The sequence below is a fragment of the Pinus tabuliformis genome, chromosome 9, assembly GCF_031772625.1.
Source record: "Pinus tabuliformis cultivar Carrire ecotype Pingquan chromosome 9, CPIR1, whole genome shotgun sequence".
Lineage (NCBI taxonomy): Eukaryota > Viridiplantae > Streptophyta > Pinopsida > Pinales > Pinaceae > Pinus > Pinus tabuliformis.
Window position 1 is genome coordinate 932,555,184 of NC_142307.1, and position 72,089 is coordinate 932,627,272.

At 36.0% G+C, this 72,089-nt stretch overlaps 2 protein-coding genes across 7 annotated transcripts; one reads left to right on the forward strand and one right to left on the reverse strand.

Moving 5' to 3' along the window:
- Window positions 1-15,191: 15,191 nt before the first annotated feature.
- On the reverse strand, window positions 15,192-48,905 carry LOC149151819 (retinoblastoma-related protein-like). 6 transcript variants are annotated; one of them, XM_089438134.1, is made up of 20 exons: window positions 48,675-48,905; window positions 47,456-47,759; window positions 47,049-47,165; window positions 46,610-46,755; window positions 46,401-46,497; window positions 46,273-46,319; window positions 45,872-46,073; window positions 45,671-45,737; window positions 45,389-45,568; window positions 45,026-45,219; window positions 43,683-44,556; window positions 42,587-42,620; window positions 42,425-42,502; window positions 42,232-42,304; window positions 41,871-42,047; window positions 41,620-41,739; window positions 41,339-41,483; window positions 41,108-41,220; window positions 15,584-15,759; window positions 15,192-15,466 (listed from the first exon to the last, which is right to left on the reverse strand). In XM_089438134.1, exons 2-20 carry the CDS (start codon window positions 47,537-47,539, stop codon window positions 15,292-15,294), a joined length of 3,099 nt encoding a protein of 1,032 aa, XP_089294260.1. In that variant the 5' UTR covers window positions 47,540-47,759; window positions 48,675-48,905; the 3' UTR covers window positions 15,192-15,291. The 6 variants fall into 6 exon arrangements, with proteins under 6 accessions (XP_089294260.1, XP_089294256.1, XP_089294257.1 ...); XM_089438130.1 differs by having other exon boundaries at window positions 42,425-42,620; window positions 48,695-48,904; XM_089438131.1 differs by having other exon boundaries at window positions 42,425-42,620; window positions 47,456-47,621; window positions 48,675-48,904.
- A 4,941-nt stretch (window positions 48,906-53,846) lies between these two features.
- On the forward strand, window positions 53,847-54,956 carry LOC149151820 (uncharacterized). The gene has a single exon (XM_089443284.1). It carries the CDS (start codon window positions 53,847-53,849, stop codon window positions 54,954-54,956), a length of 1,110 nt encoding a protein of 369 aa, XP_089299410.1.
- The last annotated feature ends 17,133 nt before the right edge of the window (window positions 54,957-72,089 follow it).

The window sequence follows — 72,089 nt, forward strand, 5'->3', positions numbered from 1 at the left end:
ATAACTCTAACATCATCACAATGAACAACAAGAATGGAACCATAATGATAGTCATCTATTATTGATAATCAACAAAGGAGAATACAACCAAAGTTCTGACGTCAAATCCTCCTTTGGCTGGATGATCAGCTACATATGTCTTGCAAAGCTTGCCGGGATTGGGAACAAGCCTCTCTCTCTTTGATTATGAATGCAAAGAAGACTCTTACAGCAATCTCTCAGACTTCTGACAGTATAATTCTTCCTATGCTCAAAAACTAGCTTGTCAAATGCACCAGAACAAGCTTTTATAGATGGAGGAGGAGGAAGAGATACAATGAATCCATACATCCATGGGATAAGCATTATCCTCGAAAAGCTATTATGGATAGAGATACGATGAATCTCGACATCCATGAGATTGGCATTATCCTTGAAAATCCTCTTGAGTCGAAAGGAAAAAACTTTCGAGCGTGCGTTTGTTAAAAAACTTTTCCAAACTTGGTTGGCGCGGGTAAGACTCTAAGACAGAGCGCCAATGGGCGCGCCCTCTTTGGAGAATTTCCCCCATTGGCGTGGGTGATACACTATGGATCCGCGCTAGTGGAAAAAAGGGACTTTTTAAAGATATTCTGCAGGAGATGTCTTCAAGGCATATGAAGTCCATACTTAGGGGAACATAATGCAAGTGTTTTCAAGTTATGTCACTTCTCACAGGTCCCAGAATGAGTCCTCCAAAGTGCGGGAAAGGGGTAACAGGGACGGTGACAAATGGTGACAAATTACTGTGTAACAAGTCCTAATCCTATGGACTATGAAAGCAACAGTGATGAAGAACATGATGAAGAATTTCAAATGAATAGAGTGTCACGGTGTCCACTAAGTCCTAATCCTATGGACTATGAGAGCAGCAGTGATGAAGAACATGATGAAGATTTTCAAATAAATAAAGAGTTGCAGTTTCCACTTAGTCCTAATCCTAAGGACTATGAGAGCAGTAGTGACGAAGGACAGGATGAAGCACTTAATCCTAATCCTAAGGACTATGAGAGTAGCAGTGACAAAGAACAGGATGTAGAATTTTTAGTAAGTAAACAGTCACATTTTCGACGTAGTCCTAATTCTATGGACTATGAGAGTAGCACTCACAATGCACATGAGGAAGAATATCCAATAAACATTGAGTCAAATTTTCCATTTAGTCCTAATTCTAAGGACTATGACAGTAGCACTAAAGAAGGGGAAGATGAAGAATATCCTCCAAGTCAGTATTGCAAAAGCACAACTGATCATAGTGAGGATAACATTCGTCAGAATGATGATGAAAATGTTTATACAAATGATGATCCAGTGATGGAGATGTTTCCAGGAAATATTGTATCAAGGAGTAGGAGCAAACCTTTTCGTATCAATCCAAGATGTTCTAGTTATACAAGGTGTGGAGCAGAATATCTAACGAGAAGAAGTTCTATCAGCACTCTCATTTCAAGTGAATGTTGTCAAAAATATTGCTTGAAACATATGGATTTCAAATTTGCATTAGAGAAAAGGAAGAGATATTTGTCAATGAATAAAAGCATGCAAAATTCATATTTAGTTGGGTGCATGCAATCTACATTGTCAGGTTATGATTATCATATTGGGTCTTTATTTATCTGTAGAAAGGCTTTCAAAATGTTTCATTCGATGGGTAATTTTCGTCTCTCAAGAATTCAAGAAAATTTGGAAAAGGATCCCACATTTTATTCAAAAGTACGTTATAAACGACAGTTTGGGTCATTATCAAATACTGCAATGTCATGGATAAAAGATTTCTTTTCAAAGCATGGAGAGTGTATGCCAAATAGAGAGACAATACATATTCCAGATAATTTTTCAAGACGAGGAATCTACAACTTGTACAAAGAATATGTAGAAGGTTCTGAGCGACATGGTCAGTTTATTACATATCAATATTTTGTGAATGTATGGAAGAAAGAATTCAACAATGTCTATATTCCTAAGAAGACAAAGATGGGGATTTGCAGTACATGTGCTTCTCTTAAATCAAAAAGGGCTAAATGTGAAGGGTCAGAAAGAGCTAAGCATTCAAACTTTAACTTTTAAAATTGTATAGTCATCAACTATGAAAAAGTATTTCTTAATTATTCTTTTATGTTGTGTAGATTCCATTGTCAAAGAACTTCAAGAGCATCGCGAACAACAAACAAGGAAAAGGAAAAAGTTGTACAAGCATCGAAAGAAGTGTTATGATAATCCGAATAAATATTTGGGTTTGATAATTGATGGTATGGAACCAGAAGAAATACTTTTACCACATTTTGTTCGCACACCCAAAAATTTACAGGAGGAAAATTTTATTCAATATCACTTGGTTGTTTGTATGGTCTTCAATGGGAAAATGTTGCCAAGGGTGTACTTCACAGCTCCAAATATTCATAATGATGCAAATCTGACAATAACCATAATTCATGATGTGCTTTCTCATTGGTCTGGTAATCTTCCTGAAGTTTTGTATCTACAATTGGACAACACTTGTCGTGAAAACAAAAATCGGGTTGTTTTTGGATATCTAAACATGCTTGTTGAATTGAGAATTTTTTAGAAGGTAAAGGTTGGTTTCCTTCTAGTTGGGTAAACTCATGACCATATTGATCAAATGTTCAGTCGTTTTTCAGTCACATTAAGGAGGAAGGAAGTTGGGAGCTTGCCATCATTAATTGAATGTATTAAGAAACCATACATGCCAGAGCCTACTTTTGATGTGTTGGAAGAAACTGTTGACATGCGAAGGTTTATTCTAGGATTGCATGGTGAGGATAAATGCATGGAACAACTTAATGAAATTAGCTTCCAACATCATTTTTGTATCAAAAAAATTGATGGGAAAACACTAACATGGGGCAAGAAGTATTCAACTACTGCAGAATGGGCACCGTCATCAGGTTTGGAATTTTTGAAGTTCAAGTCCAATATTTGCATCAAAAATATTGTTATTACAATCAGTTGGTGAAGTTCATAATGCACGCAGACAGAATAGAGATATAAATTATTCTGATTGCGTTGAAGAAATTAAAAAATGTACTAGATATACATATGAGTACTTTGACATTGCGAATACAATTTGGTGGGAGTCATTTTTCAATAATCAAAATGATATCATTTCAAGAACAAGAAATGAACATATACCTTTGAAAAATCCATTTATTTGGCCACAAAATGTGTCAAATGAACATGAGGAAAGAAACATTGTTGAACAACAACAATCTCAAGGTAATATTAATTTTTCATAGGCAGAGGAAAGAGAGATGTATATTGATTCTATAAGATCTCGTGCACAACGTGAAGCCATGGAAGACCTTTACAGGGGTTCAGTACAGGATATTAAGGAGGGTTGCATGATTTCAGTGCTAGCAGATGGAGATCCCAATGGCTATCCATTCTTGGTTGCTAAGGTTATAAAGGTCTTTACAGAAAATGAAAATGTTGCAAGTGTTAAAGTACATTGGTATGCCACAAATACACACCCATTCAATGGTGTGTATAAGCCAGATATGGTAGTTGACGAAAAAAATGGGATAAAGAGAAAAAGAAAAGGTACAAACATAAATCGTCGCCGCACAGACCTCTTAAAATTGGAGGATGTTGACATACTTGTTTAAGACTTCAATTTAACTAAGAGAGGAACTCTTCGCTTCAAGACAATAAATATTCTGAAAAGGTTGTTACCAGAAGGAATAGTGCTGAGATGGGAGTTCGTTGAAACCAATCGTAGATCTAGAAGAATTTTGAAACCTGAAATGGTGGGCATGCATGTGGACTCAGATGAGGCACTAGTTGATGAAAGATAAGAATATGGAACATCTTCATATGCATCCAATCATTCATCTGAAGATGTGAATTCTAATGGTGTGCAAGAAAATATGAGTAATTTTGAATAATTGTCTAAGACAGTGTATATAACTAATGTGTGCATCGTATCTTGAAATAAAAATTTTGATTTCCATATGGTGTTAAATCAGAAGTTATGACTCATTTTTATGTTGTTGGATTATATTTTTTAATTATGATGATTTTTATTCTTTAGAATATGTACAATGCAACAATAAATTAGAGATATAATGTATGTTTCATTCAATGTACAAATAATGACATTTTGATAATTTAGTCATGTAATTTGTTCATAATGTCATGGTTTTTTAATTTTATGGTTGAAAATTTTCCAAATTTTTTTGTATCTTTAATGTTATGGTTGAAAACAATTAGAATTTTAGCAATCTCTAGTGTGATGTTATTATATGTTTAACAACATGGATGAAAAGTAATAGAATTTTAATGTGTTTCAGATCCCGTTATTTTATCTTTATCAACATTACTAAAACATGTTGAATGTATACTTAGGAAAAGAAAATGTTATTCTACCAAAAACATTAGTGTGTTTTTTCATCAAAAACAACTGTTTTTTTGCACATAAAAAATTCGGTTTTACTGGCATTTTTAAAAAATGTTTAAAATTGACTCTAAAAAAAACCAACGTTCATGTATCAACGCTTTTCGTTTTCAGTGTGTTTTTTGCACAATTTTTGCACGAAAAATTCATTTTCACTGCCATTTTTAAAACATGTTCAAAATTGAGCCTAAAAAAAAAACCATTGTTCCAGCATACACACTTTTCATTTTTAACACTGTTTTTGATGTTTCTACGGGGTTTTTTGGCCAGAGTTCCCGTTTCAAAGTTTACATTGTTGCAGTCTGTGTTAGTGTTGCCTAATGCGTAACCATATAATGAGAACGTTCCCATTTACTTTTCATGCGTGGAGCGTCATCCAATACACCCGAAGGTACGTGGAGAATGGCCTGATACACTTACGTACGTGAAACGAGATATCACCCCCAGAATGTAACGCTCGCAAAAAAAATACAACTTCTATGTTTATAGACGTCGGAACACATCTCTAGCCTAGACCTGTAGATGCTTGTGTTAATGTGACAAATGTTCCTTAGATTGATTCTATAAATTTTAAAGTTTATCTTGAGTTAAGTTTCAGTTTTCAAGGCTCACTAGAGATTTCACTTGAATATCCTAAAATGCAAGCTAGCATGATAAAATGAAAGTTTTGTTTTCAATGAAAATCTATATATGGGAGGAAAGAGAGCAAAGAATATGTAGCATACATGATGCAACAAACAAAATTTTTGAGCAATTCCCCTAACGCAATTGTTTCTAATTACAATTCCCCTCACAAAACCCTAGATGCAATGCATGATGCATAAGATTTTTCTTTTCAATTCCACTTAATTTTCAGATGAAAACTAATATATTCGCCTAATCACTAATAAACGAAATTATTCAAAACGATAATTGAAACACCAATTCCTTCAAGTGACCCAATGATCAAGCAATTAGTTTTCTAATAACCTGATGATAAAAACAAAGCAAAATCTAAACAATTTTTTTATTGAAGGCACTAAAAACCAAAAACAAACAAAATGAAGGCTTCTGAGAGATCTAAACGCACTCAAGGACAGAAGGACAACCAACTAGAACTAATTTAATCGGAGAGAAAAGCATGAAAGGTATTTTTTTTGCATGAAATAGGGGTCAACGCAGGTGCAAAGAGGTTACCAGTGCTCTGCAATGCAGGTACAGAGAAGGCCAAGGTGCTTTGCAACACTCTGTCAGCAGACCAGTAGGTGCATTGATCAAGGAAAAGCCAGTTTCTGACACAAAAAATCAAATGCAGCTCAATGAAAGGTCTTCCTAGGGTCAATTCAAACTGAGTGAGGCATTGAAGGTTTGTTCAAGAGGTGTAACAAGGGATAAAATCAAGGAAACCACCAAACGAATGAATCGATCCCTAGCAGAGTCGGAAATTTATTATACAGAATCTACGACTGCGGACAGAAGTATCTTCCCTAGACCTAGTGGCCTAGTCTAGAACAACAGAAATCAAATAATATAAAGTTCTCCTTAGAGAAATTGGAGAATGGAAAGATGCTTACTTGTGATCTGTCACAAGCTCTTCTCTCCTCTTGGCTTGTAAGCTCCAACCGTAGCTTCAATCGCTATAATTAGAACCTACACAAACAAACAACACAAGCCAAAGATCTATGACATCTATGTACCATTATTCAATCACTCTATTCAATGGATCAGCATAACACTTAAATATATGTATGCAAACATAACATAACACATATAGGAAAATGGTATACCCTTTGTATTAATATGAAAAGGAGAGAGTTTACAACCAAAGATGGAAGTTGATCTTGAAGAGATATCCCTGAGTTGACTTGTCCTTCCTTGTCACAATGCACACCTCAAGGTCACCCTAATGCATGGGAATGATAACTCTCTTATGATCAAAGCAGCAACATCAAGGTATGATTAGTCTCCAAACACCACCCTAGTTTGTGGATGGTAATAAATATATAGGAGAGAATAGTAGTTTAGGAATTCTTATCCAAGCTCAAGGGATAAGAGGTAAAATATCCAAGGTAGGATGAGATGGGATTCGAAGTTCTTATACAAGGTAAATGGTTGTAACAACTTCTAGAAGCTTCTGGAAGAGGAAGATTCAGGATTCTTTTTATTTTTCCCAAATTTCTAGAATTAGCACACGCCCAAAAAGGGACAACCTGCTCTAATCAGAGCAAATGCAACACTGAGCAACCTATTGTTGAACGCAGATCCCTAACGGGACAGGGTGCATTGAGCCTTAAAAGCACTAAAATGAAGCGTTCAAGGTCAGAAACTCAGGGATTTGGGAGAGTCATGCTTAGGGCTTTATGTAGGGATGATGACAAAGTGTTCATGGATGTTGATTGATCCAACTTGTAGGCCTATTGACCCAATGTGACAAAATGGCCTGTAACATTGACGGTCGTGGGTGGTATTGGGTTTTTCTTGATGTGAATGGTCACCTCTTTATTGTTGTGCATCTATGGCCCAAGAGGGCAAGCAAGGGCTTCGCCCTATGGAAGATTTCCATGTTTGGGATTGCTTTGAGAAAGAAAACAAAGTTTCAAGATTAAATAGGTGAATCAAAGACTACATCGATGGTGCAGGCTTCACAAGTATGGAGATGTCATGGTAGGAATGCACTACAAGGTTGCTACCTAAATCCTTTTTTCCTTCAAATCCAATCTCTTATGCATGCACAGCCATGTTAGGAATGCAGTCTTTGATGGAGCAGAAGCCTATGCACATGGGTGATTCAATTTCTCAAGGAGATCATGTTCACTCTCTTAGATCTGAGTTGATCAAAAGAAGAGTTGGATCTAGAAAATTTCATATCGTCATTAAAAACATTAATGGGGTGTCCTCCCTATTTTGGATTGGGACTTCTGACAAAGTGAAAAATATGAAGTAGTGCATTGAGAATGGGTTGGGAATACGTACAAATACATAGTACATACCTTTTAAAGGGAAAATTCTTCAATATTCGTCTCAAATGAAACACTATTGCATCTCAAGGAACTCTACCATTTTCTTGAACCCAAGGCTGCAAGGAGCAACTCAGTGACCCAAAAAATCTAATGGATCTGCGTCTTACAAGGATGTGGCGCAAGGGAAGGCTTCCAGTTCAACAAATCAACATCAATACATCCCAGGACCCTATATTGTGGAAGAAATGAAACAAGTGCCTACCATAGAGGCTAATCTCCTAAAGGTAAACTATATTTTTATGTTGTCTAATCCAAGGTTTTGATTTGTAGGTTCAATAGCTTCTTGCCTAAATATGATGCTTTACATCATTGGATCTTGCCTTCCTAGACCCCCAACAATGACATATATTTTTGTTCCAAAGGTTTTTTTATAAACCAATTTGATGCTTTGGAAAACCTGGAGAAAGTATTAAATGATGGGCCTTGGTTTTGGGGAAGAGTTGGGATCTTCATCACCCCATAGTTTCTAGAATTTGATGCCACAACAATGGTGGTTTCAACAATGTCGGTTTGGGTGAGGCTTCCAAATCTCCCCCTCCCTTTTTTTCAATGCAAATTTCTAGAGGAAATTGGGAATAACCCCAGAAAATTCACAAAGATGGATCTTGAGAGAACAGAGAAAGGTCTATTTACTTTTGCGAGAATCTGTGGTGAAATAGACCTCAACAAAGGTCTACTTGATCACATTCAACTGAAATACAAAAACTTCCAATAGACCCAAGTATTAGATTATGAAAATATGGCTTTCAAATGTTGAACATGCTACCAAATAGGACATTTGCAAAACGTGTGTCCACAGGCAAAAACGAACCCAAGAAATAAAAAGGGGCAAGTACACAAATCAAAAGGATGGGAGGCCTTTCATCCCCATATCTCAAAGGAAGAAGAAGAAGAAACCATGGAGGACCCTCCAATCCAAGAAAAGGAGGATGCACAGGCCCAGAATGGAATCACATCCCGTGAGCAAAATGACACTAAAATACAAGAGAACTAGGCAACAAATCAACGAAAAAATGACTCTTCTAGAAAATGGGATGGGGGGTACAAAAAGAGCTCATGTACCTCAAAGCTCAAACTCAAACAAAGAATCCACTCCAAAGCCTTTAGGTAGCAAATTGGCCTTTGGTTCTAGTTGCTCCAAACATAGGAGGATGGTAGAAAGTGCAGAAAAAGAAAGGCAAGAGAGAGAAGTTAAGTGATTACTATCGCACTTAACTTCAAATGTACATATGTATTTTTTCTTTTCTTTTTACTCAATTTTTCTTTATTTAGCTTATAACCCGAGAGGATTATTTCTTTTGGCGACCATTTGGCTTTGGGCAGAACGTATTGAATGCAGATTTAGTTGTCTATATGCAAAATGTAATATTGTTTATCATATAAATAAAATTACAATGTTTTTCCATGGAAAAAAATTATTTGAATAATGTGAAATGCATTAGGTGTCACCAATTGAGACATTATCTAGCGTCCAACAAAAATAAGTTAGAAAGTGTGCAAGTACAATAGCAAGTGTGAACGAGTTATCATCCCAAATTAAAACCACCTTCTCCATGGTCTCCTGTTTGTTTTCAAACATTGAATCAAAAAGTGTTGGACTATATGTGGACAATGGGGCATCAAAACATGACTTATAACAAGAAACTCTTCAATAGGTTTCAAGAGCAAAAAGGAGGAACGAGTATGGAATAGGTGGAAATTCTATTTGGCCTCCATTTCCTTTTGGATGTCATGAGGTGATGTTCTTTAGTCGAGTGATGTTTTGTTTATTCTTGGTGCGATAAAAAATCTTCTAATGGTTTCATGTATGACTAGAATTGCATTTGAAGGACCTCAATGCACTATCAACTATTGTAATTTAGCTAGTATGAGCACTTTGACTAGAAATGTAGGATGTTGCTTGTTGATCTTGTGGTACTTGTATCTACCAATAAGGAGTTGGGTAAGCCTTCTAATTTTGTGGCATATGTAGAGCATGTATGGTAGAATGCCATGGAGAGATATTCAAAACCTGTTAAGGAATCAACGACTGATTCCAAGCTTGCTACTAATGGGATTGTTGAAGAGTACCAAGATGAGTTGTTGGATTCTCTCAAAAAGGAGTCAACCTTGATGAGGTTCTTGCTATAGATACTAAAGGATTCTCTTGAAAAGGGGGGAGTCGACTCTATTAGGGATTTTGCTTATATTGTCAAAGGTTTTAAGGTGCATGGATAAGATATCCATGTTTACAATATGTCAAATTCACATGGTGTGTTGTTTGCACTATGAGCTTGGCATGATATGATGGATGGGATTTGTGCAAATTTTCATCTTTGTGATTTTGACAGATCTAATTCACTAGTCTAGTCTTGAATGGAGATGTGATCATCTTTGCAGAAAGTCTTGAACAACTCATGATGTGGTCTAAAGATTATGGCATGTGAAGTTGATATGAAAGATTTTGGAGTCACAAGTTGCTAATGGTCCAAGGTACAATTTCTTACAGATTCATAGGTGACCAAACCCCTAGTAAAACATAGATTTGGAATGTTATGATGGTATCTTGTTTTGTTGAATATGATGAGACCTATAAAGCTTATAAGATCTACATTTCAGCACAACAAAACACTATGACGAGTTGAGATGTTAAATTAATGAGGATGCATGGTCCTTGAGATCACATGTATCTTCTTTAGTGAATAAAGGAAGTGAGGTTGTCATTCCAAATGATAATTCAAAGGATAAAGTAGGACCAAATCTAAGAATGGACAATGATAGGAAGAGGATACATATGTTATCACCTTTCACTGTGGCATATAGGTAGCTAATATGGCTTACTCGACATTGCAAAAAGCATAGGAGCATGTAGAAATGCCCAAATCGTCAATGAGGGCAAGAATATTTCTTAGGAGATATGCTAACCATATTGGTTCCTTCCATTTGTGAACGTTATTGTTGTTTTGAGGAGGTGAAATGTGATGCATAGATTAAGGTAAGTGACATCCGGGAATGGCAAGTTTCAATGAGTCACAAGGGCAAACAAAGTGAGATTGGTGAAGACACTTTCCTCATCAAGAGGGAATTTTTACTTTTTGGGTTACTCCAAAAGTGTCTACACAATGCTTTGGGCACTTCATGTGATGTGTTGATTACTCTTGGTTGTAACATGATGGACATACCCACTGGTGATAGTTCATTAATGGACAATTATGCATTGACTTGATGCTTATGTGCAACATTTCCTTCGAAGTTTGGTGACCTATGTAGTTTAGTGGCTTCTTCATGGAGTGCACACATGGAGAGTTTGGTTGCTTGGGAGACTAACCCACTTGGATGAGGAGCATTGAGCATCTTGGAAGAGGGTATTGATCCCTAAATAGCATATGGGGGCACTGGTTACTTGCATGGAGGATTGTAGTTGACTTAAAACAATTGAGTTGAGGAGTGATCATGTAGGTATGATGGCCCTAAAGTTACACATAGCTCGAGAGAGAGCACTAGACCTTTATTTATGAGCTCTCAACCTTGGACCCTTGCTTGTTGGATATGCATGCCTTGGAGTTTAGTTTGATTCTTTGTAGATTTGTAGTCAACTAGATCCACTTATTATTGTTGGCTACTCTCATCTTTCATATAAATATAGTGGGGTGCTAATCTTTTGATACTATTCATTGTAATACATTCTTGTAATTGTGTATTTGTGTTAGCGATGTGAGAGCTAGAACAAACTAGTTTTTTTGTATTTCTTATTCCTTGCATTTAATTTTGCCTTAAGTTAGGGTTCTTGAGGAGATTCAAGAGAAATGTAGGGCTTGCAATAAATCCTGAGCAAAGGGAGCACTTGAACTTGTAGTTCTTGTGAGAGAAAACTTGGGTCTTGTGGCATTTGAAAACCATGTTGCTACTTGGAGTACTTGATGTGGAGAAGATAAAGGTAGATTATCATGTGCATTTATGTGTCGCAAGTGAGAGTGCCAAGAATGACTTGTAATTGTGTGTTACCTTGTTGAGAATCTTGGTGGCGCAACCAATGTTGGTTAAGAGTGATTCGTAACTAGAGTTGGTGGCTAGGGTCTTTTATGATTTCTCTAGCTAGTTAGAGAGCTTAACTTTTACCACGATGTGGTATATACTTGTACTTCATCTTATATGTATGTGAATGAGAAAATAAGGGTAGATTATCATGTGCATTTATGTGTTGCAAGTGAGAGTGCCAAGAATGACTTGTAATTCTGCGTGTTACCTTGTTGAGAACCTTGGTGGCGCAACCAATGTTGGTTAAGAGTGATTTGTAGCTAGAGTTGGTGGCTAGGGTCTTTTATGATTCCTCTAGCTAGTTAGAGAGCTTAACTTTGACCAAGTTGTGGTCAGTACTTGTACTTCATCGTTTATATATATATATATATATATATATAAGTGTTCCAACTATCCAAACTTTTACTTTCATATTTGAATTTCAACTTTTTTTCCTTGAGATTAAGTAGATTCTAGCACTAGTTAAGCATGTTGATTTGACATACATTGAAATTTGTTAATTAATGTGAGATCTTGTAGCCCAAATGCAACATGAATTGACCCTTTTCAACCACTCAAAATAATGGAAATGAGATCAGTGTTTTTTGTCTCATTTTTAAAAAGAAACATTTTAGATTGATGGAATTATATACATCAAATATTAACATTGCACAGCCCAATTACAATAGGGTATTCACAAGCGTTGAATGCATTTCTTCATTAAAGCAGTGATTTTTATCATTCCAAACTATAGTTTTAGCTAAACTTGTCTTGTCAAATTTCAATGATGGCGAGCTAAAAATCGTCAAAAATTTAAAATGTTAAGCCACCTTCATTTAACACGGGTCTAGGAGATAAAGGAAGCATACTTATTGTTGTAATGATTTGTTATAATAGCCCATTTCCATATATGTAATTTGATTTTAAAGTGTGACATATGGGATAAATATTCAGTTACATTTAAGTACACTTGATATTTATTTTATTGGGGTGTCATCTGAATTGGATTAAAGTTGAGAAGTATTTGTTGCAATAAATTAACATTTCAAAGTCTACTCTAAGGCTAAAAGTTCACAAAAAATCCAAGGAATCTCATCCTTCACAATTCACTATATCATTAAATATGAGCAATTACAAAGATCTAAATTAGAATGAGCTAGTAAAGGATGACAATAGAGCAACAAGCTCCTATCCACCTTCCACCAATGCAAGTGAAAAGTCAAGCGCACTCTTCAAGCAATTGGATGCTCATATATATTTCTTTTACTTTGTTGGCAATGTTCAAAGGCAAATTAGGACATGCAAAGAAATTTGATGCTCCTTTAAGACAATGGCAAGTTTGCCAACATCTTACATAAAACTTCTATCAATTAAACCTCAACTTATTACATGATTAAGATCCAAGACATCGATTACACAGATCTAAATTCAACTAAGCCAGTAAAGAATGATGATCAGCTAATAAAGAATGATGGAGCAGCAAGCTAATATTCACCTTCCACCAATGCAAGTGAAAGTGATGCACACACTACACAGTTTTAAAGATCATCTAGATTCATTTTACATCTTTGGCAATGTCCAAAAGCAAAATAGGATGTACAAAGAAACTTGATGCTTCTTTAAAAGGATTGACAAGTTTGTTATCATCCTACACAAACCTTCTATCAATTAGACTTCAACTGATTAGATCACTGGCATCCACAATGGTCAACATTACTTGAAACTAAAATTTCTCAATTGAAACTTGAACAGGCATAAGCCATCACTATAAAATGTGATGTGCAAATACTATAACAAAAAGGTGACAAATTGTAATGTTGCAAAGCATTTTAGCAAGACAAAATCCTATTATTTATTTGTGAACCTATTCAAATTGATACGTAGAAACACATACTTTATCCCACAAACAAAAGAAATTCTACATCAATTTATTGTCTGGTTTGACAATAACCTTAAAATTAGATAATGATTATTATTATTAAGATTCTAATTCTCAAAAATCAGACTGTTATTTTATTATTTTAATAGACCCTTATGAACAGATTATACTCTCTTTTTTTAACAAATCTCTTAATAAAAGTATTATTATATTTCAATAAAATCTTACAAATAAATCCTTACACAAATTGTTTACCATCTCTTTTTGGCCAAGATATAATAAATCTACTCAAAAATCAGACTGTTATTTTATTATTTTAATAGACCCTTATGAACAGATTATACTCTCTTTTTTTAACAAATCTCTTAATAAAAGTATTATTATATTTCAATAAAATCTTACAAATAAATCCTTACACAAATTGTTTACCATCTCTTTTTGGCCAAGATATAATAAATATAAACAATAAAACTAATTTAAAATAGAAATCAATTTTAATGTATTACTCTCTTTTTGGCCAAGATATAATAAATCTAAACAATAAAACTAATTTAAAATAGAAATCAGTTTTAATGTAACACATCGACACAACATTTCATTATAATTTATTATTAAAATAATAACAATTTATTATTAATTTAATAACACATTATTATAATTTATTATTAATTTAATTATATAAAAATCATATTTATTCTTAATAATTAAGAGAATCAAAGTAACCATTCATTATAATCTATTATTATTTTACTAATAATTAAGAGAATCAAAGTAACCATTCATTATAATCTATTATTATTTTACTAATAATTAAGAGAATCAAAGTAACCATTCATTATAATTTATTATTATTTTATTTATATAAAAATACCAATAACTATTCATTATAATTCATTATTATTTTAATCTTCTATTATTTTAATAATTAAGAGAATCAAAGTAACCCTTCATTATAATCTATTATTATTTTATTTATATAAAAATAATGAGATGAAAAACAATAACTATACATTGTAATTCATTATTATTTTAATCTTCTATTATTTTAATTATAGGAAAATAATAAGATGAAATTAGTTTTGATGTATTTCTAGTAACTATTCATTTTAATTCATTATTATTTTGATCTTCTATTATTTTAATTATAGGAAAATAATAAGATGAAAATTAGTTTGGATGTATTTCTAAGACCATCAAAATAAAATTTCATTATAATTAATTATTATTTTATTTTATAAATATGTTAAACATATTTAATGTTGGAGTTGCCACAGTAGCTTGGATGCCTCGCCTAACCTGTTCATAGTTCGCTCTAAATAATAGCTGGATCATGTGAATTGTTAATCATTTACGATTTTCCCAAAAAACCAAAAAACAAAAATTACTTCGGTCGAAGGCACTTGTGGCTAGCTTAGTGCCAACGCTCTATCATCACTTTTACGTCGATTTTCATTCCTCAACCAGAGTCGATTTCTGGTAAATGTAATAAGAAAATTTTGAATTTATTAGGACTCTATGAACTCCAGTTTGAACACGCCAATAGATATTCATAAAAAAATCACAAAGGAAAAGACTACTCATGCGCTTATTTTTCATACGCTGGCTTAGTTGCGGCCGTGCTAAACAATTATAGGAGACCAAGTTCTTACTGAGATACATGCCTTGCGCAAGATAATTATTTTGCTTTTGATATGGACAGTTGTTTCCTTCAATAAAAAAATTGACAGGAACTACACATTAAATATCCAGATATACATGATCCTTTGTTCGTGTAAAAGGATACACACCGCTCATGAACAAAAGGGCAAAGACAAGCAGTGAGAAGAAGGGAACTCAGATACCTAGGAAACCATTTGCTAATAAGCTCTAACAATTCCCCACGAAAGAATTGTATGGGCATGGATTGGCAAGAACCACGATGCACATACATACATTACACTAAGTAAATAAGTATTCTAAAGCAGTTAGTAAACTATCTGAATGCCTGTTTAATTGTCAGTGCGTTGTCTTTTCAAAGGAGATACTGACTTTGTCCAACCTAAAGAAACGGAATCGGAAATTAGATGGCCACATTTCTGGGAGGAATTGAGACTCCCAGCAACAAGAGAGTCACTCACCAAACCTGGCTTGTCGAAATTGATTCTTCCGGCAACACGCCTGCTGCTTCAATTATTAGAAAAGAACATCGAAATAAGTAAATTGTAAGATCAAGTTCTCTAAAAACTTAATTGACATTTGAACCGAAGTAGCAGTTAATCAGCACCAAAAGTCAAAACAAACCTATTAAAGTGATTGTTGACAGCAGACAGATCTTGTGATGGACTTTGAGAGGGATTATTCTTATTCAAGTGATTATTAATCGCTGTCAGATCTTTTGATGGGCTTTGAAAAGCGTGTGTACTTTCACCAACACAGGCATAAAAGCTTTTTGAATGGGGGGAATTTAGGGATTCCATCTGCAAAGACATGCAAGAAAATATTAACCCATAATAATTATTTGAATCTGTGCTCAGTAATAACTTGAATCTCTGTATTCATGCATCTAAAACGAATTTAACGAAGCCTCTCCCTAATTTTCAAATACATTATGAGGGCATCTATAATAGTGAAGCAGTGTGAACATTTATGAATGCTACAGTAGTATGATGATGAAATGTATAAAAGAGGCTGATAGCATTCGCTATTAATGCTGCTCAACTAGGATGATGGTGAAATGCATAGAAGCTGGTGACATTTGCTGTTGATGCTCCTCAACTAGTATGATTGTGAAATCCATAGAGGCTGGGGACATTGGAAGTTGATACTCCTAGACTATGCCATGGAAAATCTATTATCGACTTATCAGCCAACCTAAAGATGGTCCGGAACGATTGAGGAAAGAAAGGACCATTTCCAACAACTGCTTCATGAGCATTGTTTTTCCTGTGATTCTATATTGTACTTAAAAATAAGAAAATTCAACCATGTCCAACTTTAGGACTGCCTTAGGTTAAAGTGATAAGCAGATGACCAACGGTTCATGTGAGATGCAAGATATATATATTATAGATCGTATTTGTTGTAGGTTAGATGATTCAAGTCATGCAAAACAGCCACCCTTGAAAGAGTTTTGCAGGCAGCAAATTCTGGGCATAGACTGTAAAACTGCAAAAAGGATCTCGGGACACTCTTAGACCGGGGCCTTAGACAAATGTAACTGAGGATACTATCCTGTCCATTTCTTGCAAGGCTTTAAAGTGCATATGTAATCTTGGATTAAATTGTTTCTAACTTTTTTATGCAACCGATGCCTTTGGGTACATTTTTACCCCAGGTCGTCTAGTTTGTGTCCACCGTTACGAAATTCGAAAATAATTCACCATTGTAAAGACAAGTGGTAAAATTCACCAAGAAGTTCCGCTAAGAGAATTAAGCAAATTTTTGTTATGATTTTCTTAAGAATTTAATAAATTAAAACAAAAAAAAGGAAGAAATGCGCACATATTGTTTAAAAACAGAGCAGTCTAACTATTCTAAGTTTTTTTGTTGTTTTTACTCGGAATCAGCGATACAATTTTAACAAGGTCATGATATTTTGTTGTTTACAATGTGTTTTTGAATGCACATATGGATTTAGTACCATGAAAAAACCATAGAGGTCTTGGATTGTGCAGATTTCACAGCTCAAACTTAACTTGTGATTTCGGTCAAAATTGACCAGAAAAAAATGTCCAGAAAAAAACCAAAATGTAGAAGACTTAAACTACAACTTCAAACACATCCCCAAAAACATGTCAATGTGTCTTCAATCGAAGAAAACTACACAAAACTTCATGTTTTTTGATGAATTTTATTATTTATATAAAAATCATTCTTTGGTCATTATATTCACCATTAAGTTTGAAATTTGTCAATGTTTAGAATGCAATAACTAAGTTGTCGCCCTCACATACATTTACAATAAGGATAAAGTGGTCTGTTGCCCTCACAGGCTCACATTGACAATAAGGATAAAGTAGGTAATTCATAGCTTCACTTAAGTGAAGTGAATGTTATACAATTTAGACTTCTTCCGTCAATCATTGCTAAATTTTGGCTATCTAATTTTGGTCAAATTGCAATTTTCCATTCCAAAAATTGCATTTTAAATGCATAAATGCATTCAGCTCCCTCAAAAATCCCTTTTGCACCCGGATTATGCAATCTCAACAATTCACATCTCTGATTCTAGCAATTCTTCTAAATTTATAGCCAGGTTTTGGGTAAAAGTGATTGGAAAAATATAGCCAGAAACTTCCACATGGTAGCATGTTTAAACTATGTTGTTATAGAACGATGGAATCTAGCTTTAAATGCAGTGTCAACAAAGAATATAAGCTTAGGGGGTGCGCTGGCCTAGAATGGATGGATACTGCAGCTCCTGGTCAACAATAATTTAGATTTATTAATGCATTGATAGGCACTTGTTGAGTTCTTGTCATCCACAGGTTAGGAAACTGTCAAATAACTAACTTTCCTTCTCAGTAAATTATATAGAAGAAACTGGAGATCAACTCGGTATCATCATATATAATTACCTTTAATCCTAAACATAATATTAACACTACATAACATCAAAACCTTAGCCTCTATTGTCAGAATATAAAGTTGAGGGGTTTTCAGTTAAAAGATCACATTCCCCACTGTTACGGTTCATCAATTTTCTTAGATTAACACTAAATATCGAAAAAAATATCAACTGCATTTCCATGTGTGTGTGTGCGTTCACCTTTCCAACATAGCCCTAAACATAACCATGCGAACATGCTTTACCAAATCCGCTAGCCAACATGTTTAGCTATTGATTTGGATTTATGAAGGAACAAAATGAAATATGGATTTAAAACAGGAACACAGATACAATGAAATTGAACAATTAATAGATAGCAAATTCTGAAAATTGTCTACATACAAAATTAAAGCAAACTAAAGGTGATGGTAGTTTATCTCTGAGAAGAGACGTGAAAGCTACATGTCTTATGCACTATGTTGCAACGAGGCTTGAAAACCTTTTTAACATAAAGAAACAATGAGAAACCCTAAACATCCAAAAACTTAACCATAGGAGATGAAGAGCCAAAAGGTATGGGCCCCGATGGGTTTAGTTGGAACCAACTTCTTCGGGTCATAACTTTGACATACAGTCTCCATTTGGCGCGCACGATAGCCCATTACACAAGTCTATCCGAGGACAACAACTTTTAACTACAATCAATCCATATTTGCATGTTTCCCCAAAAAACATCATTTAGTGATTAAAACAACTCCAGAAGTTCAAAACTCAAAATCTGCCAAAACTAAAAAACTGTCAAAATAGGATACTAGCTGAAAAATAAGAAACTAATAGAAAACAATGCTAGGGTCCAAGGGGAATAGGTGGGTGGCCACCAATATCCACATGGATCAATCCTCCCCCCTTAAAAAACATTGGTCCCCATTGCGTTGAGTGTCTCCAAGAGGTGAGCAAACTTTTGTTGAACTTGGTCCTTGGTAAGCCACATGCCTTGGTGCAAGAGTTGATCAGCTTTGACAACCCAATACAGTTGGATCCTCTATTGGCGAGTGTTCTTAATTTGTGTGTCCATGATCTGATCAATTGTGGTCTATTCAATGCAATTTGGGTTGAGCTTTGTTATTATCAACTACTCAACAATGTTTTATGTGTCCAAAAATGGTGGAAAGTATCATTGAAGGCGGTCCACATTGAATATTGGGTGAAGGCCAAAGAATGGGGGATACTTAACTCAAAAGCGTTGTCACCCACAGCATTAGTGATGGTGTAAGGCCCATATCGAAGTGGTCAAACCTTTTGATGGGCTCTAGCAAGGCATTCTTTTTGCAAATGGAACCAAACCTTGTTGCCCACTTGAAACTTATGTGACATCTGATGTTGATCATGACGCTCTTTGTACTTAGTATTGGTTTTATCCAAGATATCATGAACCTGTTGGCCAATGTGTTGAATGTGTTCAATAAACTCGATGGTTTTATCAACTTCGGATGGAACATGTGAAGACTGTCTATGTAGTTGCAAGAGGCATTGCAACATCAATGGGACATAATGGTTGAAATCCCAAGCCCGCGTAAAAAGGGTTGTGGACAGTTGAGCTATGGAGAGCTCTGTTGTAGTTGTGTTGCACAGAGGGGAGACTCTCATCCCATGTTTGTGGATGCTTAGAGTTCTACATGCATAGTATATGCATTATCATCCTATTAACTAGTGTTCCACGGCGACGCATCCCCCAGGGTCGAGTGCACACACCCCTCACACCCCACGCACCAGGTACGGTGGATCGTCTGGGGGTGTGTTTCTCTTCGCACCCCTTTTGGGGAGACGCAAAGGGGTGCATTTCCCTAGTGTGGGGGACGTGACTCCCCAAAAGGAAAAGGGGTGCTTTTGGGCGTCCCCTTCTGAGGGAAGATGCGTTCCCCCTCGAATTTGTTTAATAACACTTAATGTAGAGGACCAATCATTGAGATTGACTCCTTGAAGTTGATTTTATTTTCAATCCTCATTGTCCATTTTTATTTTTCAGTTTTAATTTTGTGTGACACTAGATATTGATGACCTCATACCAATTATTGACTCCTCACTCTTAATTATTTTTGAGTTTGAGAGTTTGAGTTATATCAATTTTGAACTCAGGGATTTACTATTTTAGTGTTCAAACCTCAGTATATAGTAATATACTAGTCTGTTTTGCTTTTAAATTTTAATTTAGATTCTAGAATGATGAATGAAGAATTTAATTTTTTAACCAATGTAGATTATAGAATGATGAATGACATGGATCAATGTATTTGAATATTTCATTATTGAATTTTATTATTGAATCGCATGGTATGGATGGAATGATGTATGTATCAAAATGAATGATGAGGAGGGATCAATGTACGTCATTGTTTAATTCAATTATGAATATAACTTTTATGTGTGGATCAATATATTTACTAGTACTATTAGTCTATTTATGCTTTCATTATCAAATATGAACTTGAATTATATATTAAAAATTATATACCCCGATGTCCCCCCACACCCCCAAAATTTCCCTAAACTTTGAGGGTACTCCCACACATCCCCCCTATGCGTCTCCCTGCACTGGAGTCTTGGTGGAAATCTACAGGGGGAATGCAGTTAGCTTGGTGAGCTTAGTGTCTAACAATGACCAGAGGCTCAACCAAAATGCACTTAAGAACCTGTTGTCTCGATCTAATATAATGGTCTACAGGATCCCAAAATGCACCAAAAGTCGTTCGAAAAAGAGCTTGGCAGTGGCTTCTGCTGTGATATTCTTCTCGCAGGCAGCCAATATGGCCATCTAAGAAAATATATTAATGACCACAAACATAGTTAATACCATGCTTGGCAAAAGAAAGGCCAAACATATAGTCCATGGAGATGGATTCCCAAAGTCGGCTAAGAGTAGGTACAAGAGTGCACAGGCCTTGCTTCTTAATGGTTAGCTTGGCGATGGCACAAGCAACGCGGGATATAATCTATTTTCCAACATCTTGTCAAAGTTTTGGCCAATAAAATACTTCTGCAATACTGCCATTGTCTTCTCCACACCAAAGTGTGCAAGCCCGCTGTAAAATGCCTCCCAAATCAACTTGGCACGTTTGCTTCAAGGAACACAAAGATGTCCCAGCTAGAACAAAAGTCCATCCTAAAGGTGGAAATTTGGAACTGGCTTTCCAACCATCAACATCTTGTAGGTGGCAACAAATTCCAAGTCATTTTCATATAGCTACAGCCATCAAGAGGTCTCGTGCCAACAAGAGTTGAGAATTGTGCTCAGTGCCACAATTGGGGGTCGCCTGAGACAAATTGCGATGTGATTGTTGCTATCCTTCTTGTATTTAATGTTCAAATGGAATTGTAGCAGGTACGTGGACCATTTTTTATGGCAATCATTTTGTAACTTCCCCTATGTCTACATAAATTGAAGAAGACGATGATCTGTGTGGATGATCATCTCCCTCCCCATAATACAATGTTCTCATTGCCATCAATCCTGCACAATAACATACATTTCCTTCTCATAGTGTCATAGTATTTCACTATGATAGGCCACTGGATGCCCTTGTTGAGTGAAGACTACACCAATAACATAATCGGAAGCATCTATCTCAATCTCAAATGGTTGATGCAGGTCTGGCAAGGTGAGCATTGATACGCAGCAAAGGCAGTATTTCAATTCAATGAATGTCTTCTATTGTGAATCGAACCTAAAAAAACTTTGCTTTTGCTCAGCCCTTGGTAACTTGACTTAAGGGCCAAATGATATAAGAGAACCCCAACGCGAATCTACAATAGAAATTAGCAAGGCCTAAGAAGTTATGAAACTCTATTAGAGTAGTCAAGGTTGGCCAGTCTCAAATGACTTAGATCTTAGTTGGATCCACATGTACGCTTTGCTCATTAATTATGTAGCCTAGATATTGGACCTGGTCCATGCTAAAGAATAATTTCTCCAAGTTGGCACATAGCACGTGTTGTCGCAGGGCTAAAGAAGCATTTCTCCAAGTTGGCACATAGCATGTCTTGTCGCAAGGTTTGAAGGACCTGTCGATTATGTTGCAAGTGCTCTACCCAACTCTTGTTGAAGATGAGGATATCATCTAGATATACAACCACGAACGAGTTGGTGAAAAACTGCAAGATGTCATCCATCAACCTCATAAAAGTTGCAGGGGAATTTGTCAACCCGAAGGGCATGACCAACCACTCAAAGAGACCCTCCTTAGACTTGAAGGCAGCCTTTCATATATTAGTGGGTTCTATTAGAACTAGGTGATAGTTGTACTTCAAATCAATCTTGTTGAAGTACTTAGCCCCCTTGAGTCGGTCAAAAAAGTCATCAATCTATGGGAACGGGTATATGTTCCTGACTGTGACTTTGTTCAGATTCCAATAATCAATGCAGAGTCTCCAGGGCCCATATTTCTTTTGCACGAGTACAATTGGGCTCCCAAAAGGTGAGGAACTTGGCCGAATGTGCCCTTTTTGTAGCAACTCCCGGATGTGCCACTTTATTTCTTCGTTTTCCAGAAGATAGCAGTAATAGATTGGCCCATTAGGTAGAAGTGCACTGAGGTTCAGATCGATCGAATGCTTGACTTGACAGTGCAAAGATACCCCATGGGTGAGGAGATTATGTCCCTATACTCTTCCACAACCTTATCCACTTGCTTTTGTTGCAGGGAGGAACCTTTTTTGGAGGCCATGGATGTGGCCACGATCTTTCCCTTACATTGAGAGCGAATCAGGAAGAAAACAAATTTCTCAGTCTGGGAGATGATCTCACTGCATTGTTTAGTAGAGATCAAAGAAATGGTTGTAGGAGGAGCTACCTCTGATATCCTATATAGTTTTTTGCCCAAAGTAATAATAACAATATGAGGTCTAAACTCGTATACAGCATGACCTTTCCACAAGTATGGTTAGCCTAATAAAGCATCACAAACTTCAAGAGAAGCAACATGACACAATACCTCATCCATGAAAGGCTTGATGTTGTACGGCAAGCGGCACTCCTGGCTGACGCAGAGATCTCGCCCTTGGTGGAGCCACCCAATGGTGTATGGCTACAGGTGTGGTCTTGTCAGTAGACCCAACCGCTTAACGACATGTGCGGAGAAAAATTTCTTTTGACTCCCACTATCGACAACGAACTGCAGTGGAGCACCTTGCACCCACATCTATGAGTGGAAGAGACGCTCACCCTCTGTTTCTTGACCTTGGTGGTGACAACAATGGCGCTAGGTCCTACATCAATGATTTGTTTCCCCTCGTCAAGTTCTCGCTCAAAATTGGAACATGCGTCTGACTTTGAAGTTTTCAGCGTAGCCACCAATGACGGCTTTGCACAACATTCACTTGTGTTGTGAGTGGGGCTCTTGTGGAACTCACATCACTTTCTTGTGTCTTTCTTCGTCTTCCCATTGCTATTCTTTGCTTGCGGCTTCGACAAGTTGTCCTAAGTCGTTCCACCTTGGCTCTGTCCTTTGTCTTGTGGTTTGGGGGTGCCCTTGCCCTGCTTCAAATTTGCAGATCCAAAGTCTTACTTCTTCTATTTAAATTCTTGCTCGATCTTGACAGTATATCAATATGTTGCACTAAGCGTGGAGATGTCCAAGAACTCCACTTATGCTTTAGATGTACTTGTGCCGACAACAACGGTACTTGAGCACCAAATGTCGCTCAAAGTCCTTGATACCCAGCTTCGTGCATAGGCTATGAAAATTATTCATGAACTCTAGCACTTGGTCTCTTTCATGTCGTAGTGTGGTCCATTTTATGTACTTGTCTACATAGCTCCCAACAAGGTAATATTGTTTCTTAACAACATCTCGAAAAGAGTCTCAAGAGGGTTTCATTGAAAATAGCGAAGATTCCTCCTCCACCCTTTGCTCACAATAAGTTTCTGAGCAGTCCTTAACATCGAGGGGGGCCTTAAGTGTTGAGCTCTGTAGCTTGGGAGGTACTCCAAATCTAGGCCAGAGGGTTGTGGAGGAATTGGCTTCATAAGGTCACTGGTGGGCTAAGAACACAAGCTTGGGATTTTGTACCCAAATGTGTGGGGCCAAAACCATAAGGGGATTTGGACACTTGGCACTTGGAGAATGTAGAGCATCCCTAAAGGAGCAAGGCGCCGCTTGTAGCACCAAGAGATGCCTTGTAGAAATGGAGATATTAATTTTTATTTGTAAGTGTGGGAAGAAGTGGCATCAAAGGTAGGTCGACTTGACTTAAGATAGGCCCGAGGATGGGCTAGTAGTTGCCACATGAACACATATAAATAAAAGAGTTGAGAGACCTTAAAAAACATTCAACAAGTGCAAAATATTCCTCAAGAGAGACCTTGCACACCTCAAATTGTCGAGCTAAACAGGAGCAGAAGAGAGAACGAGTTTCTTGTCTTTGGTTTGGTTTGGTTTTGGCACAGGTAAAGAGGAGAGCAGACGAGTCTTTGAGAACATATAAGTTGGAATAAGAGTTGAGTTGGAGCCTCTATTTTAGGGTGAAGAAAAGTCTCATAGGGCCAAGTTATTAGGACACCTTTACCTCTGATATGTGGTGAAAACAAGGCTGAAAATTTGAAGGTGATCATGTGTAAGAACAGATTCACAACAAGGTTGTTGTAGAGTTTTTGCCCTTGGGAAGAATGTGGATTAGCAAGCCAATTCTAGTCATGGAAGGAACGAGGTGAAGTGTGGAAGGGAAGGAGGTTTTGTTGGACGTGTTGAAGCAGCCACAATCTAAGGTTTGGACCTATGGTTTCACAAAATTTCAGAGAGGGCAAAATGCAAGTAAAAAGGCAAAAAAGAGAGTTGCAAGTGTGCATGGTTTGTGCAGGAGGATTGCTAGGTTGGAGGGTTGTTCTAGAGGAACTAGAACAACAGTTTCTTGTGACTATTTGAAGGTCATCGTAAGGTTGTATGGACGACAGCAAGTGGATGATCTTGGGAGCCCTAAGTGCAAGACAAAGAAGGAAATTTCGATTGCTAGGAGAGTCAGATTTGTTGATGCTCAATGACTAATCTTTGAAGGCCAAAAAGAGGAGGTCAAAGGGATCAATTTGACTCGCCCCAGATTGCTTATGAGAGGACATCTACAACAAAAGTGGGCAGCCCTCCATGCCCTTAAGTGTGTCTTCATTGGGCAGCGTAGGAAGGCACTAGTGGGAAGAAAGTCCCTAAGAGTTGTATCCTTGAAGGACTAAGGAGCATCTAGTGGACAAGAAGTCCCAAAGTGTTGACTTCTTTAAGGACTAAAGAGCAACAAGTGCGCAGATGATGAAGACCCTAATGACGAATGATCAACTAGAGGGCAGATTGGAGCCGTGTTCAGTGACCTAAAGGAGTTGGTTCATTGATAAAGGCAGGTTGGTGTTGCTACAGATTGGGAACCAAAGGACCGAGCATACGTGTTCAATACACATGGATTGAAAGGGTTGTAGAGCGCTACATCAGCAAGTAGGTCATGTGTTGTCTTGTTCAAGGTAGATTGGTTGTCGAAGGACTAACACCAAACCCTAGTTGTCTTTCCTTGTATCAATGGATGTATGAGGGCCATTATCCCTGGTATGAGAGCCCTAGACAATTGTATTATAGTTTGTTAATATAACAATGTTGGGTTATTGAAAATTGTAAAAAGTTGTCTTTATTTGTGCACATGTTGATTTACAGTTGTTTATATTATGTTGAGCAAAGTAGTTTGTTGTGGTATTTGGATTGGTAGTGTTAGTGATTCTAAGACCCTAACCTAGACTCCAGTGTCGTGGAAAAACAACATGGTATCAGAGCTACTTTGAAGGGCCAAAGAATCAAAGTGTGCACAACGAAGCAACTCAGAAGGAGTTGATATTGTCTAGATCATGGAAAAGAGGGTTCAGCTAAAGACATGGAGATGTGGGCTTGACCAACTTGGCAATGAGATAGGCTAGGAGTTCTGATGGATTGGTGGAGAACCTGGTGAACAACAGTTTGTTGTAGGGCAAGTTGTTGATCATGGACTTCCTTTGACTTGCCATGGATCATTGGCACAGCTTGAGGATTGCTTTGGCATGGACAAGATTGGTATGATCGAGATTGCTTCATGTGATGCACTGCACATTAGCAAGCTAGTTGTTTCATTGAATCATGATGTTGTTTATCCAATACGAGATCAGTAGAAAGTTGAGCCAGTGGAGATCTTGTAGACTCAGAGGGAGTCTAACTTCAAAGGGAGCAGCCTTATGGAAGTGTTGAGATCTTCAAGTTCAGGTGAGATGAGGTAGAGGCACTACTGAGATAGCGTGGTTCATTCTACAGAGTATGTTGCAGTGATGGACACCAGATGGGCTAGTGTCATCAGTAATGTTGGGGACTTCCTAGTGTTCGAAGTACATCCCTCGCAAAGAGGGAGTGTTGAGATTTGTAGCTTGGGAAGTACTCCAAACACTAGGCTAGAGGGTTGTGGAGGAATTGGCTTTATAAAGTCACTTGTGGGATAAGAACCCAAGCTTGGGGTTTTGTACCCAAAGGTGTGGGTCCAAAACCATGAGGAGATTTGGACACTTGGCACTTGGAGAATGTAGGGCATCCTTAAAGGAGCAATGAGCCGCTTGAAGCACCAAGAGATGCCTTATAGAAATGGAGATATTAATTTTTATTTGTATGTGCGGGCAAAAGTGGCATCAAAGGTAGGCCAGCTTGACTTAAGGTAGCCCCAAGTATGGGTTAGTCATTGCCACATGAACACATAAATTAAAAAGTTGAGAGACCTCAAAACACATCCAACAAATGCAAAATATTCCTCAAGAGAGACCTCGCACACCTCAGATTGTCGAGCAAAACAAGAGCAGAAGAGAGGATGAGTTTCTTCTCTTTGGTTTGGTTTTGGCACAAGTAAAGAGGAGAGTAGCCAAGTCTTTGAGAACCTATCCACTGGAATTAGAGCCATGTTTGGAGCCTCTGTTTTAGGATGAAGAAAATTCTCTCAAGGCCAAGTTATTAGGACACCTTTACCTCTAATCTATGGTGAAAAAAGGGTCGAAAATCTGAAGGTGATCTTGTGCAAGAACCGAGTCACAACACAGTTGTTGTATAGTTCTTGCACTTAGGAAGAATGCGCATTAGCAAGCCGAGCCTAGTCATGGAAGTAACAAGGTGAAGTGTGGAAGGGAAGGAGGTTTTGTTGGACATGTTGAAGCAGCCACAGTCTAAGGTTCGAACTTGTGGTTTCACAAAATTTCAAAGAGGGTTGAAGGTAAGTAAGAACACAAAAAAGAGGGTTGCAAGGGTGCATGGTCTATGGAGGAGGATTGCTAGGTTGGAAGGTTGCTCTAGAGGAACTAGAACAACAGTTTCTTGTGTTGATTGAAGGTCATCCCAAGGTTGTAAGGAGGGCAGCAAGTGGATGATCTTAGGAGCCCTAAGTGCAGGACAAAGAAAGACATTTCGACTACTAAGAGAGGCAGATTTGTTGATGCTCAGTGACCGATCTTTGAAGGACGAAATGAGGTCAAAAGGAGTAGTTTGACTAGCCCTATATTGCTTGTGAGAGAAGGACATCTACAACAAATGTGGGCAGCGCTCCATGCCCTAAGTGTGTCTTCATTGGGCAGCATAAGAAGGCACTGGCGAGAAGAAAGTCCCTAAGAGTTGTGTACTTGAAGGACTAAGGAACAACTAGTGGGCAAGAAGTCCCAAAGTGTTGAGGACTAAGGAGCAGCGAATGAGCAGATGATGAAGACCCTAAGTTTTGAGTCACTGATGGACAAATGATCAACTAGAGGGTAAATTGGAGTCGTGTTTAGTGACCTAAAGGAGTTCATTGATAGAGGCAGGTTGATGTTGCTGGAAATTGGGATCTAAAGAACCAAGCATATGTACTTAGGACACGTGGACTAAAAGGGTTGTGGTGCGCTACATCAACAAGTAGTTCAAGTGTTGTCTTGTTCAAGGTAAATTGGTTGTCGAAGGACTAACACCAAACCCTAGTTGTATTTCCTTGTATTAGTGGATGCATGAGGGCCACTATCCTTGGTACAAGAGCCCTAGACAGTGGTATTTTTGTTTGTTAATATAAAGAAATTAGGTTGTTGAAAATTGTAAAAAGTTGTTTATATTTGTGCACATGTTGATTTATTGTTGTTTATATTTTGTTGTGCAAAGTAGTTTGTTGTGGTATTTGGATTGGTAGTGTCAGTGATTCTAAGACCCTAACCCAGACTCTAATGTCGTGTTAAAACAACATTAAGAAGACACAAAGGTAATATTTTCTCTATTGGAAAAATTATATTGAAAAATATCTTTCTAGCAGATTTAACCATTTATCTAGAGCATTTGCGTCTATCTAGCCTTCAAATATGGGAATGTCAAAATTTACTTGTACCTTAAAGGGGTTGGTGCCACCGAAGTGACTATTGGATGAATATGTGTCGCCCATTCTTATCCACTGAAGGATCTAGCAAAAATTATTCATCACCTCATTCCTCTGTCGCTCGAGATCTTCTTCAAGCAACAATTTGATAGGATCTCTCACTCCCTCGTCTTTCTTTTCTTTCGCCATGAGAGGTCGTTGGGGTCAACAAGGACGGCGGGTTCAAGCAATTCGAGTCCCAACTCCTTGTATCCCAACCTCGTTGGGTACATGAACAAAAAAACAGAGAAAGAGCATACTACTCTGGAACCACTAATCTGAATTTATGAAAGAACGAAATGAAATACAGATTTAAAACAAGAACACAAAAATACAATGAAACTAAACTTCAATTAATAAATAGCAAATGTTGAAAATTGTTTACATGCAAAATGAATGTAAACTAGCTCAGGGGATGGTAACTTATCTCTGAGAAGAGATGTGGTAGCTACATGTCTTTTGAATTGTGTTGCAATGAGGCTCAAAAGCCCTTTTATCATGAAGAAACAATAAGAAATCCTAAACATCCAAAAACCTAACGCTAGAAGATGAAGCGCCAAAAGATATGGACCTTGATGGGGTTAGTTGGAACGTGAACTTCCCAAGGTCGTAATTTTGGATAACGATCATTGTTTGGCGCACAGAATAGCTCGTTAAAAAGGTCTATCTGAGGACAACAGCTTTTGATAAAAAGCATGACCTTTGATCAATATTTCCCCTGTTTCCCAAAAAAAATGTCTTTTAGGGCCTCAAAAGAGCTCTAGAAGTTTAGAACCCGTAAACTACCGAAATATAAAACTATGTTGAAAAATAGGAAACTAATAGAAAGCAGTGCCAAGGGCCCAAGTGGAATAGGCAGGTGGCCACCAATATTCACATGGATCAACTATGGCTCATAACAATCAAGAGACAAGGAGATAGGGATAAGTGTTACAGAAGGCTAGAGAGACCCCCCAAATTTCAATGGACCATGCTAGAGGGCACCAACCCCTTGAATACAAAAAAAGTGGAGAACAAAATACAAAATTTAGCACCCATACATCACAATCTGGACATGGATGTAAAATATCATTTACATATTTAAAATGAAATGCATGTGTCAAGGGCAAGAATCAAATTTGTTCTCACTTTCAAAATCTAAATTTCATATAGTTTTTGAGAACAACTTTGTTTATGCCTAACAAGGCAAAAGAATTTTATATAATGTGAAACAATTCATTTGAGATCAAAAATACAATAGATTCCATGCTTTGTCAACAATAGTATTGCTCTAAATCCATTTCCAACCCACGTCCATGATTTCATGTCACTTATTACAGACCAGTCCGAATACATCAACAAAAAAGTAAAATGTAATGACACCCAATAATATTTTAGAACATGCAATTGCATTAACCTGATTAGAAACTATAAGCCTTGAACCCTTGAACTAGAAGGTGAACAGTAACATTTGCATGGTTGGAACTATAATACTAAGTGGTCTGCCAAGTTTCAACAAATATTTAGGAACATTGGAAAGCATCTCACCATTTTTTTTAACTACGGAAACCTATTCTTCCCAAATGATGATACTCTCACCTATGGAGACATTATTAATACTAAATTTATTATTTGAGGCTTTGTCAAACCTGGGGGAATCACTAGATGCCATCTTTAGGAATCAAGGAATGTCCTAGCATCCCATATGACAAGGGACACCACTAGGATGCTCCCTTTGGAAAGAGGATAGCTCAAGGCCATCTCCGAATTGTCCTCTATATTTTGGAGACAATACTTTGCATCCTCAAGACATGGAAAATGCAAGAGATGCATCCCAAAACTAGGGCACACAATGCTAATGTTCAAATTAAAGGATTGAGAGATTAAAGGCACCATTTTTTAACTACGGAAACCTATTCTTCCCAAAAGATGATACTCTTACCTATGGAGATATTATTAATACTAAATTTATTATTTGAGACCTTGTCAAACCTGGGGAATGATTGGATTCCATCTTTAGGAATCAAGGAATGTCCTAGCATCCCATATGACAAGGGGCACCACTAGGATGCTCCCTTTGCAAAGAGGACAACTCAAGGCCATCTCTGAATTGTCCTCTATATTTTGGAGACAAAACTTTGCATCCTCGAGACATGGAAAATGCAAGAGATGCATCCCAAAACTAGGGCACACATGCCCCTAGAATGCTAATGTTCAAATTAAAGGATTAAGAGATATTAGTTGGTTGGGATGTGTGAAATTTGGGCAACTATGGGACGAATTTCCCAAAGACCCCAAATAAAGTGTGTCTTGCTCCAAAAGAGAAAATTCGAAATTGGGTAAAGAAATCTTATTATTATTAATTGATGTGACAAATTATTTGGGCAAGCAACTTGGTAAATATATTCAAAAGGAAAAATGTATTTAAATGTGAACAAAATTATAAAGGGTCACGATGGCAAAAAGTTAAAGACAGCTCGACTCCTTTGGCACCTATTCAATCTTGAGGAAGGCTATAAAAAGATCAATCCTTCTCTCCAATGTGAAATTCAAATCTGTCACATTAGTGGCTCGCATATATTTTCTTTAGTGGCTCGTATACTTTGTGATGGCTTGCATCTATTCTCTGTGATGGCTCGCATCTATTTTCTATGGTGACTCGCATACTCTATGATGGCTCAAAGATATACCTTGCAATGTCTATGATCTGTCTATAAATATTTGAGGCTCAATTCTATTGTGGCACACACTATAATTTTTGTGGCTTGCATTGAAACTGTGGCACACGTTGATATTCCTGTGACTTGCATTATCTTCTATGGATCGCATTGTTATCATTTGTGGCTCGCATTATCTCATTTTAGTTCGCATTGTTATTTTTCGTAGGGTTCGCACTATTTGTTGTGACTCACATGTGATCTCTATGGCTTGCTTTGTTTATTCTTTGTGGCCTGCATCTTTGAGGCTCGCATTTGATTCGATGATTCGCACTTGATTCGATGACTCGCACTTGATTCTTTGTGGTGACTCGCATACATATCTTTGAGACTCAAAAGTGACTCGCACTTGATTCTTTGTGGTGACTCGCATACATATATCTGAGACTCAACAGTGGCTCACACTTGATTCTCTGTGGTGACTCGCATATATTTCTATTGTGGCTCACTTTATAATCTTCATGGCTCGCAATTCTATCTCAGTGACTTTGGTATAACAATGGTTGTGATGTATGACTTCATATGATAGTAATGAATGGCAAGAATGACCTGTGCTATAACAGTACCTTTGAATTGGGAGTAACTTTAATATGGAAATGACCTTGATATGATATTTAATGTATGGTAGTGACCTTAATGCATGGCAGTGATCTTTATGAAAGATAGTGACAGTGACATTGTTACATACCAGTGACCTTGATGAAAGACAATGACAGTGAACTTGTTATGGCAATTATGTGTAGCAATGTTATGGCAGTATTGTACAGTAGTGATATCAACATATGGCAATGCCTTTATAACTACCATGTTTAGCATACCCTTGAGATGTATGACAGTATCATTATATGACAGAACCCTCATGACAGTAATAGTGGTTGGGTAGTGAATCTTATTCTTATGACAGTGATGTGTAGCAATGCTTCTATGATAGATGTGATGATGTATATGACACTAATGTCTATGACGATGATGTATATGATAGTGATGAATATGAGTGTTGACAGTAATTATTTTTACAAGGATAGGAGGGTTTGTGAATACCTTCCTGAGAAGTATGTATGTTGCTAGCATGATCCTAGATTGGCGCTAGGTGGCCTAATGTGATGCAAGACTTGTCTCTCATACTTACTGTACTTTGCATCTCAATTGAACATTTGACAAATATCTAAGAAGAATAATTTGGTTGGGTTTTCCCCTAGTCTCTGACCTAAATCCTGGTGTCTCTATTGTGTATGCTTTTCTTCTATTGTTCCTTACTGTTTTGTTGTTTTGTTGATGTTATTGTTCTCTCTACATAATTGTTAATGGTAATATGATGTTATGGGGTGAATGTAATCCGTAAATGATGAAAAAGTTTAAAAATTGCAATTATCTATAGCAGAGAACAATCTAGCCCTAAAAATTAACATGGTTTTAGAGCTAGGCTAAAGAAAAGTCATTGAAATCAGCCCTGTGAAGACACCAATGAAGATGTCATAGACCTAAAAGAATGTTAGGGTTTAAAGTAAACCCTAGGGAGCCCCTGTTCTTACAATAAAGGTTAGGATTTGAGAGAAACCCTATGAGGAGCCTGGTTATGGTAAAGGCTTGGGTTATACAATATTGGAACCCTAGTGTGATTATAATTAGTGAGAAGCTATTGAGTTATTCAAGTACCTGTGACAGATTAAGTGTAACCCTAGATGGTCTAGTCTCCCAATAGGAGACGATATGATTCAAATTCAGTGATTATCTTGTACATTGATAGCCAAGCCTGGAAGGATCTAGAATGAGAATATCAAAGGTGCAAGATCAAGAGGCAGTTGACAGCTTCCTACCATCCTCTTTAAAGATAAGTACTTTCAAGGCTCATATTACTTCTTTGTGACACTACTCTTGTTTAGATTTATTGTTTTAGACTATTGCTTATTTTTCCTACATGACTATTTAAATGCTTCTAACTTCTTCCATGAGGATATGATCAAGGATGAGATCATCAAGATACAGAGTGATGCGGGAAGAGTTAGATCCAAGAGGGAGCTAGTGCAGGAAAATGACGGAGCCGCTCTCATATCTAGATAAGAAAGATAGTCCTGCCATATCATCAGTTACACTTTCATTATGTTTATTTATTTTGCTATTTTTTCTCTTTCTCTTGTTTTGGGGTCATCAGGTACATCAAATGGATGAAAGGACCTAGTCCTCAATATCAAGATTGAGGGGGATGCAAGTCCATCCCATGATTAGAGTGGCACTAGATGAATGGACAAGAGATCAAACCTTGAAGGAAGGATTCCAGTTTGATATTTATGACTAAAAGAGACTTCTTATTTAGAGGGGGTAGACTATCATGTAACGATGAGATATTTTGAGATAAGGAGAAGATGAGAAGCAATATGTCTTTGATGTAAGGACCATTGTAAGGACCATTCTAGATGACAAGTTGCAGCAGTCTTAGATGCGTCAGCAATGTTAAATTCGTCAGTGAGAAGGAATATGCTCTCAGAGAGAAAGGATTGAAGCTCCTATTACCAAATGCACTATTATCAAATGTTTGTGAAGTTGGCTTCTTCCATGATGTAGTTAAGGAAGAAACGTACTTGGAGCTAAGTCTTTAAGACACATGAGAAAGAGACTCATGATTGCGAATTGAAGAAAGTCTCATATGGACTCTAGCAAGACCCCTAGACTTGGCATGTTTAGAATGATGGACATCTAATGTCGGCTCCAACCATTCTTCATGATTGAAAGTATGTCTTTGATATTTGGTTTTATATATGCTAACAATTTATTTCTTAGGGGTTCAGATCATCTCCGTATGGAGTTGACCTCTGAGCCCTGATGATCAACTACTTTTGATTAGAAGTGTAACAGAGAAATGATGAGGGATTCCTTGATTAGGCAAGTATGATGTCAAAGACTTGGCATGATGGATTACACTGAAGTTGTTGAGAGATACTCCTCTTCAAATACATATTTGATGGATCTTGCGATGAGCGGGTAGCCATGGATCCTTGTTTTGTAGTGTGTACTCTGAGCTAGATAGAAGCTAGACATGTATATTGGGTTGTTACTAAACATGTGTTTCCATATCTACATGAAACTATTAATCATGGATTGAGGCTGAAAATGTTGTTGACAAGAAAGGCACATCTGGGTGTTGCTTTAGCATGAGGTCTGCCTTGATATCTTAGATGAGCAGGAAACAGAAGTTTGTTGCCCTAAGTACAACTAAGGTTGAGTACATTGCTGCTAGCATGGCTAGCTCTGAGGTAGTATGGTTGAGAAAGCTCTTTGGAGAGTTGTTTAAGCATGTGTTGGACATCACTATGATATATTACGACAATCAATTTCGTGCTCCATGACAAGTCAAAGCACATTGAGATTAAGTATCACTATATCTAGGATATGGTGGAGAGGGGAGCAATGAATCTCTAGCACATATGAAGCAGTGAGGCTCCAATAGTAACTTGTTGCTAAAATGAAGCAATGAGGCTTCAACAGATGAGCAAATTGCAGACATTCTCTCCAAGCCATTCATACTCTTCTAAAAGCAGCTTGGACTGATGGATGTGACCCTTCTTGGAAGAGATAACAACTAATCGAGAACATTGAGCTATGCTCTTCCCCCTTGTATTCAGCCTTCCATAAATTTGGGGCAAGGGCGGGAGAATGGAGCCGAAGAGCTCTTGGGGTTGAGGGAACTCATGGACAATAGGATGTGTCTGATCCATATCAGAAATGGTAAGTATGTATCTCCCCCTTCTGTCAAGTCTAGGACTTGACCGAGTATACTTCAATATGCATCTTACCACAAGCTAGGCTTGTTGGGATTGCCACCCATCTGGCCAATGCGTAAGGAGACTTAGTACGCGTCTGATCCTTACCTTTCATGGTAAGTGTGTATATCCCCCAAGTGATTGGATGCAGGTGTTCTACCACTTGATTCTTGACATCAAGGTGGGAGGATCAACAGACAATAGGATGTGTCTAATCCTTACCTCTAATGGTAGGTCAATATCTCCCCTATTGTCATTAGATATAAGGTTGGAGATTGATCTCCCTATGATGATTCTTCTTCTTTAGATCACTAAATCATTGCTCAACTGAGATGAAGGTCATGGAACTTGACTTGGAGATCCATAGGGTTTGGAAGATCTTTACCCTTGTAGTAAATCGATCTCCCCTACTGTCGGTTATGGATTGTTCTTCTATGAGACGAGATGAGATGAGACATGATGCAGCAATAATGAGACATTTGAGATGAGACTTATGATGCAGACAAAAATTCCTCCCTAGGTGAGGAGTCTTGAAACTTGGTCAACTATAGGACGAATTTCCCAAAGACCCCAAATAAAGCTCGTCTTGCCCCAAAGGAGCAAAATTGAAATTGGGTAAAGAAATACTATTATTATTAATTGATCTGACAAAATTATGTTGCAAAGCAATTTGGTAAATATATTTAGAAGGAAAAATGTATTTAAATGTGAGCAAAATTATCAAGGGTCATGATGGCAAAAAGTTAAAGTCGGCTTGACTCCTTTGGCACCGATTCAATCTTGAGGATGGCTAATAAAATAAGATCAATCCTTCTCTCCAATGTGAAATTTGGATCTCTCATATTAGTGGCTCGCATCTATTTCTGTGGTGACTCGTATACTTTGTGAGGGCTTGAATCTATTCTTTGTGATGGGTCGCATCTATTTTATGCGGTGGCTCATATACTCTATGATGGCTAGAATATATACCTTGCACTGTCTATGATCTATCTATAGTTATAAGTGGCTCAATTCTATTGTGGCACACATTGTAATTTATGTGGCTTGCATTGTAAGTGTAACTGTGGCACGCGTTGATATTCCTGTGACTCGCGTTATCTTCTATGGATTGCATAGTATTGGTCAATAGCTACAACATAGTATTGGAGCCTTACTAGTGTCATTATTTTGTGTGAGATGTGCTTGTAATTTAACATGAGCTATTAGGTCATATACCTAACAGTATAATGTGTGCCAATGTACAACTCGTATTAAATGGAAATGTATAATTCACCATTTTCCTATCTAATTGCATCCTCAAGGGACTAAAAATACTTTCATGGGATTCTAACTAATGTATTGTATTGTGTGTTTAATGGAAACTAATGGTAGACCACAACATGGGTACAACTCCAACGGGTGGGGATGGGATCCTTTTATAATGCACATCAATTTACTACTAGTGTTAAATTGGCAACGAGTAATTCATTATGCATTATTCTCCAATTTTCCCCCTTGGAAACTAACAAGTACTAGCTTGAGATCGTTGAAAAGGAACTATGGCTTATGTATTGAATTAGGTGTGGTTAATGAACCATAAAATACAACTTGACCACCAGCACAAGCCTATGGATCTTAACAAGCATCATGGACCATAATTTGGCAACGATAATAGTAACTTGGCTTGACCTTGAAACCTTAAATGAACTAATATCCTAAGTGATGCTTGTTGTTGTTGAGAAATCAATGCTAGTAGGATTTAGGGTTTGATTCCTCTTTCTTGATAATTAATTGTGAATTATGTTGGCTTTCTTCACTTTTAATTAGTTTATCTTTCATCAAGCAATTACCAAATTATATGTGTATGAAGATCACAAGAACAAGAGACATAAGATGTAGGCACTCAGCGAGGGCAAAACCCCTGTAAGGGGAAAACCCAATCAAGAACTCTTCCTTCAGTAGATTCAAATCAAGATGCGACATTTCCAAACTTCTTAGACTTAGACAAAAACCTCCTCCAACCACCGAGTCAGCCCTTCCCTACAACAAATGATCTTGACAAAATGCTCCAAGTGACAACTTCCTAGTAGCAACTTCAGTCCAGAATTTCGGTCGCCCAACAGCATAACTTCAACCCCCAGCTTCAAAATTTCAGACTTGCAGTAGACACAAATTTTCAGCCCCAGCAACTACCCAGAAAACTTTGCACATGTGAGAGAAAGATGGCCCAAAACTCGTTTTAGATTTTCCTAGCAAACCTCATTCTCTTCCAGCGACTTTGCATTCTTTTTCTGCCTCTCTTGCTTGAAGATCAAACTTGTTGAGTTTATGTGACAAATAGGTCGAATTGCCTCTCCTTATATAGCCTTTCTATTGGGTCAAATTGCCCTCATGAAGGAAGACTTCTTGGGGACAGGGCCAACTTGGTGTGAAGGTGACAAATTACCTTTTTGACTCAAAAATAATTCTTACATGATACAAAAGCCCAAGAAGGGTCTAATAAAAATGACAATGACTCTAATGACTCGAGACAAAACCTAAAGCCTTCAATGGAGGCTTGGACCTAGAAAACATTGACCCAAGCATGAAACCCATACTTTAATAAGTCATTTTCTTTAATAATAAATTTTCTTTTTAACAAGTACAATTATGAAGACCGAAGCTAGTTACATTCTTCAACAGTGCATGGTATGTCTATCAAAAATTGATTAAAGCATCAAAACAATGCATCAAAAAGACATATGTTGTTGTTATATTTTGTTTTACAATAAGAAGAATCAGTACAATATTCAATGCTTGTCAACCAAACAACATATTGTAATACTAAATGGAAATATCATAATAAGGTAAGAGTATAGAACATATTAATCTTGTAGTTATTCATTTTTCTCCATTAACTATGAGCATTAACATGTTCCAAGCTAATATTAGATAGAAAACCCTTTGGAAATACTCTATGTCTTGTCTTTGATAAGTACTCCTTCATTATCCACACATAATGAAGGAATCCATTAACTAATACTGCTCCTCCTACCATCTTCAACAAAGGAAAAGATGGTGCATGGATCTTTGCACTAGTGCAAGTTATTATGTTAATATAAAAGGTGAAGCAAACAACTTTCCAAATTTTTCACAATAGGAAACCTCAACATGTCAAAATGAAAGCCATTTTGTGCAAGGACAAGATGATGTAAAAGCTATTTTGCATGTCAAGCTTCTCCACATTGGACAACCCTAACACATCACAATGTAAGGGTTCAATTTCTTCACAAGTGATAAAACTTTTGCCCCATAATGTAATGGATTTCATCTGGTCATTCAACTAGATAAAATTCAAGGAACATAAGCTCAAAAGAATAAATGTCATCAAGGGCTTTATAGTTTGATTAAGAGACGATCACGATATTCCCCCCATGTGTAGTTACTTGTTTGGCGCTCTAATTAAGGTGGGGTTGTCATGGCCAACATAAGCTAGTTGGGCATGGGCATGATGAAGGTGAAAGATCACAGTCCCTAGTGGTGTTGGCTTTCCACTGATCGAGGCGTTGATTAGGCAACACTAAATTTAAAGAGCACTCAAGCTTAAAGAAAGTATTTGTCTTGTAAAATGCTCGAAGCATCTTGAGAAGACCCTTCAAAGTTTTCAATCAAAATAGATGATTATTCTCTTGATAATCAACTATCAATGTACAACAATCATTGTACAAATGCATAGTGACAATCTTCAAAACTTCTTGAAATACAATTGAATGATAGTTTTAGCACAACACATAATTGATATTTCCCAAACCTCGTAACATTATGGATAGATCAAAGTGAGTAGTGGGATAGAACAAAAGGCAGCATTAGAAGGAATCAAATGAAGACTAGAAACCATTTGTGTGGCAATCATGCTTATAACATTCTAGGAGATGCCAACAACATGGACATAAAGTTTAGCATTCTATGAACCATGACTCAAGATCATTAGACCACCAACAAAGCCTCAATTCACTAGTTATGTCCACAAAGCATTTGCCCAACCACTACATTTCCATTCTCATTGTACCCTATTGATCAAAACGGCATGTCAAAAGGGGATGGACAAAGTGCAAGTCTGGCAAAAGTGTTATGTGGTACAACCCGCAATTATGCAATGCAACACTCAATCTTGTGTCATGTTTCTATAAATAACTTGCAAAATAAAAAGATCTAAAAGGATTCATTATAATAACATTATTTAACTTCAAAATTGATTGATGCAAAGTTGACAAAAATTCAAAATCAGGAAAAACATGACAAATTAGATAAGCCAAAAGTTTGACTTAGACCAAGGAAAAGTCAACAAGTACAAAACTCTAGAGAAAAGAGACACAATTATAAAGACATACACTAGTTCAAAAACTTGAATCGATAAAAATGAAAAATAAAAATAATCAACAGGGAAAGTTTGACTCACAAATAATCATGAGTCAAACTTGGTCAACTTAAGCTGAAAACTCAATCAGCCACAAGTTCAACCTATGCTAAGGATATATTACCAAAAAAAAAAAAAACTCTTTTCCACTCTAAACTAAATCAAACTTGCAATTCAATGAGTTTAACTCGCAATTGTTATGGCTATAGATTCATGCATATAATTCAATCCTACTAGTGTTTGGTTTTTTAGTACCTTGAAAAGTGTCCAACAAACCACCATTAATTGTTGCAACAAGCAAGGAAATTTTGGGCACATGCAAAGAACATGCAACCAATGAAGTTTGACACAGCTTGCAAGACTTGGTTAGGTCGAGTACTAACGTCATGCTCCAACCCTAAACTTGCTACTCGCCAAGACTCACCAAACTCCACGAAACTATATTTAGTTTTTTTGTATTTACTGAGTCTTTCCCAAGTCACTGAGTCTTGTCAAGTCCCAAGCCAGTAGAGCCTTTATCAAGTCTGAGTATGACAACTTTGGATACAAGGGCAATAATTCCAACAAAGATTCCATATAAAAGTTTATATAGTAGCCTTGATGACAACAATATGCCCTCCTTCAACAGTTCTATAAAACAATAATGATGGAAGAGAGGCATTTATGGAGAGAGAAACAAGGGGCCCATCCTCAATTTAGTTCTAGTTTAGACGCTCTTTTAATCTTTTCTATTTAATAGTTCAGTTTCATTTATGACTTTGCTTGAGTCAATAGTCGCAGCACAAGTTAGAATGCTTTGCTTGTGGAAAGTTTCTGAATTTGGATTGGGCACAAATCTCTAGACTTCTAGTGGCTGCACCTTCCTAGGAATAGTTCTTTCATGCAGGTTGAGGGTGCTAATCCCAGAACCATGAATATAGAATTTAGATTTATTTTGATTAAGCTGCTGTTTTGCATGTTGCCAAATTCAATGTTCCTCCTTGTCTATAAAGGAGAAGACATGGCATAGTTTTTATTCATTCAATTTTTCAAAATAGGACGGAGAGGGTGAAGACTGAAGTTTAAAGCTTTCTGTTTATTTTCTGCTTTCAAGAGTAAAAAGCAGTATGTAATTTGAGTTTCAGAACTGTATACTTGTTGCTACATTCTTCAATTTGATGTGTTTCAGTACCTCGTAAAAATCAGATTGAAGTCTTGACCAAGATTTCAGTTTTCTGTTTGCCTAAGTACATCGGTTAGAAATCAGATAGGACTGTCATCATGCTCTGCAGAATTTTAACAACTTAATTTATATTAAATAATAGATGTGCCCCAGACTCATCATGATTAAGAATATTTTAATCCAATGGTGGTAGGAGAATTGTAAGTATGCACTCATATTTTCATTTGTGATCATTTTGAAAGAGCCTACTGCCAATTTACAATGAATTTATCTACAGTGCACTGATTTGTCTATTGTTTCAATTTTCGTTCTTATTTAATATTCTTTAATTTTTTACCCAACAATTGTAAGAGTGTTGTAACTATGCATTCATGCTGTCATTCATAACCATTTTGGGAGGGTCTACTTACGTTTTACAATCATTTTATCTACAGTGCACTGATTTATTTATTACTACTTTTGTATTTAATATTCTTTTCTGCTCCCATTAATTTAATTTGTTGATTGTTTACCATCTGTGCATAATCTGATTATCATCTGAAAGTTACGCTTATAAATGGGTATCCTAATTCCAAGATCCAAACATCAAATTTCATTATCCAACAACATCCAGACCATAGGTACAAATCAACACTCCTATCCATGATTGTAATCTCACTGATATGTGCCATGGTTGCAGCCTGTTTTTAAATAAAAATGCTAACATACCTTCACGTAGGACCATTGCATGAGTTATATTTATTTTTAATAATTTCATTAAGACAAGGATATGTTAAAATTAACTCTACTATAATATTGTCATCATCAGGAGCCTCATATGAGGATATAGAACAATAAACCCTACACAATACTGAAACATGATTTAGATATGACAGTGCAAGTACCTTAGAAGAGCGAAGCGGTGATACATATATATTATGCATTGTTGATATTTTCTTTGGAGACAAATCCGGAAGATTAACAAATGGAGATGGTCTAGGGGAGGCAGGAGTTGGACCTGGACAGCATATCAAACCCAATCATTCACAGTCAGGACTGGAACTATCATTTGCATTTTTACTAGTGAATGATGAGAAAATTGATGCTATTAATCAGAACATATAAATGAAGGGTACCATCATTTTGGTTGACATCTCCAGACTGGGATTCATTCTTTGATGCATCATCCCGATCACCGAGTTGCAACAGGAAGGTTTTGACACTATGTATAAATACATCATTATAGAATGTGATGATATCCACTGTCTTTGGCCCCACTTTCTGTGAAATACTCAGCATAAAATACAAAACAATATTCAGATTATCATAGATTTGAACCATTCCCATACAAATTAATATTAAATACAGAAGGCCAAATGTAGGAATTGATTCCTAAGGTAGAAAGACAGTAACATACCGCACAAAAGTTCTTTGTTGGCCCATCAATAAATATATTACGAAAAACTTGAGGTTTACATTGAGGTTGCTTCCTGTAGTTGACAATGATCTCCTTAAAAGTCAAATTCAAGCAGCAAACCTGCATAAGGAACTTGTTTGAGAAAAATGGACATCTGCTTTATGATAATAAGATTAAAAGTTAAAACAGACGAACCTACATGAAATTTGAATGGGTCACTGTTACAACACTAAATGCAATGTGAAACTGACCTTTGAAACACCATATAAGCTACAAAGTATTAGTTGGTCAATGTGCCTATTAAAAAACAGACTTGTTTCATGGTTTAAAATACGCTCAATAAGACGGTAAACTCGTCCCATAATATGATTAGGTAGCTGTAGTCTTTCACACAAATTTTTTATTCTGATAGCAGCTAGCTTCATAACCTGTTACAGAAAATATTTTGTGTTAAAATAAGTCAAAGAAATTAAAATCTAATTTTAGAGGTCCTTCCCTGCCAAATTAACCATGCACAGAAGGAAAGCCTACAAAGGCTTCTAAATTCAGATTAAATACAGACACCAAACAAAAAACTTCCTCATTAGCAAGCTGTCACAGAAACAGGCTTACCTTTTGGAGGAAGATATTGATTACTGTCTCTGCACACGTTTCACCTCCCTTTAGCGGACTGGGTCTATGGGGACTGTAAATGACACAAACAATAACAACAAATTACTTAATACAAAAATAGAATTAGTGGCTATTTGATAGGGTTCAAATTACACACTTATATCGCAATTCCAATTTATAATCAAAGCACTACCTTGCAAATGCCGATTGTAATGGAGGCTGCAACTTAGAATTGGGAGTAGAGAAAGCTGAAAAGGCAGAGGGACGTGACCTAGATGGGGAGACAAAACAGTTACGACTGCCAGAAATGGCCACTGCAGTGTCATTATAAGTTACAGGTAAAGAAGTAGCTTGCCTTGGGGGAGAAGAGGGCATGGCTATATCTTGATCTGCAAAGCAAGATATTAATAAAGTTAATCTCTAAAATAGATACTTTAGATAGCATAATGAAAGAAACATTTAACAATCGACAATTGTACACAGTTACTTGATATCTCATTCATTAGATTTATTATACTTGACAATTTATTACTATTTATTTGGAAGACTATATTAGATTATAGAATCAGATCATGGAATTTTTTATCAAGTTATAAACTGTTAAAAACACACACAAATGGAGAGAACCCTAAGTGATGTCTGCAGATTCAAATACCATGGATAAGGAATTTAGCAATTTTATTCATTTTAGAAAATTTCCCCTTTCTACTCCATTTTTTGTTTTATTTCAGTTCTGCTGCTGGGATTGGCCTCAAGCCATGCCCAGCAGCCAGAGTATCAAATTTGATCTTGCACCATCTACAGATAAGAATCAAGATCTTTCCAAATCCCAATATCTAGAGATGTATCAAATCTGGATTCAGCTGAACAGCCAAATCTATTGACCTTGCTAAACTGTCAAAAAGGATAGTGACGAAATCTCTAACTGAACAGTTCAAATGCCTTAAAATGAACTGTGAGATAGGAATAATAAATTCAAAGCACTTCAAACATACTAATTGAAAAATAAATCCATTTATCCTACAATGTATGCTCAAAGATTTTGGAATAGTAAAATGAACAGAAGCTTCTGACTTGTGATGTATTAAGCATAATATGAAAAAGAATATCGCTTGCTGGCAAAAAGCAACTTCACCATAACATGAAACCAGAAAAAGAAGGTTATAGCATACAGTTACCAAACCAAGATACAGAGCTGCACAAGCAATGAAACGAGCTTGCCAAAGATCACAGAAAAGAATAAGTTGCTAAGTCACTCAGTAGAAAATTGTGCTACATGTCAATCAGATATGTCTGTTCAGGATAACCTTATTTCAAGCACTGTTAATTTTATGCAAGGAAAAACAGTTTCCTTATACAAGACCATGTAGGCTTCTATAGTGTATAGTAGACCTAGCCAATTTAGTGCTCCCACAAAACAAAATATTATTGCCAAACATTTTAAGAATTACCTGAGGCAGTTTGGAACCTCTGAGCGGAAACAGCAATTTGAAACCCTCTGAGGGAAGGATTGTAAGGACTTGTGATCATATCCAACAATGGCATGGGATCAGCTAGTAGGCCCAAACGATTGATTTCAGCTGCAAGGCATGGCTTAGCAACAATCAATGAATTGTACATAGAGGAACCTTTTTCCCATGCCAGACTTTCGAGAAGGCGTTCCTCTAAAGCGTTGAGATGCCGCTTCAACTCCCTTGGCAGAGTTTCCTCGTGCCTCACAAAGCTCTCTATCACTTTACTAAAATCAAATGCTGTAATCCCCGTAACCTCCAGAACTGCAGGAAACATCATAGTAACTGTCTTGTGAGTTGCCAAAACCAACTCTGCTGAGCAAGCTAGCATGCACCTATGAAATCTATCATTGGCCAATAATGATGTCAAGTTTCTGCTTTGTAATCTGTGTGACTCTGCTCTGCACATAGCATCCAAAACTCTGTAATATAGTTTTAAGGCCTCCATCCTGCGCTGCACTGCCCAGATCCTATCCATCAGAACTGCACTATGTAAATTTCTGGCAACACAGAGGTCTTGCGATCCACTACTGGGGAAAATGGCTTCCAGGACTATATGTGCCCTGCTAATAAGATCATCAGTTACATCTCTGTCACAAGAAGCAAAAAACTGTTTAAGCTCTTTACAAGGTTCAGCTGGAAGTGGTGCTATGACAGTCCGAAGCCACTTCGCAGTAGTCATTGTTGTGCTCACTGGTGTAGGTGGCAGCATCTTGACATTTGAATATATTGTTCCTGAAGCTGATGGAGAGACTGGGGAAGATAATGGACTTGTTATTCTCTTCATTGGTGAGGAGATAGCCTCATACTTTCGCTGCACAATTCATATAAAACAAGACAACATCTATTTTCTTAGAAAACACATACAAAAAAGGAAAACACCTCAGATCTTAAGCATTCAACTAAACATGTGGCAATTCGACCAAGGAGAATGAGGAACTTTTAAGCATGCTGCATATTGCACATCTGCTTGGTAAGCATAAATTGTTTCATGTGTAGATGCATGGCTTGATGTTATCAATCCCTTTAAAGGGTACATAAAGGCTGTACTTATATGCTAGTCTGTATTATGTATCGTAGGGTACAACTTGGTGGAGTCATGTACAAGTTACTAAACAAGTATGTCATTGAAATGTCTATGTTTGGCTTTGTCAATTTGAAGCTTCTTGATTTGAAAATAACATGATACCAAAAAGAAAATCGGAAGAGATGTTTAACACTTTCTCCAATAAATGTTTTGACATTAAACAAACAATGGAGAACCATGCTGCCATGAAGCATACCTTTGCCCCCAATATATTGACAGAATCAACAGATGCACGGATAGAACCAAACAGACTATCCTCATCATTCACAAACATCCTCTCATCCAGTTCTCCTCTATCATGAATTGCGTCCATGTAGTTACTCTCTAAAATTCTTATGCTTGAATTCAGGGAGGTTTCCTCCATGAGGCCCTCAAAATAGCTAAAACCATCTGTAAAAGCCAAAGCAAACCCATTAGAACATCTTTAAATAACGATTTGATAGATTGACAAAACTGAAGCTTCCAAATTCATATTAAAATATAAAATTAATAAATGCAGTGAAGCTTCCAAATTCATATTAAAATATAAAATTAATAAATGCAGTGAAGCTTCATCCACCTGTGTCTATGTCTTCCAACTCTCTAGCTTGACATTCCGGGCCTGGAAATGGGTTTTTCTTCAGAATGTCTTTTATTAGAGTATTAACCTTTTCAATAGTCTTTGACAAATCATCATGTGAAGTATGATAGATGTTGCACAGCGAAGCTATAAGATCAATTCCTTTGCTGGATCTCCTGACTGAATATAGTACACATTAGTCCAAACATGTACAAAACAGAAGCTTGCAAAAGGCAAATTTGTCATGAAACTGAGCAAGAGGCAGTGGTCAGAAATGCATACCAAAGCGGGTTGAATCATTTAGAGAAAACTTTCTGAAGGTGACTGGAATGTGGATAATTAAAATGGCCTGCCATATATCCGATAGATATTCAAACATCAATCTAATGGATAAAAAGGCTTAAAATAACTCATATTCTAGTAGCATGAGTTAAAATTCTATGCAAAACAGGACATGTGCCAAGGACTTGCAACATAACTTACCATAATTGACACTAGACCATTTGCACAAGTAACCAGATCTTTAAACCGGCCAAAAACATGGATTCTGAGAGCCAAAAAAAGCATCCATCCAAATCGGAGATAACTTGAGAAAGGTTCATGGCAATTTGATACCCTTGACCAACTTTTACCTTGACAGCTTTCCCCTGATAAAAACAACTCCTTGTAAATCCGCTTGTAGTACCTGCAAACATGTTTTGATAGTCATGCCAGTGATGATTAGGCGGACACCTTTATAATTGGCTTCAACTTGAGAAATACAAGCAGAACAACCAATGTAAATAATTATCTTGTTATAAACTTGAAGCAGTCGCATTATAAGTTCAAATTTATACAAGTTTATAGCCGCTGCAAACTTAGCTAATGTATGGATGGAAACTTACTCGTATAATTCAGTCAAATGTGTAAAATTGGCCTGAGCTTCCTTTGCCTGTTAGAACATGTTCAGTGAGTCAAAGATTCATAACAGAAGTAACAAGAAACATGAAAATTAGGTTGCGTAAAGGTTAACCTGAAGTCTTTTCTCCCAATCACTGCCATAAAGTGTATTCAAAATATAACCTGCTTTGACCAAGAACTGTGGCATCTCTTTGAAGAAGTCCATGATACTACATATAGGGCAGTGAGATAAACTTATAAGAATAGATAAGATGAAATAATGAGAAAATATCTGAAGAAACATAGGTCAAATAAAAAAACATTTGCAAAAGAGGTCCATACTTTAAATTAGTCAATCGTACTATCTGTGAAAGTATAAAGCCTTCATCACTGTCATGATTTCCTTCGGCCGCCGCTGAGTTTACTCCATTCAGTCTCATTACAGTATAGAGAATAGATGCCATCCAATAACGTTCATTTTCTTCTGGCTGAGAGATCAAAAGCATGCAGTTGTCAAAAGCTTCAAATAAAATAAGAGGCGACGATCCACACAATGAACTTTTAAAAACAAGGGAAATAAACATATGGCTGGTAAATTTAAATTCTGGTGAAACTTGAGACAAGTCCATTTTTCAATTTCATTCTATGTGATTTTAGAAAATATGAAGTAATCTCACTTTTCCTGTTGAATTGACCTTCATCCCAAATCTTATCCACAATATGTTTTCATATATTTTACCAAAAGATGTATAATACTGTAAGAATCGGTATCAATGCATACACTTCCGGTGCCCAGAGCTCCAGCATTGGCCGAAAATAGGTGCTTGCTTTCTCCAAAAAGATGCAAAGCTTGCTTTAAGTTGTCTTCGTCCTTCAAAAGTCCGCTCTGTGTAAAATTCTATTTTTGATACCAATTTGAAATAAATTAGATAGAGCCCAAAACAAAGAGATTCAATGTTTGTCTATAAAAACATATAATTAACCAAACAAAGAAAGTATAAACCAAACGATAACCAACACAACCAAAAATATATATATATATTATGAGGGATGGCCTTCGTAACCATGTTCTTGTGGCTACAAGACTAAATCACAACAGCCAAGTTATAACTGTTAAGGAAAGGGGATATGATTGTTGGAGAACACCAGAAAACAGGAAAGGGGCGGGGCTGGGAATAGCTTACATACCTCACAGAAATTCATGAAACGAGCCTCCATTTTCTCTTCAGAATTCTGAGTGATGTTAACCTTTTCGGGTTTGTGAATGTCCATTTCCTACGGCCAAAATCTTGCTTTAAAGAGTCGCGTTTCAAATCAATCTTGATTCATCAAGTTTAAGATGCTCGTTGGATCCCTGCAGCGGTAATGCTGGTCAGTCGTAACTGGAATCCAAAGCAATTCGCAAGCAAGTAGACGGATTTAAAAGCTACGCTTTGACAGCCCTCCGAAGCCTGGTGGTTGTATAATTCCATAAAGAGCAGAAATTTCTTTCCTGTGAAACAGCATGTGGAAATTCCGAGTCACTAAAGTAAGAGATTCAAATTTTCAAAACGCATAAAATGGGCAGTGCATTTATTGCGAGTCGTGAGTCCCAAAACAACAGGTTGTAACCTTGGCAGGAGAGAAGTTTTTATCGTGTAGATTGCCGGGGGACCCGGATAGTCTTCAAAAAAACTGTCCAAAATGCGCTGACCGCGATCGACAGAGCATATACTATGCGATATTATCTATTTAAAACTACGATTTTGGCACAAATTACATCAAATAGCAAAAATTATATTTATTTTTGTGGAAAATCTAATCAAACTCTTTGAAATAGAGCAACGCAAGCTTCAAGTCCCAAGAACTAAACTATACAGTTTTGAAGCACCGGTTAACCACAAGGACTTCTAAAAGCACGAATATTTAGGTGAAAATCTGCATGGTTTGACCTACAATAAAATCTTTGTGAGAAAACAAAACATATGCAGTCAAATTTTCACGCGATTTAAAGATTTAAGGACCAAAAAGAAAAACAGAGAGAGACTTATTACAATCATCTGACAAGGTACTATGGATACTACGCTTCTTTCTCACAATGCTTTTCCAGATACTCGGTGCTATGGGGGGAAACAAACTGCACTGTAAATATTTTAATTCCCACCTGTTTGCTGAGGTTGCTCATCTTAATCTGAATAAAAGAAAATACTTAATTTCAATCTTTTCCTTAAAGCAAAGGATTGCCTTGGAAACAAAAGCTTTATCTTCAGATTCACTATTTCTTAGTTGTTTACAACCTACTGAGCATTTCAGGATTTTGCTTTATTTGAGCTAACAGATAGACACACGTCGAAGCTGGAAGCGAGCATGGACAACATTTAACTGCCTAGCTTTCAATTTAGTCAAGCAAAACGGCATGGATTCTTACTCCAATTATCTGAAATTTACATGAATCGAGAGCGTACGAGCTGCATAATCGCCTGGTACCGATGCGGTTTCAGTCGGCATGAATTCTAGGCTTAATTCAGTGTTTCGTAATGAAGACGAGAACACGAAAAACGGACGATCGATGAAGGGTTTGAAGATAATCTTCCCCTGCTCTTCTACTGGACTATACCTACTGTAAAGAGTTTTCCCTCGCCCGCCTTCACGAAACTTTCCCTATTGGCAAAAGGGGCGGGAAAACATGCATGGTCATACACATACCTGCCCCATGCACATACATCATGGCCATATATGGCGGTGTGCACGTGGCGTTTGCTCGTGCAAGTACCATGTACGTCCATCATCGTTAATTGTGTGAGGGTGATCGTTATCATTGCGAACGGTCTACAACTGACGGCGCCGTCAATGTAAACAGACGAGGAAACAAACAAACGGCAAAAGCGCTAAGCCCCGTGTTTTGGCCGGATCGCCGTCTATTGCGACAAGGTTTTAGGGGTCACCGACCGCCATATTTAGAACGGATTAATTGTCTGTATGAGCTTAATTTAGAAGGCTTATTTTTGGCATGGCGTTAAGGATGGAATATTACTCACAGAAAAGAGTGGATTATCAGAGTCTTTTACGGGGTAAAGAGAAAACAGTTAAAGGGATCAAAACTCAACTTGGACAGCCCTTTTTAAAGTCATAACTGGTTTTTGGGCATGGATTCGATGGGTGTCTGTTATTTTTCTATCGTATTCTGGTTTTTTTATTATTTAATTATATATTTTTTCCCTGGGATATTAGGTATATAATTTGTAAAATTTAAATATTTTATGGATTTTTAATGTGAATATATTTAAAAATTTAAGTACATATTTTAAATAATAAAATATCAAAATAGTCAAGTTTTATTAGCGGATTAAACTTAATTGGTTGGTTGTGCTTTGTGTTGTCAAAATATTCAGTCAGCTTAGGTCAGGGAGTATCTCCTAGTGATTTTGACAAATCAGATTAGATTCTCCTGGTCTCGCTCAAGCTTAATGATCACAAACAACTTGGCAAACAAAAAATAAAATCAAATAAAATATCAAAACAATCTAACTAGCCGTTAAGGAAAATATTAAAATAATAAAATTAGTCGTTAATAAAAAAAATCAAATAAAAAAATTAAATTAAATAAATAAATAATAAAAGAAGTGGAGTGAATGAATTGAACTAACCGAAAATTGGTGATAGAATTTTAATTCTCTTAGTAATTGTCATTTCTTATTCTATAAAATGTATTTTTAAATACTTAAGTAAATTCAGTGTTTAAAAAAATAAAAAAATAAAACTATTCAAATATTGCGAATTACAAAGTGAAATTTACAATTCTACAAATTTTCATCTTATCTCTCTGACGCATGGGCACATATTAAATAAATAATAATATTATAATCATATCACTAACATTTAATGCATTTTTTTTGGTCAAGTTGTCTGTGATCTTTTAGGTTTGACCTTGGCTTGAGAAAAGCGGGACCGGAGACCAGGGACATCTAATCTGTCAAAGTCACCTAGGGCCACCAACCCTAAACTCACTAGATTTTTTTAGCATGTCTTTTCCCCCTAGCAAAGCATAACATCGTCCCTGAGCCTTGCCAAGGAGGCCCATCCTCAATTGGTTGTGCTACTAAAACTTTACCAAATATGAAGTAATTTAATTAATACATATTTTGGGTTTTTAATCTAAATTTAATATTATATTTTTGGTCAATAATAGAGTTTTGGTCTTTTAAGTATTATTTAAGATGCATTTTTAAATATCCAAATAAATTTGACCTAGATAAATATATATATATAACTTTTAATATAAAAATATGGTATTTAATATAAAAATATGGTATTATATTAAATATATTATTAAACATTTAAATAAAATTAATCTCTAAAAAATTATAAAATATTCAAATTTTACAAATTATACCATGTAAATTTACAATTCTAAAAATTATTATAAAACAAAATATCTCACAACCCATATTATATATATATATATATATATATAATTTGAAAAAAATATGATAATAATAATGTTATAATCATATAACTAACATTTAATATATAAATATGGTATAATTAATTAATAAATATTTAATTTTTTTAATTGAAATTTGGTGATTTTATTAATTGTTGTGATTTTGAATTTTTGAATCATTTTCGTTAAAAATCATATTGGAAAAGTTTGATCTGCATGTTTCAAATCAACCTCTGTGGTTCATCATCGAGGAGATGAAAAAACAGATAATGACAACAGGTTAAATAGAAAGACAAATCATTCGAATGGCTATAATGAAACGGCTATAAAAAACGACTATATTTGTCTGAGTGAGGGAAAAAAAAGAATTAATTTAATCTTAATTTAAATATTAAATTAAATGTATATAAATAAATACTAATATTATTTTTAATTTAATCTTAATTTAAATATTAAGATTAAATTAAAAATAATATTAGTATTTATTTATATACATTTAATTTAATATTTGAAAAAATAATAAATTAAATGTGGTTGTGCCCGCCGTACAACCACATTAGATCTTAGTTTCACAATTTTTGTTACAAAACTAACCTTCCTAGCCTTTTACAATGTCAAAATTATAGTGAGCTCGGGAGGCTTCTCTCCAAGCTTTTTGAGCACAGAAATAAAATCTTAAATCAAAAAAAATAATTTGTTTCTTTAGGTCTGATAAACCAATGTTTGGTCTCAAGGGACGTTAACTATCATCATCATCATTAAATTAAATATATATAAATAAATACTAATATTATTTTTAATTAATCTTAAACTAATTAAATTAATTTTTTAGTTATAACTAAATTATATATATATATATATATATATATTCTTAATTTAAATATTAAATTAGATGTATATAAATAAATACTAATATTATTTTTAATTAATCTTAAACTAATTAAATTAATTTTTTAATTATAACTAAATTAATTATTTATATATATATATATAATTAATAAAATCTTATCATTATGATTTCTTATTATTTAAAACGTATTTTTAATACTTAAATAAATTCAATTTTAAAAAAATCATAATATTTTATATTCATTATATAATAATAATAATTAAAATCCACCATGGAAAGATGGACACAATCTATAAACAACATTATTACCGTTGTGACTAATTATTGAAAATATATTTTTAAATGCTTAAACCAATACCATTTTCATATTTTACAAATTATATTACTCAAATTTATAATTCTAAAAGTTCTCATAACACAAAATACCCTATAACAAACATATTCTCTATATATAATTCAAAAAATATAATAATTATAATATTCTCTATATATAATTCAAAAAATATAATAATTATAATTATAATTATATAACTGATATTTAATATATAAATATGATGTTTTTTTTGTTTTTTGTCATGTAATATTTGTTCTCATAACACAAAATACCCTAACAAACAACAAATATTACATGACAAAAAAACAAAAAAACACCATATTTATATATTAAATATCAGTATATAATTATAATTATTATTATTATATTTTTTGAATTATATATAGAGAATATGTTTGTTAGGGTATTTTGTGTTAGGAGAATTTTTAGAATTATATTAAATAAATTACACCATATTTATATATTAAATATCAGTTATATAATTATAATTATTATTATTATATTTTTTTAATTATATATCAATTATATAATTATAATTATTATTATTATATTTTTTGAATTATATATAAAGAATATGTTTGTTAGAGGGTATTTTGTGTTATGAGAACTTTTAGAATTATAAATTTGAGTCATGTAATTTGTAAAATATGAAAATGGTATTGGTTTAAGCATTTAAAAATATATTTTCAATAATTAAAAATCACAATGATAAAATAAGAAGTCACAACGGTAATAATGTTTTTTATAGATTGTGTCCATCTTTCCATGGTGGATTTTAATTATTATTATTGTATAATGAATATAAAATATTATGAATGTTTTTTTAAATTGAATTTATTTAAGTATTAAAAATACGTTTTAAATAATAAGAAATTATAATGCTAAGATTTTATTATATATATATATATATATATATATATATATATATAATTAATTTAGTTATAACTAAAAAAATTAATTTAATTAGTTTAAGATTAATTAAAAATAATATTAGTATTTATTTATATACATTTAATTTAATATTTAAATTAAGAATATATATATATATATATTAATATTAGTTATAACTAAAAAAATAATTTAATTAGTTTAAGATTAATTAAAAATAATATTAGTATTTATTTATATACATTTAATTTAATGATGATGATGATAGTTAACGTCTCCTGAGACTAAACATTGGTCTATCAGACCTAAAGAAACAAATTATTTTTTTTGATTTAAGATTTTATTTCTATGCTCAAAAATCTTGGAGAGAAGCCTCCCAAACTCACTATAATTTTGACATTGTAAAAGGCTAGGAAGGTCAGTGTTGTAACAAAGATTGTGAAACTAAGATCTAATGTGGTTGTACGCGGGGCACAACCACATTTAATTTAATATTTTTTCAAATATTAAATTAAATGTATATAAATAAATACTAATATTATTTTTAATTTAATCTTAATATTTAAATTAAGATTAAATTAAAAATAATATTAGTATTTATTTATATACATTTAATTTAATATTTAAATTTAGATTAAATTAATTCTTTTTTTTCCTCGCTCAGTCAAATATAGTCGTTTTTTTTATAGCCGTTTCATTATAGCCATTCGAATGATTTGTCTTTCTATTTAACCTGTTGTCATGATCTGATTCTTCATCTCCTCGATGATGAACCACAGAGGTTGGTTTGAAACATGCGGATCAAACTTTTCCAATATGATTTTTAACAAAAATGTTTCAAAAATTCAAAATCGCAACAATTAATAAAATCACCAAATTTCAATTAAAAAAATTAAATATTTATTAATTAATTATACCATATTTATAGATTAAATGTTAGTTATATGATTATAACATTATTATTATCATATAAATAGCGGACCAAGAGCAGACTGACCTATTCCATCAGGCTTGGAAGAACGCCGCTCAACTCAACCTTCCACAGAGATGGCACGATGATTGGAGTAAATACTGTGAGGCCCTGATGGAAACTCATGTCAGAATATCAGAGGGTCCGGATGAAATCATTTGGCACCTGGCGGATAGTGGGAGGTATACACCTAAAGAAGGATACGTTCACATCATATGGCAGAGAAAACCTGAAGTACTAGAACGATGGTGGCATAGCTTATGGAAGCTATCTGCTTCCCCTCGCTCAAAACTGTTCACTTGGTGCGTTCTCAGAAACAGAGTACCCACGGGTGAGCACCTCATGCGAAGAGCACACTTCGGACCGACGAGATGCGTTCTGTGCAAGAATGCCAGTGAATCCACAGAGCACCTCTTCCTGAACTGTAGCGTTGTTCTACAGATATGGAACAACTTAAAACAGGTTATGAAATTCTCGGGAGAATGGAGAGGAAACGACCTTATTAATGCATGGATTGAATGGGGGAACAGTCATAAAGGCTCCAAATTTGTAAACCTGCCCATTATCATAAATTGGTCCATTTGGAAAGCTAGGAACCATCTGATTTTCGAAGAGCAGGCCATTCAATGGCCACTTATTGAAGCCCGGATCATAAGTGCATATAACGAATTACCTGATCCTCCTCCTCCAAAATCCCGCAGACCATCCCCTCCCCCCTCCATTGACAGGGAAACTCCTTGGGCATACTTTGACGGGGCTGCAAATGCCCAAAGCAGCGGGGGTGGGTTCATATTGCATAAATCTGGAAATCACTCCTATCGCATCAAGGCCGGTTTGGGGGCCGGGACCAACAATTTCGCTGAACTTATATCTCTTCGACACCTGCTTCATTTTGCTCTAAGCCATCAATGTAACAGCATAAACATCTTCGGAGATTCACAGATCATTATAAATTGGTTCAACAGCATTACTACATGTCACATTCACTCACTCAATAACATACTTGATGAAGTGCTACAGTTCAAGACAGCTTTTAATCACATCTCCGTTTCTCATATCTACAGGGAACACAATCAGGATGCTGACAAACTTTCCAAGGAGGCCGCGCTGATGGAGAAAGGACATTGGGAGATAACAGAGATTTTGGACCAACAAGAACAAAAGTTTTACCACCGCCCATATATAGACCCACAATATCCTACTGTGGGTCTGCATGAGATCTAATCTCAAAACAGTAGAATGACAGCAGCAGTACACAGAACTGTGTTTTTTGTAAATTTTTGTAAACTGATGGATGCCATAAGGCATCAACTCTTTGAACTACACCGATCATACAGCAACATATTGCAACAGCAGATATATGTATTTATTTTTGTAAATGTACAGAGATACCAATGAACAATTGGCATATGCGGCATGCATCTACACATGTAACCTTTCATCTTTAATGAAAAGTTTACGGATTTTTCCAGTGGAAAAAAAAAAAAAAAAAAAAAAAAAAACATTATTATTATCATATTTTTTCAAATTATATATATATATATATAATATGGGTTGTGGGATATTTTGTTTGATAATAATTTTTAGAATTGTAAATTTACATGGTATAATTTGTAAAATTTGAATATTTTATAATTTTTTAGAGATTAATTTTATTTAAATGCTTAATAATACATTTAATATAATACCATATTTTTATATTAAATACCATATTTTTATATTAAAAGTTAGTTTAATATATATATATATATATTTTTATCTCGGTCAAATTTATTTGGATATTTAAAAATGCATCTTAAATAATACTTAAAAGACCAAAACTGTATTATCGACCAAAAATATATTATTAAATTTAGATTAAAAACCCAAAATATGTATTAATTAAATTACTTCATATTTGGTAAAGTCTTACTAGCACAACCAATTGAGGATGGGCCTCCTTAACAAGGCTCAGGGACGATGTTATGCTTTGCTAGGGGGAAGAAACATGCTAAAAAAATCTAGTGAGTTTAGGGTTGGTGGCCCTAGGTGACTTTGACAGATTAGATGTCCCTGGGACCCTGGTCTCCGGTCCCGCTTTTCTCAAGCCAGAGGTCAAACCTAGAGGATCACAGACAACTTGACCAAAAAAAAATGCATTAAATGTTAGTGATATGATTATAATATTATTATTTATTTAATATGTGCCCGTGCGTCACACAGAGAGATGAAAATTTGTAGAATTGTAAATTTCACTTTGTAATTCACAATATTTGAATAGTTTTTTTTTTTTTTTTTTTTTTTTTAAGATTAAATTTACTTAAGTATTTAAAAATACATTTTATATAATAAGAAATGACAATTACTAAGAGAATTAAAATTCTATCACCAATTTTCGGTTAGTTCAATTCATTCACTCCACTTCTTTTATTATTTATTTATTTAATTTAATTTTTTTATTTGATTTTTTTATTAACAACTAATTTTATTATTTTAATATTTTCCTTAACGGCTAGTGGACTAGCTTCCTTATTAAAGGCTTCGAAGCATTTGTGACTATACAAATCTTGTGGTCCTTGATGATGGGTAGAGAGTCAATCCAAAATGTATCCTCCACACACTACACTTTGATCGAAAAGATTCTCTCAATCAAAATAGTTAATTAAATTATACCATTTTTTATGATAAATGTTAGTTATATAATCATGATATTATTATTATTATATTTTATTTTTTTTTATAAATATAAAATGGTTTTGGAATATTATGGATTTTTTTAGAAGTTGAATTTATTTAAACATTTAAAAACAAATTTTAAATAATAAGAAATCACAACATTAAAATAAATCAAAATTATATCATCAAATCTATGTTAAAAAACTAAAATATTCAAATTAAATTATACCATATTTGTACATTAAATGTCAGTTATATAATTATTATATTATCATTTTTATATTTCAAAGCATGTAGGCTTCCACAGTCCATAATCAGAGTAGTAGCATTGTTTATGGATTGTGTCCATCCTCACATAGTGGACCTTAATCATCATCGTTATCTAATGGATATAGAATATTATGAATTTTTTAGAGATTGAATTTATTTAAGCATTTAAAAACACATTTTAAATAATAAGAAATCATAATGCTAAAGAAATCACAACAACAAAAAGAACCCAAAATTATATTACCAAATCTCAATTAAAAAAATAAAATATTTATTAATTAAATTATACCACATTTATATCTTAAATGTTAGTTATATGATTATAACATTATTAAATAAATCAAGCTTACTAACATGGTATTTGGGCTGACCCTGTTGATAGCCTGCCTTCCCCTGTTTTTTGCGTTCAATCTCCCCTATGACCTCCTGTGTCATCCCCTTTGATCTGTTGTGCCTCCTCATTGTGTTTGGCTAGTCAGCCTGCCATGGTTGGGTCAGCCCAACCCCGGACTTGGATAAGGAAGTTGTCACCTTGATCGAAATAAAGACTCCTCAGGCCCAAACTCGCACTCTTCAGCTTGTTGATTGAGAGCTCATAGGACATTTTATGGGCCTTTGGCCCTCCCCTTGCACTGTCAGGTCATGGATTGAGAAGAACGGAAAGCCTCTCATCAATGGGGAAGTAATCTCCTAATTATGCGATAAGGGTTTTTACATATTCTTTTTCGAAAACAGACTGGAAGAGATCTAATCTTTCGAAGTGGCTCGTACTTCATGGGGCCTCGAGGTCTTTACCTTGATAGATGGAGCCCTAACTTCAACCTAGATTGTGGCGTCCCCTCAACCATCCTAGTCTGGGTGAAGTTGCCCTACCTTCCACTACATTACTAAAATGATGCATCCTTCAGGTTGATTGGGAACTCTTTAGGAAAAATTATATAGATAGTGCAGAGCCAAAGGATGGGCTCTTTGCAAGTGCTAGGATTTTTGTGGAGGTGGATCTAGAAAAAGGACTTCCGGCAGAGGTTCAACTCTACATGGATAACTAGACCCATATCTAGGAGGTGGACTATGATCAACTCCCCTTTAAGTGCAAGCTTTGCCATGAATATGGTCACTTTGCTAAAGGTTGTTTGACAGTGCAGTCTCCTCAAGAACCTTAGCAAAATGGACCAAACAAACAATGGCAACAGGCCAAGAAGAGGAAAGGAAATAATCGTCAACAAAATCCCCCCTCTGGAAATGCATTTGTCCCTCCCTTGAAACCTGGAGCAAGTCAGGGTAATCATAATCCGCCTGTTGGTGCTTCAAGCCAAGGAGGAAGTTTAGGAGAAAATGTCAATCAATTCAGTTCCCTCGTTGGGATATCACGAGAGGAAGTGCCTCAGCACGAACCTCCTTACAAACATACACAATCTGAAGGAGCAGATACTCATGCAACCTTGGCACTGAAAAAGGAGATAATATCCCCGGACCAAGTCTCCAATAGTAGTACGAAAGACTCTTTAGAGGGGGAAAGGGAAGAAGAAGACTTCCTATCCTCTAAGGAAATGACGGGCCCTGCTATAATCACAAGCTCAACCAATGAGAAGTCAGAAAGAGCAAGGTTCAAAGATAATGAGAGGAAAGTCAGAAGATCGGGCCACAAATCCAATAAAGAGATAAGATTGGAGCAGACAAAGAAAGACAAAGAACTAGGGTTTCAGCATACTATCCCTAGGTAAATAGTTGAACATGGGAATGAAGGAGGAAAAAAAGGATATTTGGTTGGTCTCGAGAAAGGGACATCCTCCTCTAAGAGAAAATAATTAATAGTATCTCCTGGAATTGTAGGGAACTTGGCTCGGAGAAAAGGACAATGGAAGCAAAATCTCTAATACATAAGGAGCAACCCACAGTTGCCCTGTTCCAGTAGACAAAGTTGGGAGAATCAAATCTCTCCAGCAAGTAGCGTAAACTATGGAATGGAAGCAACAGGGTACTTGTCAGCTCGAGAGGGGCCTCGGGATTACTATGCACAATGTGGAACCCTAAGTATCTGTAATTGGTAAGCTCTCATAAAACTACACATTGGATTGCAACATCTTTCAAAATTTTATACATTAGACAAATGTGTACTATTGTCAACATATAAATGTTCGTCCACTTTAGAGAAAAGCAGGAATGTTGGCAGTCCCTAATGGATTTGAAACACACTAAATATGGAAGAAAATGTATTCTCAGAGGGGTTTTCAATACCACTATCAATCAAAAATAAAAAAAGGGTGGCTCAATTGTTAGGGATGCCTCCCAAGAAGCTCTGGAAGATTTGATGTTCTCCCTTGGCTTGTTTGATGTCAAGCCTTTGTGTTTCCTCTACACCTGGAACAACAAACGCTCTGGACATGGACTTATCATCGCACAACTGGACCTGTTCCTTGCTTCTGACCTCCTCTTCTCAGCGAACTTAACCCTTCAATTATTTATCCTCCCCTGGTCTGGCTCTGACCATAGAACCATATGTCTCCTTCTTTCTCCTTCTCTGAACCTTGGCCACATCCCATTTCGGTTCTCCCCTCTCTGGTTGGATTCCAATGGATTTTTCAAGTTGCTTGGGAAGTCATGGTCAGAATGGGTGGAGGTAAGCCCAATCCACATTTGGGAAACCAAGATTAAAATGCTAAAGAAGGACATCAAATCTTGGGTCGTGGAAAGAAAAGTAGATAGGCAGTATCCAATCAAAGAAACAGAGAAACAACTCACGTTAATTAAAAAACATAATGAAGAGGCTCTTGTATCCTCGGAGGTTATGCAAAGAGAAGTCGATACATTTAAGGAACTCTAATCCCTCCTCAGGAAAGAGGAAGATTACTGGAGAATTAAATCCATAAGCATATGGCTCCAACTTCCAAGTCAATGACCGGAATATAAAGTTTTTTTTATAAGCAAGCCTCGTTTAGGGAAAGAAAAAATTCCATCTCGCAAATTCAGCATGGGGTTCAGACTATTTTAGAGTTTGAAGGAATCAAAGATGTTGATGTACAACACTTCCAAGCCTTGTATCATAATGATAACCAGGGGGATCAGGATTCGAAAAATCATATGTTAGAACATGTGCCCACTCTAATTTATGAGAAAATCAATACTCAACTCATTGCACCACCTTCCACCGAGGAGATTAGGAAGGTTGTATTTTCCTTTCTCCCAGATAAAGCCCTAGGTCTGGACGACTTTTCGACTTCCTTTTACCAACACTTTCGGGAGTTAATAGAAAAGGATCTATGCAAAATGATAGGGTACTCTCTTAAACACCTTCATATTGGGGAAGGAATAAATTCCTCATTCCTAGATTTAATTCCCAAAGAATCAAACCCTTCTAACTTCTCGAGATTTCATCTGATTTCTCTTTGTAATGTCTCTTATAAAATCATCTCGTAGTTGTTGGCCTCTAGGCTCAAGCGAACCTTTCCTAATCTAATCTTGGTCAATCAAGGAGTATTTGTTCTTGATATGCAAATCATTGATAATATCATTTTGATCTATGAAGCAATGGACATCAATTAGAAAAGAGGAGAGTATGGGATGATAATCAAGCTCGACATGGCTAATGCTTTTGACAGGGTAAGACATGAATTTTTATTTAAAGTAATGCACAAAATGGGATTTATGTCATCCTTTATCTAATGGGTGGCCCTCTGTATCTCATCCCCTTGGATAGGTCCCCTCGTTAATGGGAGGGATGCAGGTTTCTTCAAAGAATCTAGAGGGTTGAGGTAGGGATGCTCCATATCCCCCTTTCTCTATATAATAATGGCTGACTCCATGAGGAGAAGGCTTGAGTGGGAAAGAGAAAGATCTAACCTCCTAGGCATTAGATTTACCCCAGGAATAAAGAGCATAAATCATGGGCAGTTTGTTGATGACACCATCCTCATTGGAGGAGCTTCAGCCTTAATTGCCAAAAGATTCAAAACTACCTTAGACAATTTCTTAAAATCCTTTGGCGGAGCAGTGAATGATAACAACAGCGACATCTTCACTGTTAGGTCCCTATAATACTAGTGATTCCCCCATTACTATTGTCATTTTATCCCTTATTTTTATTGTTGTGCCCCTATTGTTATTATTGTGCCCCATAGAAGCCCACTATTGTTATTTTTGTGCCCCTATATTATTATTGTTATGTCGGCTTGATTATATTGTGACTCCTTATACTCCTGTATATAGAAAGGAGGTTTTGTCATTTGTATCATCCAAGAATTGTTCATTTGTGTAATGTAAAGGAGGTTTCCCCCTCGAAGAGACTGATTTCTAAGTCGTTGATCTATCTTTTCTTCTATTTTGAGAGCTGGTTTCATAACATTTGGTATCGGAGCTTTGGATTCTAGGGTTTCGTTGCTCCAAACAGGTCATCATGGAATTTTCGCTATAACTTTTTTCTACGGCGTTTCAAAAGCTGAAAGTAAAACCCATTTGAGCCGAAATCTGTATGAACCTCAGGTCCGAATTTCATATCATCTCTCACTATATTTTAGGAGATATGATGCAAGTAAGTTAGGGTTTTTGCAAGCTCCTGAATTATATCTCAAACAAGTGACTTGGGGAAAATAGTCATAACTTTCTCTCTGAGCATCAGATTGAAATTTCGTAAAAAGGTACAGAAATAAGACAGACAGTAGTTTTCTATGAATTGGTTTCAGGTCCGAAGGTCGAAACAGTGACACGTGGCATTTCGTAAAAGTTCGCTCTACTAAACAAGCCCATAATCAGGTCATCGTGGGAGATTTGCCATATCTCTTTCTTGGAGAATCCAATCTTGATCAGAATTGCAGGGTTGGAACAAAGGATGTAGAGGGATACCACAAGACTGAATTTCAGAACTGGGAGATCCACATTTACAGAGATACAACAGATTGAATATCGAGCTCCTACAAAGCCAAAAAAGTGAGTAGTCTTTTTAAAATTTTGCATAAGTTTAGTTTGAAAAATAAGTTTGGAGGAATTCAAAGGACATAGTGAAGCATCATTATCAATAATTGATGCTCCGAAGAAATAAAATGGAAACACCTAGTAAGCAACTTGAAATCTCTAGCATGACCCATGAAGACGAGGAAGAAACGCAACATGATATATAAAAATTACGAGACCAAATGCAACAAATTTCACTCTCACAAAAAGGAACAAAAGCTAAGATGGATGGTTAAAGAAAGGCGTGGAAGCTAAGATGGATGGCATGGAAGCTAAGATAGAAGCAAAACTTAAAGGCAACATGGAAGATTTAAAGATAGATTTGACAAAGTTGCTACAAGAAATGCTTACTAATGGCAAAAGGGAAGTAAAGGAAACTCATAATGAGAACAAAAGAAATGTTAATCATGATCTCATAGACTCTAACGTTGGATTGAATACCCATCATGTTCCAAAGATCAATATGAGGAAGTTTGATGGCAAGGATCCCGTAACATGGATACTATAGATGGAGCAATATTTCGATCTCCATAATGTACAAAATACACCAAGGGTACGCATTGCAACTTTATATTTGGAACTCAATCGATTTGTATGGTATCGATGGCTTTGCTCTCATAAACAAATTGTCACTTGGGAAATTTTTATAGAAGAAATGATAGCACATTACGAGGATACGAAAAGCAACACCTTTCTTAGCCAATTGATAAATCTCAAACAAAAGGGTCCAATGATGGAGCACTTTGAGGACTTATAAAACTTGAATATAAGGGTAAGAGATATTCCAAAGGAGCATAGGATTGATGTGTTCATAGGGACTTTAAAGGATAACATCCAACATGAGGTTCTGTTATGAAACCAGCTCAAGAAAAGATAGATCAACGCCTTAGAATTCAGCCTCTTCGAGGGGGAAACCTCCTTTACATTACATAAATGAACAATTCTTTGATGATACAAATGACAAAACCTCCTTTTATATATAGGAGTCTAAGGAGTCTCAATATAATCTAGCCGACCTAACAATAATAATATAAAGCCACAAAAATAACAATAGAGGGATTCTATGGGGCACAGAAATAACAACATGGGGGTAATAGGGGCACAACAATATAAATAAGGGGTATAACTACAATAGTAATGGGGTAATCACTAGTATTATAGGGACCCAACATGCCCCTCTCCTTCAAAAAAGTGTTGTCCTCAACGCTTGAGTAGTTCTGGATACTTCTGCATAAAATTCTCATCCTCCCATGTGGAATCTTCAGCGGATAAGTTCTTCCACTTGATAAGATACTCTGAAATTGATCGATTTCGTAGCTGTCGAGTTCTTGTTTCTGTGACTGCTTCCGGTTCCAATATATTTTTTCCTTCCTCATCAAGTTCTGGCAATATTGTTTGCACTGGGAGCTTGTCGCCTATAACCTTCTTTAAACATGAAACATGGAAAACTGGGTGCAATCGAGAAGCTGCAGGAAGCTCCAATTTGTATGCCATAGTACCAATCTTTTGCAACACCTTGTACGGACCATAATACTTTGGTGATAATTTATTATCCTTCTTAGCTTGCTTTAGGGACATTTGCTTATATGGTTGTAGCCGTAGGAATACCCAATCACCTACATCAAAACTTCTTTCACTGCGATGTTGATCTGCCTGTTGTTTCATTCTATTTTGTGCCAACACGAGGTTATCCTTTAAGAGTTGGAGGACTTGTTGTTGATGTTCGATGTGATGTTCCACTGCCTGAACCTTAGAATTTTCTCTTAAATATGATGTGATGGATGGTGGTTGATACCCATAAAGTGCCATAAATGGGGTCATTTTTGTTGCTGTATGGAAGGAAGTGTTATACCACCATTCAGCCAGAGGCAACCATTTGACCCATTGTGTCTGTTTATCAGATACAAAGCAACGAAGATATCCTTCCAAACATTTGTTTACTATCTCAGTTTGCCCATCAGATTGAGGATGATAAGATGAGCTATGAGCTAACTGAGTACCAAGACAAGAAAATAATTCTGTCCAAAAATTTCCAGTGAAAATGGGATCTCTGTCACTTACAATAATCTTTGGGTTTCCATGTAGCTTTTGAATTGTTTCCATAAATGCAGTAGAAACTGTACTGGCTTTAAATGGATGTGATAATGCACAAAAGTGTGCATACTTGGTAAGTCTGTCAACTACCACCATGATGACACTCTTTCCCTCAGACTTGGGTAAACCTGTGATAAAATCCATTGAAACCTCCTCCCAACGTTGGCTTGGAATGGATAAAGGTTGTAATAGACCCGGTGTCTTAATTGTTTCAACTTTATTTTGTTGGCAAACCAAACATTCGCCACAAACTTTTGAATATCTGATTTAAGGCCATCCCAAAAAAATTCCTTCTTAACCCTGTGGTAAGTTTTTAAAAATCTCGAGTGCCCTCCTAAGGGAGAAGTGTGCAATTCCATAAGAATCTTTTGTTTTAGCTGGGAATTCTTACAGAGGTATAAGCGATCTTTGTACCATAATGAATCATTTTTCCAGCTAAATGTATCAGACGTACTGGAATCTTGTTGTAGCTTTCGAATAAGTGCCCACACTTCTTCATCATTCTTCCATTCCTCCCTTGCTTCGTTTATCCAATCTGGTTGGATAATAGAAATGGCGCACAACAATGCTTCCACATCCTCATCCTTTCTTGAGAGTGCATCTGCCACCACATTTTGCTTCCCTTTTTTGTAGATGATTTCAAAGTCATAACCCAACATCTTTGTGACCCACTTTTGTTGCTCTTCAGAGGATAATCTTTGTTCTAAAAAGTATTTAAGGCTATCATGATCCGTTTTTACCTTGAAGTGTCTTCCCATTAGGTAGGGTCGCCATTTCTTAAGTGCATGGAGTATTGCCAACATTTCCTTCTCATAAATAGCTTTGCTTAAAAACTTTCCCTTGATTGGACGACTTTCAAAAGCAATGGGTCTTTCATCTTGCATTAGAACAGCACCAATTCCATTTCCTGAAGCATCACATTCCACAATAAAGGTTTTTGTGAAGTCCGGTGTAGCTAAGACCGGTGCTTGGCACATTGCCTCTTTAAGATGTTCAAAGGCCTTTGTTGCTTCCGGAGTCCATGAAAATGCATCTTTCTTCAATAATGTTGTTAGAGGTGCTGCTATTCTCCCATAATTCTTAACAAACTTGCGATAATACCCTGTCAACCCAAGAAATCCTCGCAGATGCTTTATGGATGTGGGGATTTTCCATTCCTTAATGGCTTTAATTTTGCTAGGGTCTACCTTAACTCCTTCATGAGATACAATATGACCCAAATATTCCACCTCCTGGACTCCAAAGAAACATTTGGATCTTTTTGCATATAATTGTTTCTCCTCCAATAGTTGTAGCACCCTGTCAACATGTTCAACATGATCCTTCCAAGACTTGTTGTAGATTAGTATATCATCAAAAAATACTAACACAAATTTTCTAAGGAATGGTTTGAAAATTGAATTCATCAAACCTTGAAATGTTGAAGGTGCATTGGTAAGGCCAAAAGGCATGACCAAAAATTCATAATGACCCTCATGAGTTCTAAATGCCGTTTTCGGAATGTCTTCAATCTTCATTCTGATTTGATGATATCCCGAACGAAGATCCAACTTGGTGAAGTAAATTGATCCATGCAATTCATCCAGTAATTCATCAATGACAGGAATGGGGAACTTATCTTTAATAGTGAGCTTGTTGAGCTCCCTATAATCCGGACACATGCGCCATGATCCATCCTTCTTGTGCACCAATACTACTGGAGCAGAGAAAGAACTTTGACTTGGTTGAATTATACCAGCCTCTAGCATTTCTGCAACCATACGTTCAATTTCACTTTTTTGGACATAGGGATATCTGTACGGCCTGATGTTTGGAGGAACACTTCCTGGAATCAGATGAATAGCATGATCATGATCACGCATAGGTGGGAGACCTTTGGGAGTCTCAAATACCTTGGAATGATTGTCCAGGACTTTTTGGAGATCTGGAGAAATAGATGATTCCAATGTGGAAACATCTAGCGAACATAATTGTGCAATTACACCTCTTTGCTCCTTTTTTAGAAGCTTTGTCATACCATTAGAGCTGATTATCTTTCCTGGTTTCCCTGCAATACCCCTTAATTCAACTTCCTTTCCTTCCGTAGAAAATTTGATGAAAAGTTCTTGAAAATTAAAAGCTATTGTACCCAAGGATTGTAGCCATTGGACTCCTAGTACAACATCAACACCTCCCATTGGAATGGAAAGCATTGGGCTAGTCAATACATATTCTCCCATGGATAGCTTGATATTATGGCACCTTCCAGAGCAATTTATTGTTCCTCCATTTGCAATCATCACTTGACACTCTGGTGCTGGATATAGGAAGCAATTCAATTCTTTTGCTACCCTACAATGAATAAAATTGTGGGTGCTTCCTGAATCAATCAACACTATTACCTTTTTCTTCTTGATTTGTCCTTCTATCTTGATGGTTTGAGGAGTGGTAATTCCCGCCAATGCATTACAAGATATGGTCGGATTTATTTGTTCTTCATCTAGGCTTTGTTCCTGGAGTATATCTTCTTCTTTTGACCTTTCTTGCTCCTTTTCTTCTTCCTCTTCACAATCTATGTAGAATAATTTCTTCTCAGCACACTTATGACCTTTAGTGTATTTGCTATCACAACTGTAACAAAGCCCTTTTGCTCTTTTTTCTTCCAATTTTTGTGGTGTCAACCTTATAGGTTGTGGAAGACTAGGGGCAACAACACTTCCGTCTTTATAGTTGTGAGTGGTATGCTTCCTGGTTGCCATAATTTTGCTTTCCATTTTTCTTGCTAACCTGAATGCCTTCTCTAATGAATCAGGTTCCCAAAGGCGAACATCATGTTGGATATTATCCTTTAAAGACCCTATGAACACATCAATCCTATGCTCCTCTGGAATATCTTTTACCCTTATGTTCAATTTTTGGAACTCCTCAATGTGCTCCATTACTGAACCCTTTTGTTTGAGACTTATCAATTGGCTAAAAAAAGTGTTGCTTTTTGTATCTTCATAATGTGCTATCAATTCTTCCGTAAAAATTGCCCAAGTGATAAATTTTTACGAGAGCAAAGCCATTGATACCATACAAACTGATTTGGTTCCAAATATACAGTTGCCATACGTACCTTTTGTGTGTTTTGCACATTATTGAGATCGAAGAACTGCTCCATCTGTAATATCCATGTGGCGGGATCCTTGCCATCAAACTTCCTCATATCGATTTTTGGAATATGGTGGGTCTTTGATCCAACATTAGCATCTATGGAATCATGATTAACATTACTTTTGTTCACATCATGAGTTTCCTTTACAACCTTTTCACCATTAGTAAGTATTTCTTGTAGAAAATTTGTCAAATCTGTCTTCAAATCTTCCATGTCTATCTTCAAATCTGTCTTCGAATCATCCACCTTAGCTTCCATGCCCTTTATCTTAGATTCCACGCCATTTATCTTAGATTCCACACCATTTATCTTAGATTCCACGCCACTTATCTTAGCTTCTGTTAGCTTTTGTGAGCGTGACATTTGTTGCACTTGTTCTTGTAATTTTGATATATCATGTAGCATTTCTTCCTCTTCTTCATGAGTCATGCTAGAGCTTTCAGGTTCCTTACTAGGTGTTTGCATTTTCTTTCCTCGGGGCATCAGTTACCGATAATAATGCTTTACTATGCCCTTTGAATCCGTTAAACCAAGCTTACACAAAAATTAAAAAAAAAACTACACACCTTTTTTCACTTTATAGAAGCCTGATATTGAATCTGATGTATCTCTGTAATTTCGGATCATCCAATTCTGAAATTGCGACCTGTAGTAGCCTTCTGCGTCCTCTTTCCAATGCCACAAGTCTGACCCAAATTGGATTCTCCAAGGAAGAGTTATGTGAAATCTCCCACAGTGACTTGCTTTTAGACTAGTTCAGTAGAGCGAACTTGTACGACGTGCCACGAGTCACTGCTTCAACCTTTGAATCTGAAACACACATACAAGAAACTACAGTCCGTCCTCTTTCTGTACCTTCTTACAAAATTTCAATCTGATTCCCAGAGAGAAAGTTATGACGATTTTCCCCAGGTCACCTGTTTTGAATGTAATTCAGGAGTCTGCAAAAAGACCAACTTCCTCAGATCATATCTCCGCAAATATCGCGCGAAAAGCTCTGAAATTCGGACCCAAGGTTCAGCGTGATTTCTTCTCAAATGGTTTTTTTTTGCGACTTCTGAAACGTCACATAAAAAAAGTTATAGCGAAAATGCCACGATGACCTGTTTGGAGCAGCGAAACCCTAGAATCCAAAGCTCTGATACCAAATGTTATGAAACCAGCTCAAGAAAAGATAGAAAAGATAGATCAACGCCTTAGAATTCAGCCTCTTCGAGGGGGCAACCTCCTTTACATTACATAAATGAACAATTCTTGATGATACAAATGACAAAACCTCCTTTCTATATATAGGAGTCTAAGGAGTCTCAATATAATCCAGCCGACCTAACAATAATAATATAAAGCCACAAAAATAACAATAGAGGGATTCTATGGGGCACATAAATAACAACATGGGGGTAATAGGGGCACAACAATATAAATAAGGGGTATAACTACAATAGTAATGGGGTAATCACTAGTATTATAGGGACCCAACAGGTTCGCCTTTGGGAACCTGATTCATTGGAGAAGGCATTCAGGTTGGCAAGAAAAATGGAAAGTAAAATTATGGCAACAAGGAAGCCTACCACTCACAACTATAAAGATGGAAGTGTTGTTGTCCCTAGCCTTCCACAACCTACAAGGTTGACACCACAACATTTGGAAGAAAAAAAATAGAAAAATGGATTTGTTACAGTTGTGATAGCAAATACACTAAAGGTCATAAGTGTGCCAAGAAGAAATTATTTTACATAGATTGTGAAGAGGAGGAAGAAAAGGAATAAGAAACATCAAAAGAAGAGGATATACACTAGGAACAAACCCTAGATAAAGAAGAAATGAATCTGACCATATCTTGTAATGCATTGGTCGGAATTATCACTCCTCAAACTATCAAGATAGAAGGACATATCAAGAAGAAAAGGGTAATAGTGTTGATTGATTCAGGCAGTACCCATAATTTTATTCATTGTAAGATAGCCAAGGAATTGAATTGTTTCCTATATCCAGCACGAGAGTGTCAATTGATGGTTGCAAGTGGAGGAACCATAAATTGCTTTGGAAAGTGCCATAATATCAATCTATCCATGGGATAATATGTATTCAATAACCCAATGCTTTCCATTCCAATGGGTGGTGCTGATGTTGTACTAAGATCTAATGGCTACAATCTTTGGGTATAATTTCTTTTAATTTTCAAGAAATTTTATTTTATTTTATTTTTAATTTAATTTAATTTAATTTATTTTTATTTTTTTTCCAGAAGGAAAGGAAGTTGAATTAAGGGGTATTGTAGGGAAACAGAGAAAGATAATAAGCTCTAACGGAATGACAAAGCTTATAAAGAAAGAACAATGAGGCGTAATTGCACAATTATGTTCGCTAGAAGTTCCGACATCGAAATCATCTATTTCTACAAATTTCCAAAGAGTCTTGGATAATCACTACAAGGTATTTGAGACTTCCAAAGGCCTCCCACCTATTTGTGATCATGATCATGCTATTCATTTGATTCTAGGAAGTGTTACTCCAAACATCAGGCCTTACATATATCCCTATGCCCAAAAGAGTGAAATTGAACTTATGGTTGCAGAAATGCTAGAGGCTGGTATAATTCAACTTAGTTAGAGTTCTTTCTCTGCTCCAGCAGTATTGGTGCACAAGAAGGATGGATCATGGTGCATGTGTCCAGATTATAGGGAGCTCAACAAGCTCACTATTAAAGATAAATTTACCATTCCTGTCATTGATGAATTATTGAATGAATTGCATGTATCAATCTACTTCACCAAGTTGGATCTTCGTTTAGGATATCATCAAATCAGAATGAATACTGAAGACATTCCAAAAACAACATTTAGAACTCATGAGGGTCATTATGAATTTTTGGTCATGCCTTTTGGCCTTACGAATGCACCTTCTACATTTCAAGGTTTGATGAATTCCATTTTCAAACCCTTCCTTAGAAAATTTGTGTTAGTATTTTTTGATGATATACTAATCTACAACAAGTCTTGGAAGGATCATGTTCAACATGTTGACAGGGTGCTCAAACTATTGGAGGAGAAACAATTATATGCAAAAAGCTCCAAATGTTTCATTAGAGTACAAGAGATGGAATATCTAGGTCATATTGTATCTCATGAAGGTGTTAAGGTAGACCCTAGCAATATTAAATCCATTAAGGAATGGAAAATCCCCACATCCATAAAGCATCTGCATGGATTTCTCGGGTTGATAGGGTATTATCGTAAATTTGTTAAGAGTTATGGGAGAATAACAGCACCTCTAACAATATTATTGAAGAAAGCTGCATTTTCATGGACTCTAGAAGCAATGAAGGCCTTTGAACATCTTAAAGAGGCAATGTTCCAAGCACTAGTCTTGGCTATGCTGGACTTCACAAAAACCTTTAATGTGGAATGTGATGCCTCAAGAAACGGAATTGGAGTTGTTTTAATGCAAGAAGAAAGACCCATTGCTTTCGAAAGTCATCCAATCAAAGGAAAGTATTTACACAAAGCTATTTATGAGAAGGAAATGTTAGCAATACTACATGCACTTAAGAAATGGCAACCCTACCTAATGGGAAAACACTTCAAGGTAAAAACGGATAATGATAGTCTTAAATACTTTTTACAACAAAGATTATCTTCAGAAGAGCAATAAAAATGGGTCACAAAGATGTTGGATTATTACTTTAAAATCATCTCCAAAAAAGGGAAGCAAAATGTTGTGGTAGATGCACTCTCAAGAAAGGATGATGATGTGGAAGCATTGCTTTGTGCCATTTCTATTATCCAACCAGATTGGATAAATGAAGCAAGGGATGAATGGAAGAATGACGAAGAAGTGTGGGCACTCATTCAAAAGATACAACAAGATCCGAGTACATCTCATACATTTAGCTAGAAAAATGATTCGTTGTGGTAGAAAAATCGCTTATACCTATGTAAGAATTCCCAACTCAAACAAAATATTCTTATGGAATTGCACACCTATCCCTTAAGAGGGTACTCATGATTTTTAAAAACTTACCACGGGGCTAAGAAGGAATTTTTTTGGGATGGCCTTAAATCCGATATTCAAAAGTTTGTGGCGGAATGTTTGGTTTGCCAACAAAATAAAGTTGAAACAATTAAGACCGGAGGTCTATTACAACCTTTATTCATTCCAAGCCAACATTGGGAGGAGGTTTCAATGGATTTTATCACAGGTTTACCCAAGTCCGAAGGAAAGAGTCATCATGGTGGTAATTGACAGAATTACCAAGTATGCACATTTTTGTACATTATCTCCTCCATTTAAAGCCAATACATATTCTACTGCATTTGTGGAAACAATTCAAAAGCTACATGGAAACCCAAAGATGATTGTAAGCGACTGAGATCCCATTTTCACTGGAAATTTTTGGACAAAACTATTTTCTTGTCTTGGTACTCAATTAGCTCATAGCTCATCTTATCATCCTGAATTTGATAGGAAAACTGAGATAGTAAACAAATGTTTGGAAGGATATCTTCGTTGCGTTGTATCTAATAAACAGACGTAGTGGGTCAAATGGTTGCCTCTGGCTGAATGGTGGTATAACACTTCCTTCCTTACTACAACAAAAATGACCCCATTTATGGCACTTTATGGATATCATCCACCGTCCATCACATCATATTTAAGATAACATTCGAAGGTTCAAGCAGTGGAAGATCACATCGAGCATCAACAACAAGTTCTCCAACACTTAAAGGATAATCTCACTTTGGCGCAGAATAGAATGAAACAACAGGCAGATTAACATCGCAAGGAAAGAAGTTTTGATGTAGGTGACTGGGTGTTTCTACAACTACAACCATATAAACAAATGTCCCTCAAGCAAGCTAAGAAGGATAATAAATTATCACCAAAGTATTATGGTCCGTACAAGGTGTTGCAAAAGATTGTACTAAGGCAAATAAAAATTGGAGCTTCCTGCAACCTATCGAGTGCACCCAGTTTTTCATGTTTCATGCTTAAAGAAGGTTATAGGTGACAAGCTCCCAGTTCAAACAATATTGTCAGAACTTGACGAGGAAGGAAAAAAAAATATTGGAACCTGAAGCAGTCACTGAAACAAGAACTCAATAGCTACAAAATCCATCAATTTCGAAGTATCTCATCAAGTGGAAGAACTTACCCACTGAAGATCCCACATGGGAGGATGATAATTTTATACAGAAGCATCTAGAACTACTCAAGTGTTAAGGACAACACATTTTTGAAGGAGAGGGGCATGT

Excerpts from the sequence above, each read along its gene's own strand:
- LOC149151819 (XM_089438130.1), bottom strand. The coding sequence starts at position 47,539 with ATGGACATTCACAAACCCGAAAAGGTTAACATCACTCAGAATTCTGAA. Across the intron at positions 44,557-45,025 it reads TCAATATATTGGGGGCAAAG|CGAAAGTATGAGGCTATCTC; the intron begins GTATGCTTCATG and ends TGAATTGTGCAG. Across the intron at positions 41,221-41,338 it reads AGATGTCAACCAAAATGATG|GTCCAACTCCTGCCTCCCCT; the intron begins GTACCCTTCATT and ends TATGCTGTCCAG.
- LOC149151820 (XM_089443284.1), top strand. The coding sequence starts at position 53,847 with ATGGAAACTCATGTCAGAATATCAGAGGGTCCGGATGAAATCATTTGG.